The 70,991-nt window shown below is 49.5% G+C and overlaps 2 protein-coding genes and 1 pseudogene across 3 annotated transcripts in view; 2 read left to right on the top strand and 1 right to left on the bottom strand.

The window, feature by feature from the left end:
- Window positions 1–21,128: 21,128 nt before the first annotated feature.
- Window positions 21,129–51,997, bottom strand: RPS14 (ribosomal protein S14). The gene is made up of 6 exons (XM_080673747.1): window positions 51,848–51,997; window positions 25,636–25,885; window positions 24,411–24,561; window positions 23,629–23,790; window positions 22,370–22,446; window positions 21,129–21,247 (listed from the first exon to the last, which is right to left on the bottom strand). Exons 3-6 carry the CDS (start codon window positions 24,557–24,559, stop codon window positions 21,180–21,182), a joined length of 456 nt encoding a protein of 151 aa, XP_080529873.1. The 5' UTR covers window positions 24,560–24,561; window positions 25,636–25,885; window positions 51,848–51,997; the 3' UTR covers window positions 21,129–21,179.
- Window positions 26,624–27,550, top strand: LOC308250042 (GTP-binding nuclear protein Ran-like; annotated as a pseudogene). The gene is made up of 2 exons: window positions 26,624–27,131; window positions 27,511–27,550. The product of its transcript is annotated as a GTP-binding nuclear protein Ran-like (transcript).
- Window positions 51,998–66,978: 14,981 nt separating the features above from the next.
- NDST1 (N-deacetylase and N-sulfotransferase 1) overlaps window positions 66,979–70,991 on the top strand; it is a 35,304-nt gene continuing 31,291 nt past the window's right edge. The window contains exon 1 of the mRNA XM_080673745.1: window positions 66,979–67,075. The gene's annotated coding sequence lies outside the window, so the exon portion shown is untranslated. The remainder of the gene's footprint in view (window positions 67,076–70,991) is intronic.

The raw sequence follows: 70,991 nt of genomic DNA, 5'->3' as shown, positions 1-70,991 counted from the left end.
CTGATACTGCTCCTAGGGCAATGGAAACTAAAGAGAAAATAAACAAATGGGACTACATCAAAATAAAAAGCTTTTGCACAGCAAAGGAGACCATCAATAAAACAACAAGAAAGCCCACTGCATGGGAGAACATATTTGCTAATGATATCAACGATAAGGGTTTAATCGCCAACATTTACAGGGAATTCATGCAGCTTAACAAAAAGAAGATAAACAACCCAATCAAAAAATGGGCAATTGATCTAAATAGACACTTTTCGAAAGAAGACAGAAGGAAGGCCAAGAGATATATGAAAACCTGCTCAAAGTCACTAATCATCAGAGAGATGCAAATCAAAACAACAATGCAGTACCATCTCACACCTGTCAGAATGGCTATTATCAACAAATCAACAAATGACAAGTGCTGGCGAGGATGAGGAGAAAAAGGAACCCTCGTGCACTGCTGGTGGGAATGCAGACTGGTGCAGCCACTGTGGAGAACAGTATGGAGTTTCCTCAAAAAACTAAAAATGGAACTCCCATTTGACCCAGTAATCCCACTTCTAGGAATATATCCCAAGAAACTAGAAACACGAATCAGAAAGGATATATGCACCCCTATGTTCATAGCAGCACAATTCATCATAGCTAAGATTTGAAAACAGCCTAAGTGCCCATCAGCAGATGAGTGGATTAAAAAACTGTGGTACATCTACACAACGGAATACTACACTGCGGTAAAAAAGAAGGAGTTCTTACCATTTGCAACAACATGGATGGAGATGGAGAGCATTATGCTAAGTGAAATATTCCAGGCAGAGAAAGATAAATAACACATGATATCACTCATTTGTGGAATATAATGAACAACATAAACTGATGAACAAAAATAGATCCAGAGACAGAGAAACATCAATCAGAACGTCAAACCTCAGGGAAGGTAGGGGAGGGTGGGTAAGGGGGAGAGATCAACCAAAGGACTTACATGCATGCATATAAGCCTAATCAATGGACACAGACAACAGGGGGTGGGGGCATGAATGGGAGGTGGTGGGTAATAGGGGAATAAGGACACATATGTAATACCTTAATCAATAAAGAAATTTTAAAAAAAGACAGATAAAAACAGGTGTTGACAAGGGTGTGGAGAAACTGGGACCCTCATATATTGCTAATGGGAGTGTTGAATGGTACAGCTACTTTGGAAAACAATTTGCCTATTCCTGATAAAGTTAAACACAGAGATACCATATGACCTAGTAATTCTACTCCTAGATATTTACACAAGAGAGATGAAAACATATATCCACACAAAGACTTGCACACAAATAGTCACAGCACCAAAAATCATAATAGCCCAAAAGTGAAATAACTCAAATATCCATCAACTAATGAGTGGGTAAACAGAATGTGGTATGCCTGTACAATGGAATATTATTTAACCATAAACAGGAATTAATATCTCAATAAAACTTATTTTTAGCCCTAACCGGTTTGGCTCAGTGGATAGAGCATTGGCCTGCGGACTGAAGGGTCCCGGGTTCGATTCCGGTCAAGGGCATGTACCTTGGTTGCAGGCACATCCCCAGTGGGGGGTGTGCAGGAGGCAGCTGATCAATGTTTCTCTCTCATCGATGTTTCTAACTCTCTATCCCTCTCTCTTCCTCTCTGTAAAAAAATCAATAAAATATATTTTTTAAAAAATTTATTAAAAATAATAAAAAAACTTATTTTTAATTGATTGATTTTAGAGAGAGAAACATCAATTTGTTGCTCCACCCATTCATTCATTCATTGGTTGATACCTGTATGTGCCCTGACCAGGGATCCAAACCCACACCCTGGCTATAGGGATGATCCTCTAACTCAGTGGTTGGCAAACTGCGGCTCTGTTGACTAATGAGTGCCGACCACTGCCTTAGGGAAAAACACTTAAAAAACATTTTAATAACGTACTAATATCTTTAACCTGAAATCAAAACTTCTGGGTAAGGGTAATGCCTTACAGCAGTGGTCGGCAAACTCATTAGTCAACAGAGCGGCAAACCGCGGCTCTCGAGCCGCATGTGGTTCTCGAGCCGCAGTTTGCTGACCACTGCTCTAACCAGCTGAGTCACCCAGCCAGGGCAACTGTTTCTTTGTTGTTGTTTTTTAAGGAATGAAAAATTGATTAGTGCCACAAAATGAATTTTGAAAACATTCTGTTAAGTGAAATAAACCAGACACAAAAGGCTACGTACTGTGATTCCATTTTTTGTGAAATGTCTAGAATAGGCAAATACATAGGGACAGAAAATGGATTAGTCGTTACCAGGGGCTGGGGGTAGATAGGGATGGAGAATGATTGCTAATGGGTAGAGGGTTTCCTTTGGAGGTGATGAAAATATTCTGGAATTAGTGGTGATGATTGCACAACTTTGTTAATGTACAGAAAACCACTGACATATAATTTTAAGTTTTAATATATGAATTACAGCTCAATTAAAAAAATTCTGCCCTAGCCGGTTTGGCTCAGTGGATAGAACATCAGCCTGCAGACTAAAGGGTCTCAGGTTCGATTCTGGCCAAGGGCACATGCCCGGGTTGTGGGCTCGATCCCCAATGGGGGGCGTGCAGGAGGCAGCCGATCAATGATTCTCTCTCATCATTGATGTTTCTATCTCTCTATCCCTCTCCCTTCCTCTCTGAAATCAATAAAGAAATATATTAAAAAAAATTCTTGTAATGATGGCTAGAACACACATGCCTTTGCTTCCTCTCTCACTTTGCCTCTATCACTAAATGACAGACTTGTGGGATTTTTGTTTGTTTTTATATGTAAATCTATAAGGACAAAGAGAACAGGAGATAAGAAAAACAGTAGCAGAATTTTGGAAGTTGGAAAACAGGTGGTATAGAGGTAACATCCTTAGCAGACCCCAGAAAGCTGAATCCTAAACCTGCAGCTAGAAATGCTGACAAACCGCCTATTTCTGTGGCAAAAGAGACTCAGGAATTGGGGTACTGGGCACCTGGATGGGAGTAAGGATGGGGCTAGAAAGAGGGGAATTGGTTAGAAGTTTGTTTATGAAATAGTTGGATACCTGTGTCCTTACCCCAAGCACCCTTCCCTTACCCTGAGAGGAGACTGAAAGTTTATCCCCAGGCACAGCACAGGGCATGAGCCTGGTAATGAAGCTGAGAGTCCCAGCCTGCTCCCAACCCAGCTCCCAGAATATCAGAAACCAGGCCTTCTCCCCTAGGCAATAAATGGGAGAATCCTTCTCGGGGGAGCATGATCATCCCAAGAGGAATGACCTAAAGATCTGACATTATCCAGCTACATAATCCTACAGGGAAGCTCTCTGGATACGTGCTCCTCATGGGTCACAGCTTCCTCTTGGCTTTTAGACAATCAAGGATCATGATTATGTTAGAAGAAACCCTCTAGTACTGGCAGCTCAGTTGATTGGAGTGTTGTCCTGTACACCAAAAAGATTGCAGGTTTGATTCCCAGTCAGGGCACATACCTAGGCTTTGGGTTTGATCCCCAGTAGGGGCACGTACGGGGAGGCAACCAATCAATGTTCCTCACATCATTGTTTCTCTCTCTCTCTCTCTCTCTCTCTCTCTCTCTCTCTCTCTCTCTCTCTCTCTCTCTCCTTCCTACCTTCCTTCCTCCCTCTTTCTCTAAAATAAAAACAGGAGAGAAACCAAGATGGTGGCATAGGTAAACACCTAAACTGCTGCCTCGCACAACAATATCAAAACTACAACTAAAAGACAAAAAAGACACCATCCAGAACCACAGGAAAGCTGGCTGAGTGGAAATTCTACAACTAGAAGAAAAGAGGAAAGCACATTGAGACTTAGAGGAACTGCAAAAGGCTGAGGTACGGAGACTCGTATGCGGAGAGGACAGGCAGCTGTGTGCACGGGCGGCTGAGTAGGCAGCTGGCTTTCTAAAGCAGGAGGGAGAAGGAAGCTCCCGACTGCACTGAACTCCAGTCCCAGGTGAGACACTGGGAAACCAGACTCATTCGGGGGGAATCTAGACTGTCAGGAAAAGAGAAAGCACACTGAGACTCGGGAGCTGTGGAAGGCAGAGGTCCGGAGGCATGTGTGAGCAGAGAGGACCAACTGCTGAATGTACTAGAGGCTGAGTGCGCGGCTGGCTTTCTAAAGCGGGAGGGAGACGGAAGCTCCCGACTGCGCTGAACTCCAGTTCCGGGCAAGTTTCTGGGAACCCCAACTCATTCGGGAAGAAACTGGACTGTCTGGCAGCAGGCAAAACTCGAGGGCAGCTTTCTCTCAGAGGTGCTTGCAGCGATTACCATGGGACACTGAGACCCAGGGGCCTCATAGGGCAGGGCTGACAGGAAACCAAGGCTGCCTGCTCTGCTCTGAAACTCCGCCCCATTCAAGCTGAGCACAGAGGTTTTTGCAATTTTGCAAGTCTTGTCTCATAAGAGTGTCTCCAGCACAGAAGTTCTCCCAGCATAGACACAGCTAATCCTCACAGCCAATTGGCCTGGAGGTCAGTTCCTCCCAGTGATACCAACAACAATCAAGACTTAACTACAACAAGGCTGAGCACACAGTCCACAAAGGGGTGCACCAAGAGTGTCCACCTCAGGTAACTGGGGAGGCTGAGCCACTGTGCCCTAGAGGACACCTAGCACACAAAGCTACTCTACCAACTCAGGGAAGCAGCGAAAATGTGGAGACAAAGAAACAGATCATAAATGAAGGAAATGGAGGAAAACAAATGACTGGATATAGAGTTCAAAACCATGGTTATAAGGTTTTTTATAGGTTTTTTTCTAGGAATTTCCTAGAAAAGGCCAATAAATTTAGCGAGACCCTCGAGGATATGAAAAAGGACCAACTAGAAATTAAACACACACTGACTGAAATAAAAAATATTATACAGAGACTAACAGCAGACTAGAGGACCGCAAGAATCAAGTCAAAGAGTTGAAATACAAAGAAGCAAAAAACAGCCAGAAAAGCAAAAAGAAAAAGAATCCAAAAACTTGAAGATAGTGTAAGGAGCCTCTGGGACAACCTCAAGCGTACCAACATCCGAATTATGGGGGTGCCAGAAGAAGAGAGAGAGCAAGATACTGAAAACCTATTTGAAGAAATAATGACCGAAAACTTCCCCTACCTGGTGAAAGCAATAGACTTACAAGTCCAGGAAGCGCACAGAACCCCAAACAAAAGGAATCCAAAGAGGACCACACCAAAACACATCATAATTAAAATGCCAAGAGCAAAAGACAAAGAGAGAATATTAAAAGCAGCAAGAGAAAAACAGTTAGTTACCTACAAGGGAGCACCCATATGATCGTCAGCTGATTTCTCAACAGAAACTATGCAGTCCAGACGCGAGTGGCAAGAAATATTCATAGTGATGAACAGCAAGAGCCTACAACCAAGATTACTCTACCCAGCAAAGCTATCATTCAGAATTGAAGGTCAGATAAAGAGCTTCACAGATAAGAAAAAGCTAAAGGAGTTCATCACCACCAAACCAGTATTATATGAAATGCTGAAAGGTGTTCTTTAAGAAGAGGAAGAAGAAGAAAAAGGTAAAGATAAAAATTATGAACAACAAATACATGTCTATCAACAAGTGAATTTAATAATCAAGTGAATAAAAAATCTGATGAACAGAATCAACTGGTGAATATAATAGAATCAGGGGCATAGAAAGGGAGTGGACTGACAATTCTCAGGGGGGAAGGGGTGTGGGGAGTGCAGGAAGAGACTGGACAAAAATCATACACCTATGGATGAGGACAGTGGGGGAGAGGTAAGGGCAGAGGGTGGGGTGGGAACCGGGTGGAGGGGAGCTATGGGGGGAAAAAAGAGGAACAATTGTAATAATCTGAACAATAAAGATTTTTTAAATTAAAAAAAATAATAATAAAATAAATAAATAAAATCAATAAAAACATATCCTCAGGAGAGGATTTTTTTAAAAAAGAAGAAACCTAACATAAAAGAGAATGAACAAATAACCAAACCCCCAAAAAAGCCCCATAGGGGAAACAAATGGAGACAAAGGACCACATTGCACTCATGAAACACAATTAGGATGCTATGAAGATATAAGTAGTATTAGAAGAGCAAAACCACAGCTATTTAAAATTAAAAATACAAGAGCAGATATTAAACAACCAGTAGATGGAAGATAAAGTTTTTTTTTCAATCTCCCAGATTGTAGACCATAAAGATAAAAAGAAAGAAATCAGAGAGAAAAGATAAGAGAACTAAAGACCAGTCCAGGAGGCCCAACAGACAGATATCAGAGTTTCAGAAATAGAGAACAGAGAAAATCAAGGGGTTGGGGAAGGAAATCATCAGTGAAGTAATTCAGCACAATTTCCAGGACTCAGACATAAATTTCCAAACTGAATGGGCGTGGTGGTGCTAAGGACAAGGTATGAAAATAATTTCTAAATAAGGCACATCAGAAACTCACTAAGTTTCAGAAAAAAATAAAGACAAAAAGAAGATTGCACAAACTTCTAGAAAGGAAAAAAGAAGACAAATACCAGCAATCTTTTTTTTTTTTTTTTTTTTTTAAGTACCAGGAATCAGATGACTTTGGACTTTTTCACAGCAACAATGGAAAACAGAAAATAATGAAGTAATGCCTTCAAAATTCTATGAGAAAATGATTTCCACCCTAGAATCTTTCCTAAGCCAACATATCAAATAGGTGAGGGTGTTGTTAAGATATTTCCTGACATTCAGTATCAAAAAATTTGCTTTTTCAGCTTCAGAAAGATATGTTCAACCAAAATGAAGGAAGGACACGGGAAACAAATTCAACTCACAAGAGGGAATAGGGACCCCCAGGATGACAGAATAGAAAAATCCCAGGAGTAAAGCAACAGATCCACATTGGATAAGGCCTGAAGGCTCTAAAAGACATTTCCTCAACACGATAAACTGATAGATAGCTGATATGCCCGAATGTACTGAGAGGTAAGATAGATAATTTTTGGAGAGTATGAGGTTGAATTATGATAATTTAATAGAAAATTAAGGGAGATATGTGGAGAAGGTTCTATATTTTAAAAGATTAAAAACACATAATCAAAACAACTCTTAGGAAAATAAGTTAGAGGAGATGAACTGTTATCTCAGTATACTATATAGCTCAGCTATGAAGAGCATTTACATTGTCATAATATGGTAAACACTGAATACTGATCTAACCAAACATATAATAGAGGCATACAGGAGATGGGAGGACAGGAAGAGTGACCTAGAGGGATAGAGGAGGAAAGAGGGCTAAATATTCATTTTCCATAGTGAAAAGCCAACCAGATAATGTTTAAAACTGAAAAATCAGGAAGTCACAATACCAAAAGTTATTCAGAATATGGAGGTAAGTACCCAAAAAATTGGCTAAAAAAGTTTTGAAAAGGAAGATAAGGAACTGCTATTTTTTACAGCCAGCCTTAGAGAAATATTTGATTCTTGAAATATGTGAATAACATTGATACAAAGTAAAACTCAATTTAAAATAAAGAAAAAATTGCATCGAAGTCAATTGGTTCTAAGCTGACTACAATAACAAAATGGCGGTCTTTAGGCCAAGGCTGAAGGTGACCTCAAAGGTCATTCTGTCCTTGCCTGCAGAAAGCTAGAGATAATTCCAGCCAGAAGCGTGGGCCCCAAAACCAAGCTTCCCAAGGTGGGCAAGTTTTAACAGGATAAGAGTTCTCAGGTGTCAGACAGGCCTCACTGCCCAGTGGAGGAGCCCCATCCCACCCACCCTCCCTAACTGGGGAAGGAGACAGAGGTGACAAGAAGGAAGGCTTGGTATCTGTCATACCCTTAGCAGGGGTTCAGGGTTAAGGCAGAATTCAGTTCCCCTCATTGTTCATACAGAGAAAGTCTGGCTCTGAGGGGGAAAGGAATTGGCGCAAGTTCACATGACAAGGTCACACAGAGCCTGCAGTAGACATGAGTGTTAAACAGAAGAGCTCTGAGGCAGACTTCCTGGAATCACATCCCAGTTCCAAAGTGGCAAATCGCAGAGCTGAGGAAGAAAGAATACAGATGAGTCGGAGATATCATTTTTTGCAGAAAGCAAAAAAGTGTTCAAAGACTACTGGGATTTGTAAGAGGGACCCCAGTCCCAACTTGAAGGGGGCACTTGCCAGTCAAATACAGGACAATTCCAGCATCAATTAGAATAATTTACCTCGCCTCTTTAGAAAAAATTATAAGTCAACCCCAGTGGATGAGGAAAAACTCTTCTTTATAGAAGAATGCAAGTTAAATTATGTAAAAGAAAAGATATAATTAGAAAATCACCTATTTATAACCCCCACTGTAATAATTAATTCAGGCTAAGACCACCAATCGGTGCCAAAACCATGGGACAAATGTTTGGGGGGCGACAGGATATTCACGTGCCAAAGTATCACCCCAAAGGTCCTTGCTGATGGCCACAAGGGACAGGCACTTTGCAATGGTGCAGTCCTGCTGTCAATCCAGTGATCAAACTCAGCATCACCAGTGGGGGCACAACCTGACATTGTGCTTCCTAATGGGGTAAAATACTCAGCATCCGTTGAGAAGTATCTTCACTACAAAATCATTAACCTGAATCTGCCTTTAGACCTAAATTCTAGTTTACAGTAAACACAGGGACAGAAGAACAAGTTCAATAACACTACGAAGAAACAGACAAGTCCAGGGACAGTCTACAACCACTATACCCATCAAAGAATCAATGTCATAAAAAAAGGGAGATATGTGGAGAAGGTTCTATATTTTAAAAGATTAAAAACACGTAATCAAACTCAATCTGTAAATCTTGACAAGATTCTGGTTTGGAAAAAAAAAAACTACAAAAGGTATTTTTGAGATGCTGGGGAATTTTTAATATGGACTGAATATGAGATGACATTTGGGAATTACTACCGCTTCTCTTAGGTGTGATAATGAAATTTTAGTCTGGTAGGAGAATACTTTTTTTAGGAACTGAAGACTAACTGAAGTAGTTGGAGGTGACGTAACATGATGTTTGAAACTTGTTTTCAAATGGTTAAAATTAACAGTTGAATCTAGGTGGAGGGTATATAAACATCAAGTTTTCTGTATGTTTACAATTTTTCATAATAAATGGTTGGGAAAAAAGTAAAGGCAGTTGTGTACAAATCCCATTTCCCCCTATACAGGAACTGCGCCATCTGCTAAGGCACTATATTCCCATTGTTGCTACACTGACATTTGTGGGGACAGTGGCTCTTACATAGCACAGGCTCATAATGTGTATAGTAATATTCAAAATGTCTAATATTAAAAGTTTTATTAGGAAAAAATTCCAGCTCCACTACTTATCAGATATGTAATTTTGAGTAAATTCACTCCTCTGTGCCTCAGTTTCCTTGCTTATAAAATGGGCCTACTAATAGAACCTGTCATTGGGTTGCTGTGAGAATTGAATAATTGAATACATATGCCTGACATAGAGACTAAGAATGCAATAAATATTAGGTAATTCAGTGATATATTTTTTTCTGCAAACTTGCTAAATACGAATCTGGGACCCTATCACCAATATGCAGAGATTTGGAGCTCCTCAAGAGAGCCAAGGGGCCTCATCCTCCTCCTCTGCATCTTCCTGGGCGTGTCCTCCTGTACTGTCCCCCTCAAACTAGTCTAAGTTGGGACACCTATCCTGCCTTGGTCTGGGCACTCACTCCAGGCCCCAGAGGTTTGAGTTCCTGCCAGTTTACCTGGGTGAACCAGGAGGTAAAGTCTCCTGAGACCTCCAGCCAATCCTGTTCTCCTCCTTGATCCCTGAGAGCCGCCCCAGGTGGCAGGGAGGCAGTGCATGTCTACCCCGTCTGCCACCCTACATGACCCAGCCATCATTTCTGCTTGGGAGACCCTTGGACCCTAGTACATTTCAGCCATGATCCAGGGGCTGCACATCTGCTTTGTGCCAGGTACTGTTCTAGGTGCTTGGACTATATGGATGAACAAACTTCTTTTGTTCCCTGCCCTTATGGAGTTTACATTCTAGCAGGAGACAAACAAGTAAACCAGATTGTTTGCTAGAAAGCGATGAAATAGAAAAAAGGGCAGCAGAATGGGGGCAGGTTGCAGTACTTTGTAGGGTGCCGGGATGAGCCTCACTGACAAGGTGAGATTTGAGCACAGGCCTGAAGGAGATGAGGCAGCTGACCAAGAGCCCATGTCAGCAGGAAGAGCCCATGTCAGATGGAACGCTAAGAGGAAAGTTCCCACGGTGGGCATGTGTCTGGTGTGGTTGAGGAATAGCAAGGAGGCTATTGTGGCTGGAGTAGCATCACTGAGCTGGAGAGCAAGTGGACTGGGGTCAGCGAGGTATGGGGCCAGATGCTACGGCCATCAACACGACTTTGGCTTTTACTCTGAGTGAAACAGGAACCAAGGGAAGGCTTTGAGCAGAGAAGTACTATTATCTGACTTGTGTTTTAAAAGGGGGGGCCCACTGCCCAGCCAGTGTGGCTCAGTAGTTGAGCATCGACCCATGAACCAGGAGGTCACAGTTCAATTCCCAATCAAGGCACATGCCAGGGTTGTGGACTTGATCCCCATTGTGGGGCATGCAGGAGACAGCCAATCAATTCTCTCTCATCATTGATGTGTCTTTCTCTCCTTCTCCCTTCCTCTCTAAAATTTAAAAAAAAAATTTTTTTTTTAAATTTTAAAGGGGGGCCCAGGCTGCTATGTCGAGAATCTACATACTGGGGACAGATAAGCCCAACAGCCCCATGAGACTGATGTAAAGGTCCAAGAAGAGCCTGGATAGAGAAACACCGTAACAAAAATAGCCGTTTCTGGGAGAAAGAGACTAGCTGCTCTGCTCCTTCCCATCTTATTGAAGAGGGGCGATTAAGCCAGGAGAGAATTTGATTTGCCCAAAGTTAGATGTTCTATAACCAATTCAGGATCTGGGACTCCCCGACTCTTCTCCAGGGCAAGGTGCCATCTGGCAGATAAATATATAGCATGGCCTTTAGACATGTGATCTCTAATAGTGCACCTGGGCAGGACTAACTGAGGCCTCCCCTATGACTCATTAGCACTGTATTAAGCACCAGTCCTAGGCCAGGCACTGGATACAGGGGCTTTGGAAGATACCTGACGTGGACTGAGCCCAGTCTCTGGTGGTGCAGAAGTCAGATCTCAGTTGGAGACCAGACAACCATTCTGACTGGGATTGGGTTTAGGGTAGGGGTCAGGGGTCAATCTGTGGCTGGGGTCAGGTCACAGCTGAGCCTGCAGGCAGGAAGACAAGTCAGGAGACTGTGGTGAAGTCAAGCTGGACAGGTAGCCTGATAGAGGTTGTGGCTGGGAGCATGGAAGAAAGGAGATGAAGAGTAAAGCTGCCAGGACAGTCCATACAACTCGGGCCAGACTAGATATGGGGTGGGGGTCAGGGGAGATGCTGCTGAGCTTTCCTACTTGGGTGACGGAGATGATGTCATTCATAGAAACAGGAAGTCCTTGGCACATGTGAGGAACAGAAAGAAGTGCAGTGCATCTCAGCGTAGTGAGCAAAGCAGAGTGGTTTCAGATGTTGTTGAAGGGCCAGACCCGGCCCAGGTTGTGCAGGCCTCGTAGCTGCTGGGGTGTTAGTCCAAGAACAATGGGAAGCCAACAGAGGGTGTCAGGCAGGGAGGGGCTGGGTCTGGTTTATGTTTTAAAACCATGTGTGGCATATAGATTTAAAGGGGGCAGGAGTGGGAGCCAGGAAACCAGTTAGAAGTTGAAGTAATAGAAGAGATGGTGGTGACTTCAGGTAGTGGTGGAGATGGGAGAAGTGGACAGATTCAATAGCTATTTTGAAGGTAGAAATGTCAGGACTTGCTGTGGAAGTGAGGTGCCTGGGTTTTGGGCACCATTGTACAATGGATGGTGGCATTCACTGACATGGGGAAGACTGGGAGAATGCATTCCGGGACAGGTAGATGCTAGAGCTTAGTTCCAGCTGTATTCTGTGTGACACCCACGTGTAGACATCTAGTGGATGGTTAAAGGTATTGAACTGAAACTTACAAAACGAACATACATTTGTGAATTACCAACCTGCAGACGGTATTAAGACCATGGGACTAGGGCTGAGTTCTGGGGACTCTCAATATTTAGAGATTGAATGGAAGAGCAGTCCTGACCAGTGGGAGGAGGGGTCAGGGGGAGAGTGCAATCGCAAATCCCAATAAAGGAGTGAAGGAGGGAGTGTCAACTGTGTCAAATACCGCTAGGATGACAAGGCAGATGAGGACCACGAAATGTTCATGCACTTGGCCACATGGAGTCATGAGAGACCTTGACAAGAACAGGTCTGCAAATTGGGATGGGAGGTGACCGGGAGGGGAAGATGTGAAGCCAGCATGAGAGGGTAGGGGGTCCTGCCCAGCTCCTGCCAGGTGCTTCCACAGAGCGGCCCCTCCACAGCAAGGTCGCTCTGTCAGCCACCCTCCACCCCAGGCAGGAGTGGCCCCTGGAGTGCCTCTCCTCCAAGGCAGCAAAACCAGCTCCCTGCCATCTCTTTTCTACTCCCCAGCACGCAGACCTTCCTCAGCCTGGCAGCTCATTTCCCAAATGCTGCCACCAACAACCCCATTTGAGGAAGAAGTGAAACTTCCCAAATTACACCAAGGCCTTGGCTCCTTTCATTCCCTCTTCGTGGAACTCTGTGTCATCTCCTTGATTGAGTATAAATTATTCTGTGTTTTCTCATTTTAATGATATATACAAATACTAAGTGCTAGTAAGTGGTAAACCCAGGATTTGAACCCAGGTCTGAGCTGTCTGCAGAGCCCATGTTACCACATCACCCTGCCTCCCACAGACCCTGTACTCACTTGAACCAGTCTTAATGAAGGTCATGCCTCCTGTGGCCTCCATTGCCAAGGGGATGAATTAGAAAAGCAGATGGATTTCCTTCCCAATCTTTGTTTCATGTGGGCAATTTTTTTTTAATATATATTTTTTATTGATTTCAGAGAGAAAGGGAGAGGGAGAGAGAGATAGAAACATCAACCATGAGAGAGAATCATTGAGTGGCTGCCTCTTGCATGCCCCCTACTGGGGATTGAGCCCGCAACCTGGGCATATGCCCTGACCGGGAATCGAACCAGTGGCCTCTTGGTTCCTGGGTCCCTGGGCATATGCCCTGACCGGGAATCGAACCGGTGGCCTCTTGGTTCCTGGGTCGACGCTCAACCGCTGAGCTACACCCGGCTAGGTGTCATGTGGGCAATTTCTATCTCCATTACTCTCCAGACAAATTTAATATCAGTTCGCCAGGCTTCTGTCCTACTCAAGAATGACCCTTCTTGAGCATTTCCTGGTGGCTTGTTTGCACACTTCCAAAGACAGAGAATTCACTACCTATGTGAGCAGCCCATATAGGATAGCATGGCAATCCAGAGCATGGACTCGGGCCCAAGTTGCTCTGGTTGACTCTCAACTCTGCTACCTACTAGCATCCAGTGCCTCAGTGTCCTCATCTGTAAATTGGTAATAACAGCAGTACCTATTTCCTAGTATGACTGAGGATTAAATAAGATGCTACCTTACAATTGCTTGGTAAGTGCTTAATGCATTTTAGTTACTGACATTTCCATTATCAGTATTTTTCCTGAGGTAGAGCTACAACTTGCCTCCCTGTAGCCTCCACACTTTGGGCCTAGCCCTGTCCCTTGGTATTCTGTCCTCTTCTGTACTCATCTGCAGGTTATTCTTATTGTTTTGCATTTCTCAATTTTCATTTTCTCCTGATGCCAGAATTTTTTTTTTTTTTGCAATCCAGCTATTCATCATACAAAAATAATTTTCCTAAGATCAAGATTTCTCCTTGACAGAGTCACTGGTTGTATGCCAAGCACATAACTGGGTGTTGGAGAATGGAAGCTTCAAGGCCTCACTTCCTGCCCTTCTCACAGGCCTGCTTATTGGCTCCTAGCCTTTTGCATTCCCTGGATTTGAAATCCCCATCAGTGGGCCCATTGTTTGCACATCCTTACAACTACCATCAGGGCAGGATTATGTCAAGATTAAGAGCCCAGACTGAAGGCAGATGGAGCCAAGTTCAAAGCCAAGACTCTTGCTTACTTACTTATGATCTGGGCCGAGACACAGTCTCCCTGAGCCTCAGTGTCCTCATCTGCAAAATTAGACTATAATCTTGCCTACTTTACAGGATATTGTGAGGATTAAAAATGAATATAAAACACTCAGCACAATACCTATCTCAATAAATGATTGCCATTAATTGTTAATATTCTAGGGCTATGCTATCTAATACAGCAGCCACTAGCCAGATGTGGCAGTTGAAGCCTTAAAACGTGGCTAGTTCAAATTGAGATGTGTTGAAAGTATAAAATACACAATGGACTTCAAAGACTTAGTACAAAAAAAGAATGTAAAATATCTTAATAATTTTATACTGATTAATGTTTAAAAATATTTTGAATATATTAGGTTAAATAAAATATATTAATTTCATTTTTATACTTTATTAATATGGCTACTAGAAAATTTGAAATTACACATGTGGCTAAGTTTTGTGCTATCCCATATACTTATTTTTCTTTTCTTTTTTTTATATTTTTATTGATTTTTTACAGAGAGGAAGGGGGAGGGGTAGAGAGTTAGAAACATCGATGAGAGAGAAGCATCGATCAGCTGCCTCCTGCACACCCCCCACTGGGGATGTGCCCGCAACCAAGGCACATGCCCTTGATCAGAATCAAACCAGGGCCCTTCAGTCCCCAGGCCGACGCTCTATCCAATGATCCAGTTCTGATCCAAACTGGCTAGGGCTATTTTTTTTTCCTTAATATATTCTTATTGATTTCAGAGAGGGAGAGGGAAATAGAAACATCAATGATGAGAGAGAATCATTGATTGCCTGCTTCCTCCACGCCCCCTACTGGGTATCCAGCCTGCAACCCAGGCACATGGCCAGGCCATTATACTTATTCTTTAAATATATTTTATTGATTTTTTTACAGGGAGGAAGAGGGATAGAGAGTTAGAAACATCGATGAGAGAGAAACATTGATCAGGTGCCTCCTGCACACCTCCTACTGGAGATATGCCCGCAACCAAGGTCATGCCCTTGACCGGAATCGAACCTGGGACCTTTCAGTCCACAGGCCAAAGCTCTATCCACTGAGCCAAACCGGTTAGGGCCATTATACTTATCTTAAATAGGGTTATTATAGTGGGGCTTTGTAGTGCAGTTTGTTTGTTTTGTGTGTGTGTTTTTTCATTGTGGTGGTGGGGGCGTTTTTTGTTTTTCCAGGGTAGAGAGAAGAGAAACATTATATTTTATTTGGGGGCATTTAGATTTTAGTGGCCACCTGTCTCCTTTAGATGGTATTTGAGCTGCAAGGGCTCTTTGGAGATAATAGAGATACAATTTCCTCTCTGTATAGATGGGGAAACTGAGGCCCTCAGAGGTAATGATAGCAGAACAGATGCCTCCCCCATCCCAGAAGGAGCTTTGTCAGAACCCTGCCACCACCTGGTGGTCTGACTGCAGCAAGCTCCTGCGGCAGCTGGGCGAGCTTCAGGAGCAGCACTCTGCTGCCACCTACTGCCCAACCCTCTGAGAGACACAATAACAGGGACTATCTTCCTCTTCCTCCGCTCCCTTGCCAGCCTCACTGCACTGAACTCCATCCAACCTGTCAGGGGTATGACAGAGCAGTGATTACAGGCATAATCTGTGGTTACAGACAAACGCAGGTGTGAATCTCAGCTCTGCCTTTTTCTAGCTATGTATCCCAGGACAAGTCACTTAACTTTGCTGTCACTGTTTCCCCATATGTAAAATGTGGATAACAGTACTTACCTCAAAGCAATTAAAATAAATGCCTGAGATTTGAGTCAACAAATATTTACAGAGCGCTGTAACTTATACACTGTTACCAGTGCCAAGATGCAGCAGTGACCTAAACAGACAAGTCTAGTGGTTCTCAAAGTGTGGCCTCCAGACCAGACATCAGCACTACCTAGGAACTTGTTAGAAAGGCAAATCCTCAGGCCTCCATGCCATATCTACCAAATCTGAGGCTGATGCATCCTCAAGGTTGAGAACTACTGGACTCAGAGACAGACATATACACTGAGTGGCCAGATTATGATCTCTGAACGCATAATAATCTGGTGAGAGAGAGAGAGAAAGAGTGAGTGTGTGTGTATTAGAGGCCCGGTGCATGAATTCATGCATGGGTGGGGTCCGGCCAGCCTGGCCAGGGGGAGGGGACATGGGCGGTTGGCCGGCTGGCCTGCCTGCTGGTTGAACTCCTGGTCGAGGGGACAATTTGCATATTATCCTTTTATTACATAGGATATACACTGAGTGGCCAGATTATTTATTATGCGTTCAGAGATCATAATAATCTGGCCACTCAGTGTATATCAGGTGGGCTCAGTGCTGTGAATATCACACATCTGGGCAAAGGTCTTCTGACCCTCCTGGACGACAGAAAGTCACATCATCACAAAGTTCAATGAAGGCGAACAAGCAGAAACAGCTGGCAAGACCTCAAATGTAGATGGTTTTCTCCAGAGATTTGCTTTTGTTTCTGCCAAGAGCCTGGGAACACTCCTACCTGGGACATTAGCCCATAAATCTGAGGATTTTGTTTACTGTGAAGGCCAAGTTCAGCTCCCTCACCTTGGGGCTGGGAATAGAGCTTAAGTTTAACCTCCCGGCCTTGATTCTGATATCTGCCCTAATGGCTACCCCAGCTTTCTTTGCCTACAGCTCTCTGTTCCCTAACCCATTTCATCTTGGTGTTGTTTTCTTTCTCATTTCTTTAATCCTTTGGGGGATTTCCTTTACTTCTTTGGAGCCCAAGAACACGTCTGTTTTAATTTATCCAGTATCTAGGAAGGACCTTCAAACAATCTAGTTAACTACAGAAGATGCAAGCCCATTCATCCATTCTTTCAATGATTCATCAAACCCAAACTTTGCAGACTGGGCTGGTGCTGGGGCAGCAGACAATAAACAAGACATACTCCCTGTCCTCTCAGAGTTCACAGGTTAAGAAAATAGGCTATTAGGACAGAGGGTGACCAGTAGTGTCATGCAGGCAGTATGGATGCTGTGGGAATTCAGTGGAGAAGCACCTTGAGCGGCAGCCAGAAAAAGAAAACTTTGGAAGTGATAAAAACTGATTCTAGCCAATAAGCAGAAGGCAGTGAGGCCAAGGGGGTGGGGGGAGGAGCAGATACTAAGAACTGGGAGGAAGAAAGCATGAAGAAATGGAGAACTGGAAAAGTGAAAGAACTAGGCTTGGCTTGGGCAAAGAGGATAAAGAGTAGGATAGGGACCTAACTGGTTTGGCTCAGTGGATAGAGCATCGGCCTGCGGACTGAAAGATCCCAGGTTCGATTCCGGTCAAGGGCATGTACCTTGGTTGTGGGCACATCCCCAATAGGAGGTGTGCAGGAGGCAGCTGATCGATGTTTCTCTCTCATCGATGTTTCTAATTCTCTATCCTTCTCCCTTCCTCTCTGTAAAAAATCAATTAAAAAAAAAAAAAAAGAGTAGGATAGGCCCAGATAAAACACTGGCAATTTGTGCAAGAGACTGGATTCTAGACTGAAGACAACAGGGTGGGGCAATGATAAAAATAGCTGGGGAGTGATACAATCCAATTAGTTTTAGATCACCCAGCTTCAGGCGGGGTCTAGGACAGGCAGGAGTCAGAGGAGACCAAGAGACTTGTTAGGAGAGTGTTATAGCTCAGGTAAGAGAGAAGAGCCAGAAGTTGGGGCTATCTCTCAGGACCTGGTTGGGTTCCAGTTACAGCCAGTGGCATCAGGTTCACCTACCAAAGTTGGGATTCCATGGTCTGCAATCTCAGGTGGCCAACAGCTCAGTTCTGCCTTGCCCGCCTCAGTGGCCAATGGGCTGCTACATTCCAACTTGAGCTGCAGAAATTAGCTCACCTTGAAAACAAAACCCTGAAAGGAACTGCTTTCAAAGACTTGGCTGACTGCATCCCTGGTTACGAAGGAACAGCAGGCCAAGTTGCAAAGTCCCATCACAAGAAATAAAAAAAATGATCCAGCAACCACCAGCATTTTCCCACCAGGATCCAGCCAGCTGTCATTCATGCTGCTTGGCATAAGAACTGAACAAGCATAAGAATAGCAGCTTCTTCAGTGCCAGGCACTGCGCTAAATACTTTAATCTTATTTAATTCTTGAGGCAGCCATTATCACGAGATTTTTCACTAAATGGCTGAGAAGTCAAGTTAACTTGCCTCAAAGTTAAGAGTCTGAGGCTGAGGAACTAGGATTTTCATCCAGGCATGTCTACCTCTTGAGGGTCTGTGCACCACATCCTGCCTTAGAAACCAGCTGACAGTAAGAAAGCACCCTCATTTTTTTTTGTTTATTTTAGGACTACTTTAAATTTATGCAAAAGTGAGGTTTCTATATACCACTCATCCAGTTTCCTCTAATGTTAACATCTTGTTACCATGTACACTTGTCAAAATCAAGAAACTACTTACTGGACTCGTCCTTATTTATATTTTTAAAAAATGTTTCTATTTTTATTTATTACTAGTGGCCCGGTGCACGAAATTCGTGCACATTAAAAGGGGATTAATTAGAGGAAATATTTTAATATTGCTATTTGCCCTTTCTCTATAATAGAAGTGTCAGAGATGAAAGAAAATTAGTAAAATGTTTGTGAAAATCTTCCTCCTGTCAGAGTCTGGGGCACACCATGGGATCCAGAGTCAAGTGCCCTGCCCACCCATGTGCACCTCAAAATCGCATGAGACCCAGACCCGGCTGCCCCCTGCCCTCATTAGGCTAGATCCAGACCCGGCCGGTCCCACCCTTGTCAAGCCCCACCAGGCAGGGGGCACAGCCTCGGGTCCCCTGGCCCAGCGCCAGGGCGGGGTGGGAGGGGTGCGACCTGAGGTCCCCCGTCAAGCCCCATCGGGTGGGGACACGGCCTGAGATCCCATCAAGTCCCGCCGGGTGGGGGGCGTGGCCTAAGTCCCCCATCAAGCCCCGCTGGGCGGAGGTGGGGCGTGGCCTGAGGTCCCCCAGCCCAGCACTGGGGTAGGGGGGTGCACCTTGAGGTCCCCTGTCAAGCCCTGCCGGGCTGGGGGCGTGGCCTGAGGTCCCCAGGCCCAGCGCCAGGGCAGAGAGCATACCTTGAGGTCCCCCGTCAAGCACCGTGCAGCCTCAGGTCCCCCAGCCTGGCACCGGGGTGGGGGGCGCAGCCTCAGGTGCCCTGGCCCGGTGCCGGGGCGGGGGAGTGCAGCCTGGGGTTCCCCGTCAAGCCCTGCCGGGTCGGGGGCACAACCTGAGGACCCCTATCAAGCCCCACGGGAGCAGGAGCCGGGGCGCAGCCTCAGGTCCCTGCTGATTGCTCCTTAAGGGAACTCAGCCTCCACTGTGGGTGCAGCCATCTTGTGTTACTGAAACCCTGCCTCCGCTGTGGGCACAGCCATCTTTGTGGCGGAGTGATGGTCGATTTGCATATTCCCTTTATTATATAGGACTTTTTTTAGAGAGGGAGAGGTACATCAAATGAGAAACATCAGCTGCCTCCTGCACACCCCCTACTTGGGATCAAACCCCCAACCTGGGTATGTGCCCTGACCTCTCTTTGCATGGGATGTGCTCAACAACTGAGCCACACGGGCCAGGGCTACAATTTTTTTACGTGAATGCCCTCTTTCTGGTCCAGGATCCACTGTATTGTTAGTCTCCTTAAGCTCCTCTGCTCTTCTCTGTACTTATTTTTCATGACTTTTGACAATTGAAGTTTTGTAGAATGTCCTCGAATTGGGTTATGGGTTTTCAGAAATATTGCAGAGGTGAAGTGTTCTCATTTCATCGTGGTATCAATGTGACATATCACAAATACTGTCAACTTTAATAATAGTTTAAGGTCTCTCCAGAGCAGAGTTCGCATTTTCCCTCTCCCAGGTTCTATTCTCTGGAAAAGGAGTCACTAAGTGCAGCCACACTCAAAGAGGAAAAATTAAGTTCCACTTACTGGAAGGAGTATCTATATTATTTGGAATTTTTAGATTTGTAACTTCATTTACTAAAATCACATTAGCATGGGTTCATTTTATACTTTGGGTAGTAATCTCATTTAAGATTAAGAAAATCCAAAAAAAAGATTGACTTGTTCATTAAGTTAAGTTGATAGGAGCCATGGCTAGACCATGGCTCTTCCAAGTGGGTACAGTTGTGAAGAATGTGACCTGTGTGTCCAGACAATGTAATATTATTCAGCAATAAAAAGGAGTGCAGTCCCGATGAACCTTGAAAACATTATGTCACTGGCCTACCTCTTCCAATAACCTGTTGATTTAACAATCACCATCACAGGGCCCTATGACAATCCCTTGCAGAACACTCAGTACCACCTGGCACTACTGGGTCCTTGGAGCTGGATACAAGCTTCTTCCGGAAAGCAACTTTTATCTTTTTCATTGCCGATGAAAATAGGGCTTTGGTGTGTTATTTGTGGAGTGACTGGATCTTTATGTACTGATGTGGAACAATTTCCAAAATCTGCCAAGTGAGAAAACACAAGATGCAATAGAACAAGCTACCAATTTTGCACATAAGGAAGGGGGGGGGCGGGCGAGTCTACACCCACACGTGTTTATATATGGCTGTCTGGAAGGCTCCTCTTCTGCTCAGGCTACACTTGGCTCAACAGTTTCCACTCCACTCTGGTTCTTTAAGAATTCGCTGTTTTGGAACCAAGATCGCCACCTTCTAAACAAAGTCTCCAAGGACTTCATCTGCTTTAGGTGACTGAGGTAATAATGCCCCAAGCAGAGTACAAAAGACTCAACTGCAGCACCAACATCTCCCCAGCTCTTAGGCGGCTCCTTCCAGGAAACCAGTCTGCAGAACACAGGCTCACCCACTGTCCCATTAAGGGGCTGCATCAAACCCTCCTGTGTTCCTGTCTGATAGGTTATGTCCTCTGAAGCAGTATTTACCTGCTGATTTAGCACTGCACCTGTGATCTCAAGTCAGCCCCACACCCTGGTTAAACGCAGATAAAGGAATTAAAACTTCCCTGAGGTGTGGACCCAACATGAAGGAGACGACTGGAGTCAAAATAGTGAACACAAAGGCAATTTATTAACAGAAAATAATTTGAGGAGTCCTGTTCACAGACGGCGACCACGGCGACCCCCTTTTCTGCGGGTGCTGTCGGAGGGGATGGGAGTGACATCCTCTGTAGGGAGGAACAGAAAACATAGTTGCCTAGAGCTGGATGGGAAGAAGTCCAGGCCTCTCTAGGCCAGTGCTGTAATGGATCAGTAGTGGATCCTGCTGCTCCCCAATGAGTCCTCAGTATATAATAGATGGCCATGGAGCTGCCCCATTCTCAAAATTCTGAAGTGGTTTGAATTCACTTTCCAGAAAGGGAAGCTGAGGCTCAGAAAGGGTACACAACTTGCAGAGGCTGTCAGAAGCAGGCGACAAAATCCAGATTCTTGACACCTAGCCCAGTGTAACTGAAGACTCTCCTTTTCAATAGGTAAAAGGTTGATAATATTCAGGGGAAAAAATTTTAAAGAGAAGGATGGACTGAAGGAGTCAGTAGACATTGCCTGCCACCAAGTGCACAGAAACAAGACAGAAAGGCTAACACGTATGGCTACACAAATGTAGGGGACTTGCTGGGATTCTCAACCATGGGAATTGCTGTCCTCTGCATTCATTTTTGTCACAATCACTGGTATGTCCTACTGATAGTTACAGGCATACCCTGGAGATATTGCAGGTTCAATTCCAGACCACTCCATAAAGTGAGTCACACGAATTTTTTTGTTTTCCCAGTCCCCATGTTTACACTATATCATAAGTGCACAGCAGCACTGTCTAAAAAAAACAATGTACATACCTCAATTAAAAATTGTATTATTGCTAAAAAATGCTAACCATCAGATGAGACTTGGAAAAATGGTACTGATATACTTGATTAATGCAGGGTTGCCAAAAACCTTCAATTTGTACAAAACACACCTGTGAAGCATAATAAAGCGAAGTACAATAAAAGAAGTTTTGCCTGTAGTAGGCAAGGACCACACAGCAGGTAGCCCACACAAAATGCCAGTAGTCACCCCCTTGAGAACACTGTAAAGACAAGGATAATTCATCTCCTCTTAGTTCCACCAGCCACTGTCAGTCAGAAGTTCAGAGATTTGTCACAAGCACCTCTCACGCTTTGCATTAACATACCTAACTGCCAACAGCCATCATACCAAGCCCTATAACCACCGGGCACACCATATGCTTTCTAGAGTCAATGCTTCAAAGCAAATACAAGCATTAGCTATAGGAGGGCACTTACCAATCCGTCCGATCTTCATTCCCGAGCGAGCAAGGGCTCTTAGAGCAGACTGAGCCCCTGGTCCAGGGGTCTTGGTCCTAGGAAATGAAGATCTAGTCATTCAGGATTCTAAGATCTCATAACCCTCTAATTCAGAGACCTGCACATTTTCCTTAAAGGACCAGACAGTAAATATTTTAGACTTAGTGGGCCACTTACAGGTTTGTGACATACTAAAAAAAGTATCAAAAACATAAAAAATATTCTTTCCATAGACCATACAAAAAACAGTGGCAGGCCAGATTTGGCCGCTGGGTCAGTTTACACCCTGTTCTGCCTGCAGCCTGTTTAAAGCACTGCCCCTTTCAGCCACATGCTCGAAGTCTGTGTTCTTCAGTGATCTGTTCATTTCCAACTACTTCACCCACCCAAGACACTACCATCTCTCCAGTGGACCAGTTTAATAACTTCCTGTCTGGCTGTTCCCTACACAGAAATCATCTTTAAAAAAAAAACACCAAACCTGCCGTAGCTGGGTTGGCTCAGTGGATAGAGCATCAGCCTGCAGACTGAAAGGTCCGGGGTTGATTCCGATCAAGGGCACATGCCCAGGTTGCAGGCTCGATCCCCAGTGGGGGGGGCCTACAGGAGGCAGCCGATCAATGATTCTCTCATCATTGATGTTTCTATCTCCCTCTCCCTTCCTCTCTGATTAAAAAACAAAACAAAACCCAATCCCATTGGTCATTACCAATATTTATCCCCCCAACCCCCAGTCACTAGCAGAACCTCTCTGATCAAATCTCACACCACTCTCCCTCAGATGTGCCAAGTTCATTCCCATCTTAGGACCTTTTCCTAGCAGCTGGAATACTATCCCATCTTTTCTTCACTGGACTGACTCCTGGCACATTCAGGTCTTAGTCTAAATTACACTTTACCACCACCCATCCACACCTTTTTGCTTCCCAGCACTTGCCACAAACAGAAAACACCCCCTCCATGTTTTTTAAAGTCTGACTGCAACAGCCAATGTGCCACACAAGAGGGTAGAGACCATCTTTACTTTTTCCCATCATCCTCCTCTAATACCTAGAACACAGAATTTGGTATGCAGTGAGTGCTTCATAAATACAGCAAGTTGGGCGGGGGGAGTGCACAGTGCACAGGAATCAATTATTAATTACGTATGTACACAAGATGTCTTGTGCAGGGTCACAAAAGAAAACGAAGCCTCAAACCCCAAGCCCAGTGATCTTACCTCTCAGCCTCAGCCTTACCTATTTCCTCCTGTGGCCCGGAGTTTGATGTGAAGAGCAGTGATGCCCAGCTCCTTGCACCTCTGGGCCACATCCTGGGCAGCCAACATGGCAGCATATGGAGAGGACTCATCTCGGTCAGCCTTTACCTTCATTCCACCAGTCACACGGCAGATGGTTTCCCTGGGGACAAAAAGCACAGGGTCATTTCTTTCTTATCCAACAAGGACTCTTGAGTGTGTCATGTCCTAATGAGTCAAGAGCGCCACAGCTGGGGATAGCAGCGGATGGAGGTCATGCATGCTAGGCTTTGGGAAGGCTATGATGGGCTCTTTCATGGGCAGTCTAAAGTCCCACAATAGCTAAACTCTATTAATACTATATATTTACTCACTTTTGCACTTCATTCTCCCAATTACTCTATGAGGTGGGCACTATTAACCTCATTTTACATACGCAGAAACCAAACTTAGAATTTGAGTGACTTCACAAATCACAATAATGTGCTAATGGCAGCCAGAACCTGTACCCAGGGCTCCCTTTCAGTCCACCACTGTCTACAAAGTACCCAGACACTGAGGATTCAATGGTCACCACACTGTAAGGCCATAAACAAAACATCACCTCTCTTCTAACTCCAGTGCCTGGGAAATTACTAACCAACCCCGTTTCCTTATCTGAACATTCTTTTTAAAATTCTTTTAAGAAACCCCCTTTAAACTGCCACCCAGTTCCAGGGTCATGTCTTCCCCCGGCCCCTTGCTTATTAGTTGGGTCCTGCACCTCTCCATCCAGGTACTCACTTGCCAGAAAGATCAGTGACATGGACAAAAGTGTCATTGAAGGATGCAAAGATGTGGCAGACACCAAACACATTTTCTCCTTCGGCCACCTGAGGTCCGAGGCTAATGACCTGTTCTTCCTTCTTTTCCTTCCCCTTGCGAGGTGCCATTTCTGAAAGAAAAATCAGAGTCCTCAAGTTAACAGAACGCTTTTCCCCTGGCTATTATGTCCCTGGGTTCAAAAGGCTCCTAGCATTTATTTATTCGTTTGGTTTACAAAATTAATACATGAAAAAGTGCCATCATATTTTACGGGTCCAGCAACGGCACTGTGGATGCAGTGCCAATACTAATCCTTATCGAGGTAGCCTAGGAGGTGGTTATGAATGAATGGCACATGATCAAGCGCCTTTCGGTGCGGACCAGATGTCTCCGTGGACGCTCTGAACAGGACCAAATGTCCTGCAAGGGATCCCGGGGAAGTGCGCAGCGCACGCGTGGGCCTCCGCAGCTGTGAACACTCTGGCAACCAGGATTCCCAGGTGTGTCTTTTTAGTGGAAAACACCCATGCAGCCGCTCCCTACCGGCCCTGACAAAACTTGAGTGCCACCCCCACCTCTGTTTTTAGGGTTAACAGGCGCACGGCAGGTGCTCAGCTAACACTGGCGTGCAACCCCTAACCCCAATTTCTGGTTTTCAGAGGCCCTGCCCTGGGCGCCCAGAACTTGCAACGTGCCTGACTTAGCAATCACCCAGACTTTAAAACACCTATCACAGGGTCATTTTTCCTGCATTCCTTCCTTGAATCCTCACTACAACCCCGTGGGATCAGCGCAATTACTCCTATTTTCCAGACAGTTAACAAGTTAAGAGTTGAGGCGCCTGGCCTGCGACCGCCCAGAAAGAAGCTGGCGGGGTAAAGGTGGGAGCCCACATCAGACTAGAATCCCCGCTCCCTCCCAACCACGCCGCGCGGTCGCTTAAACGTAGCAGTGATCATAATGCGGGGCCAAGGCCTTGAACGCAGGACCCGAACGCACCCCCACTTCATCGGCTCCTTCTCTGAAGCAAGACCTCCGCTTCCCAAGACGAGGCGAGAACCTGTGTCTGGGGTCGGCCGGCCGCACTCTTCTCTCCCAAAACCTGGCCCGGCTTCCGCGGAAAGTCCCCAGCCCCGCGCCCCCGGCCCCGCTGGACCCCCTTGCCACAGGATGCCACTGGATTGTCCCTGCCCAGGCCTCTCACCTGCGTGTCTTGTCCAGACTCCGCCACCGGAAAGAGAGATGAGGGCGAGGCTACAGGTCACGTTAGCGTCCCCGGAAGTGTACGTCTGAGGTCACTGGCGAGGCCTCCCGGAAGACACCGCCTTTAGCGTTCACAAGGAGATTAAGACTCGCCCTCGAAAAGACGGTTTAGTTAAGGGAGTTCCAAAGGAGGTAAGAGGTTGGGTGTAGCCGGCAGCGGGCCGGTCTCAGACTGCACCATGCAGCCACATCTGCGGAGAGAGGCAGGCCTGTGTTTTAAGATGGCAGCCGCCCCGGCTAGAAGACTTCCGTCGTTCTGACCCCAGGCCTGGTCAGCCTGGAGGCGCAGCGCACCCAGTGGCGCGGAGGGGAACAACAAAAATAGAACGGGCAATGAAGAAATTTAGCAAAAACAAGCAAACAAACAAAAAAACCTCATAGACAAAAGTTTGGTGATTGCCAGAGGAAAAGGGCGGGGGGAGCGCGGGGGGAGATGGAAGAGGGCAAAGGGGGAATAAATGGTGGCAGAAAGAGACTTGACTTTGGATGGTGAGTGCAGGATGCAGTCAGTAGGCAGATGATGTTATATGTTACTCCAATAAATTCAATTAAAAATTAAAAAACAGCCCTAGCTGGTTTGGCTCAGTGGATAGAACGTGGGCCTGCGGACTGAAGGGTCCCAGGTTCGATTCTGGTTAATGGCACATGCGGGGGTTGCAGGCTCATCCCCAGGAGGGTGCGTGCAGGAGGCAGCCTTCAATGATTCTCTCTCATCATTGATGTTTCTCTCTCTCTCTCTCTCTCTCTCTCTCTCTCTCTCTCGCTCCCTCTCCCTCTCCCTCTCCCTCTCCCTCTCCCTTTCTCTCTGAAATCAATAAAAATATATTTAAAAACAATTTAAAAAAACAGGCAATCAGAGTTTGGTGGACTCTGTACTGGGCAAAATAAGAATAAGTTATCCAGAGTCAGGGGGTCTGGGGGCACATCAAATGGCTGTCCAAGGTGAGTTTCAAGTTCAGTTCAAACTTATATTGGTTGATGATGGTGGGACAGGAAAAACTACATTCGTGAAACCGCACCTGACTGATGAATTTGAGCAATATGTAGGTACCTTGGTAGCTAATATTAAATGGCTATTATATCCAAGCCCAGTGTGCCATTATAATCTTTGCTGTAACTTCCAGAGTTACTTACAAGAATGTGCCTAACTGGCATAGAAATCTGATAGGAATCTCTGGAAACATCCCCATCATGTTGTGAGACAACAAAGAAGATGTTAAGGCAAAATCAGTTGTCTTCCACTGAAAGAACAATCTTCATTAATATGACATTTCTGCCAAAAAAAAAAATACAACTTTGAAAAGCCCTTCCTCTGGCTTGCTAGAAAACTAATTGGAGACTAACTTTGGCATTTGTTGCCATGCCTGCTCCTGTCCCACCAGAGGTTGTCATGGACCCAGCTTTGGCAGCACAGTTTGAGCATGACCTAGAGCAAGGGTGGGGAACTTCCGGCCCATGGGCCCCATAAGGCCCACAAAATCATTTGGTCTGGGCCTGTCAAGGCATTAGGGGTGACTTAATTAAAAGTTTGACTAAATATAGCAGGCTGACTTTTAAGTTGATAATTTTGTATGGCCCAAGAATCCTATATAATAAAAGGCTAATATGCAAATTGTCCCCTTGATGCGGAGTTCGACCAGGGGCCGGGGCTGGCCAGCCAACCTCCTGCATCCCCTCCCCCTTACCCGTCCGATTGGCACAGGTCTATTGGACCCCACCCGTGCATGAATTTGTGCACTGGGCCTCTAGTAATGTTATAAATATCCAAATGGTCTTTGGCAGAAAAAAGGTTCCCCACCCCTGATCTAGAGGTTACTCAGACCACTGCTCTGTCAAAGGAGGATGACGACCTGTGAGAAAGTGAAGTTGGGGCTCAGCATCAGAAATCTAGTTTTGGATAGATTTCAAAACTGTCCTATGATGTCGGGGAACTGTCCTATGATGTTGGGGTGCAGCGTGTTTGCCACTTCATTATATAGCTAAGCAGAAAGTGTGCTTGATCTTTGGGATGCTGAAGGAGATGAATGGGCTCTCAGAGCGAATGTGGCAGTTAAAAAAATAACTTCATTTTGGGGGCCTGCATATTTAGCTGTTTTAGAACACAGTTGTTTCCTTGCTTTTTTAAAAATTGATTTTAGAGAGAAAGAAAGAGAAACATCAATTTGTTGTTCTGCTTATTTATCCACTCATTGGATGATTCTTGTATGTGCCCTGACCAAGGATCAAACCCACAACCTTGGCGTATCTGGAGGATGCTTTAACCAACTAAGCTACCTGGCTAGGCTTTCCTTATTGAGTTTCAAATATAAGACTGCTACAGTCACATCCCAATATTCAGTGGTGAAACTTTGTTTGATACTGAATATTCCTATTCCTTTTTATTTAAAGTCAGAAAAAAAGTTGTATTTCAGATATCTAAAAGAAAAAATAAATTATTCGGTGCTTGTTATTGTATTCCAACCTGGGATAAGTGATTTATATGCATTGCTTCATTTAATCCTCACAGCATGATCAAATAGATACTGATTTGATTTCTCACTTACAGATAAGGAATTTTAACTGAGGTTGCACATTTGTGACCAATTTGGTATTCTGACTTCAAAGCCTATATGTTTAATAGCTACTTCCATATATCCCTCTAATAACACTACTGAAGGACCTTAAAAGATTAGAAAAATGTACAGATGAAGATATGTGGAAGGGCCAAGAAGTAGGTTGCATATATTTATGTGTGTATGTATATGTGTGCATATATATATGTATATATGTATAGGTGTGTATGTATGTATAGGATATATGCCTATACATATATATAAGGCCCATGTAATGGACTTAATGAACAAAATGAGTAATTATGCAGAATTATCCAGCCCTTTGTGCACTGGAATTGATGCTACTGAACAACTTCAGCTCAATTTAAGGAAGAACTTCTTTTTTAAAATGTAGCATCCCCTTTGCCCTTTACAAAAGCAATTAAGTAGAGAAAACCCATAAAATACAACATGCAGAATGGCAAACAAAAAAGAACAAAGAAATGACAGTCTTGCCCACCACTATTAACATCTTGGTATATGCCCTTCTCAAACAGCATCTATGCACAGAAGAGACAATTTATTTTTTAAGAAAAGAAAATAATCTTAGCAATATTTTTCTTTGATGGTTTAAAAAATCCATGCTCATTACAAACAATCCACACAATACAGAAAAGTATGTAAAAAAAGATAAAAGTCATCTCTATAATTTTTCTTCTAGAGATACCACCATTATCAAATTGGAACATCAATCCAGAAATAACTTTCTGTACTTATATCTATTCCTATATTTTAATATGTAATATATAAATTCTTTGTAATATACAACTTTACATAAATGAAATTGTATTCTATATGCTACTTGGTAACTTTTTTTTCATCCAACATTATGGACATCTTCCCATAACAACTATTAGAGATCTGCAACATTTTAAACAAGTATTTTAAATTTTATTATTTTGAATATTAAACGCATTCACAAAAATAACAAACTGCAAAGTTACCAAAAAATATACAAACAAACAAAAACCCTCCATTGCAGCTCTGTCCCCAGCAACCCAATCCTATTCCTTGTCAGCAACCAGAATTACCTGTATTGCATGATATTCTTTTGTATAGGTGTACCACTGATTTTTTTAACCAGTTCTCTTATTGTTAGACATTTTGGTTATTTCCAGAATTTGCAAATATAGACAAAACTGTCAAGAACACACCTGTGCTATTTTTTCCTCAGGGAAAATTGCCAGAACTCTAAGGCATAGGTATTTTACATATAGATATATGTTGCTAAACTGCCCTCCAGAAAGTTCTTAGCAATTTTTATTTCTGCTAAACTGAAAATGTCTCCTTGTTGTATTTCTTCCATGGTTAGTAAGCTCAGCCGTCTCTTTATGGGTTGTTTTGAGCATTTGCATCTCTTCTGTGAATTATCTACTTTTATTCTTTGAAGAAGAAGGCTTTTTGTGCTCAAGTAGTGAGTTCCCCAATAGAGGAGGTATGTTAGCAGAGACTGGAGTCTTGTGGGGGGATTCCAGACCTCTCAGCCTCAGCAAGGAAAGGCCTGGTGAAATGACCACAGCTTGATCTTATGGCTGAAGGCAATCCACACAATTCCCTTAGAACAAATTTCTCCACAGGAAAGTCTTATCTTCATCCCAGAAACCATTCAAGTCACTGCTTCTGCTTTCAAACTCTACTTTGGTTATTTAATCAACATGTTTATTATTTCTACAAATAGTTATTAGCTGTGGGTCCTTGGGGAAAAAATTGCCTTAGTTTTCTCATCTGTAAATGGGATAATAACAGAATCTTTTAAAATGTATATTGAAACATATATCTTTACTGGTTACTTACTCAGTGTTAAGCTCTGAGATGCATTTAAACTAAGACTTGAAAACAGAATAGGAATTAGCTAAATGAAGGGGGAAATAATGGTCCATGCAGGAAAAATAGTAAATGCAAAGGTCCTGAAGTGGGAAGGCACTTGGAGAGTTCAAGGAAATGAAAACATGGCCAGTACTGTGGGCGTACTGTGTGTGAGGGAAGAAGGATGGAAGGTCAGGCTGGAGGAACGGTGGGAGACACTTTCTGCAGGGTCTTACTTCCCTGTTGTCCTGTCTGTTTTCCCCATTCCACCCCATCCCACGCACTGTCAACACTGTGAGTACAGGAAAATACTCACTGTGAGTATTTACAATCACCTCTCATAGTTGTTGTTTTTTAAATTATATTTTTATTGATTTCAGAGAGGAAGGGAGAGGGAGAGCGATAGAAACATCAATGATGAGAATCATTGATGGGCTGCCTCCTGCACACTCCCTACTGGGGATCGAGCCTGCAACCTGGGCATGTGCCCTGACTGGGAATTGAGTCATGTCCTCCTGGTTCAGAGGTAGACGCTCAACCACTGAGCCACGCTGGTCAGGCACCTCTCATAGTTTATTCATTCATGTAACATATTCTTATTGACCATAGGAGTGACTGGCCGAGATGAGCTTGGGGACAAGATCATTAGAGAAGAGCAGGTCAAGTGACCAGGGACCAGGTACTGGCAGCGTCATCCATGTGAATATTGAAATGACCAAGAACTAAAACAGGGACAAACCGATTGAGAGTGACTTTGAGTCCAGGGTAGAGCCCTCAAAGATGGGAGGGTGTGACCCAGGGGTTGGTAGATATCTGTGCTGAGGTGGAGTGATGGGTGCTATGGTATAGCAATAAGATTCAAAAGGAGTGTCTCCTAGGGAGATGGGAGGGAGAATGGCCTGAAAGTGACAATGAGGAGTAGAGAGGACAGCATGCTCATATCCTGAGGCTTCTCCCTCCCCTATTCCCACCTCTTCTCACTTCCACAGGCTGTAGAAGAAAAAGGAGAAGCCCTGGGAGGCCTGAGGGAGAATGTAGCATCCTCAGGGGATGGACAGCCAGGTTTCCTAGGACAAGACTGAAATCGTCAGAGAAAATGCTGGGATGGAGGAGATTCCTCTCCAGATGTTCTGGGATTCCTGAGGGTGGCAGAAGGCTCTGAGACCTTGGGGAGGAATCCGAGGGAGGGACTGAGGGGCTGCCAGGCCCCCTAGGAACCAGAGAGCTGGAGACAAGGGAGGCCCTGGGTGCAGGGCAGGCAGATCAAGGCAGCATGGGATGAGTGACTGACACTGTAGTTGCTCGGTGAATAATAGTAGCCACGATAGTGCTCACATTAATTGAACATTTACAGCATGCTGGACCCTGTACTGAGTCACATGCATCATCTCATTGAATGCCCTCACTAACCCTATGAGTTAGACATTTTTATTGCCCTCATTTTATAACTGAGGAAATAAGTTAGTGATCAACAGCCATACGTGGTGGTGCTGGGACCTGAGCCCAGGCAATCTGACTCCAGAACCACACTATTTTTCATCATGGATCCAGGCATTTTTCAAATATCTGTTGAGTGCATGAATGCAGACAAGGAAATTGGCCTTGAGAAGGCCAAACCCAAGCCCTTTCCTGGACCCTCAAGCCCAGCCTGGAAGGCCCCTTACTTCCCATTCTTAGCAACAGTATATATATACACATACTAGAGGCCTGTTACGAAGATTCGTGCAATAGGCCTTCCTTCACCTGACTGCTGGCACTGGTTTTCCTCCAGCATCGGGGACCCAGGCCTTTGCTCTGGCTGCCGCCTTCCACCTTCACTCCAGCCGGAGTCTTTGCTGACTCCAGCTGGAGTCTGTAGGCTTCGCTTCGATCTGGGTGGAGCGCCGCTCCTGTAGCTCCCTCCGCCCTCCCCCCCCCTCATAGCAGGCATCCTGCCCCTGGAGTGGCTGGGGGGCAGGGCCACCACCATCTTTGTCCTGCTAATTTGCATATTCCCTCCTCATTGGCTTGTGGGTGTCGCAGAGGTACGGACAATTTACATATTTCTCTTTTATTAGTGTAGGTGTGTGTGTGTGTATACACACTTTTTTTAAGCATGTGATTTTTCTTTTCTTTTTAATTGATTTCAGAGAGGAATGGAGAGGGAGAGAGAGATAGAAACATTAATGATGAGAGAAAATCATTGATCAGCTACCTCCTGCACGCCCCACACAGGGAATCAAGCTCACAACCCAGGCATGTGCCCTTACTGGGAATCGAGCCATGACCTCCTGGTTCATAGGTTGATGCTCAACCACTGAGCCACGCCAGCCGGGCACAACAGTTTATATTTTAATTTACATGTGGGATCCATCCTCTCCTCCCTTTGGAGGGAAGTTCTGCAAAAGGGAGCAAGGAGAGAGTAGGGAGGAGAAGCTGCTCACCCTAGACACACAGCCAGGAGTCAGAACCAATTGCAATGAGTAGGCCCTGGGGCTTGGAGGGGGGCCAAATGAAGCAGCACCCTGCATTCTTCCTGGAAACCCCAAGGTCTGTCCTCTACAGGCTGTGACCGGCCTGCGGTCTAAGTGTACGGGCCCCAGACTCTCTCAACACTTAGTATGTGGAGGGGAGCATTTCAGGGCCTCTGCCAAGGTCTTTGTCTAACAGGGAATACGAGCAAGAAATGTGGAGCTTGTGGCACAGGCTTAGCAATGGCAGGATAAGGACTGGGGGACTATGGAGCCAAGGGCAGCTCTAGCCTGGCCAGGGGTCATTTAAGTAGAAGCCCAGTGAGGGAGTATGGCTTAGCCAGGACAGGGAGAAGAGGTGGGGGAGAATTCTCAGGCTGAGAAAACTGCCTGTGGGGAGGTCTTGAGTTAAAGGAACACTTGGGTCATTCAGAATCATTTGTGAAGTTCTCTGTGGCAGAGGGGAGGGAATGGTGGGAGGTGAGCTCGAAGGTTGGGGGATGGGCCCACGGGGGTACAGGATCAGCATTTTATGATGTGGGCAAGAGGCTAAGCACCCCCCCCCCCCCCCAAACAGGCAGCGTTTCTGCTCCTAGGCCCAGCTCTCCCCAATGAAGACCATCAGGGCAGGTCCCACCCTAAGTGGAACAGACAACAGAGGGGCAAAGAATGCCTGCTCTCCCCGACGTGCCCACTAGATGGCACCTGATCTCCACACTGCTGGGGAATGATGGGGTACTGGCTTTGGTTTGGAGTGAAAGCATGTAAACCTGCACTTCAGTCAGGACATGCACCTGGGACACGGTTGTGTTGTCACATGGCCTTGGTGTACTTACTCCTTTTGTGCCTTATTACACCCCAAGGAGCTCAGATTTTTCCCCACATTTTCCAGAGTAGGAAGCTGAGGCAGGAGAAGGTTAGGGATCTGCCTAAGTTCACTTGGCTGGTTCACAGTAGAGTAAATGGACACAGATTGCTAAGAGGTCTCCTAAATGCTGATACAGGCCTCCCTGCACTTTGCCACACCACAGGACCAGGTTGTGAATGACCTGCTCTGGGTCACCCCAAAGGGAAGAACAGGGCCCGGGATACAGATCCTGGGTCACTTATTCACTTAGCACATTGATTGAGCACCAACTATGTGCCAGGCACTGTGCTAGGCTTTGGAGAGTGATAAAGCAATGGGTGGCATAGGCATTGGAGCAGTCTAGCAGGGGAGACAGCCAGCTGTTATACAAGTAAACCGGCCAACAATTTTATCATTGCAGGGTGTGGTAAGTGCTTTGAAGGAAACAGGCAGACCCGAGAAGGTTACAGGGGTGGGCTCACTCTCTTTGAGGAGGGAAAGACAGGACTTTATGGAAGAGACCAGAAGGGTGAGAAGGTGCAGCCATAAGAAGGGCTGGAGAAACAGCCAGCATTGGGGCAGAGGGAACGGCTGGCTGAGAAGAGCCTGAGGGACTGCATGGAGGTGGGAGCACAAGAGGGGAAAAGAGGTGAGATCATCCGGGAGGCCAGGGTTCTGTGTGCCCTGGTGAGGAGCGTGTGTTATATTCTACAGGCCACGGGAAGGCAGTGAAAAGCTTTAAGCAGGGTGTGGCATGTTCTGATTTATGTTTTTCAAAGTCCACACTGGCTTGGTTTGGAGAGTCAGGTGACGATGGTGATACAGGTGAGACATGATGGTGGCTCAGAGCATGATGGCAGCTGTGAGGATGGAGGACAACATTGAGATTTGAGAGACACTTTAGAAGCACAATCTACAGGATTTACAGATGAATTGGATGCAGGGGTCAGGATCATTACAGGTCCTAAGACTAGGCAATAGATAGACCATGGGGCCTAGAACCCAAGTGGGGAGGTCATGACCTGGGCGGAGGGTGGGAATTAAGCTTAAGCCCTCTTATTTCTGGATCCTCCACATGACATCGTAGTAGAAAGATGGGGCAGGCATTTGGGGCTCATGGGAAAGGTGGGGGCTACTGATGTAACTTCAGGAGCTTCTAGATTGTACTTAAGGGATTGGATGAGATCACACAGCCCACTGTCCAGGCAGCTCAACAAAGAACGGGAGGTAGCGAGGGCCCCATCACTGTAGGTGTGCGGGGGAGCCTGGCTGATGTCTGTCACTATTGCTGGAGAGGGGAGGCCCCTTTGAGAGAGATGGAACAAAACAGCCTCTGAGGATGCCACAAACCAGGACCCCAGGTGGTCTTGGGGCTGCGTGGAGGAGTTGGACATGCTGACTCTGTCTCTTTGTCTGTTAGATCCTCCTTCCCAGTGGTATGTCCCTCACTGCCATCTGGCAGGGCCCAGAGACACAGGCCCCCAGGGTGAGGTGGGGGGTAGCCGTGGGGATGGGGCTGTAATTTCAGCCGAGGGCAGGGCTCCTTAGTTTCAGTGCCACCTGGTATGAGGTTCCTCTTTCTGTCACCTCCCCCAGGACTGTCTCTGCTGACAGCCCCGCCCCTCCAAGGGCAACTACTCAGCGTCTCTCAGAGGAGGGCCAAGCCCAAGAGCAGCTACTGCTGCATGCCCACCTGGAAAGGCGTGGAGTCAGGTGGCACAGCATCCTGGACATGGGGGGTGGGGGTAAGAGGAGGGGGCTGCCAAGTCTAATTATTGTTTGTGAAGCTCTGTCACCTGCACCTGAGAGGCCCCCCAGACTTTCATCTTCAAAACTTCCCCACCAGCCTGGATGAAAGGGCCAGGGAGGGGCTGGGTATTAATAGTAATTATTAGTTTCGCTAATAAAGAGAAGGCACAGGATTAGCACCAAGCCCAACTCGTTCTCCTTGCCTGCCTCTTCCCTCCTCCCTCCAGCTCTGTCTCCTTTTCTTTTCCTTTTGGCCTCCTTCGCCCTCTCTCCTCCCTCTTTCTCCTTCTCGTTCTCGCCTGGCTCTGCCACTTTCGTTTGTCCTGGCTTTGAGGCCCCACTGGTCTCATCAGCTCTCTGTGTTGGGATGCCTGGGGCACCGGGATGTTTGGGGAGCACCCCTGTGCTTGTCTGGTTGCAGAGGGAGGGGGGGGTGATACAGGAGTCGGGGAGGGGTGTGTCAGGGTGTCTGTGTCCATGCATGCCTTTATGCATTCACTGTTTTACAAATAGTTATTGAATACCTACTATGTGCTGAGCACTGGGTTGGGCCCTGGGGATTCAGTCCTGAGCAGGACAGCCCTGCCCCTGGGAAGATGGACAATACGTAGTAAACTGACAAGTACACGTGAGGTCACAAATTGTGATGCACACTAGGAAGGGACAAACAGCAGACATGATGGAGAGCTATGCAGGTGGCCACTTTAGACTGGGGCCAAGAGGGCCTCTTTGAGGAAGTGGCTTTGGGTGACACCTGAATGATGAGAAAGACCCAATTATGAGAAGAGATTGGGAAAAGAGTCTGCAGACAGGAGAACAGCCTTTGCAAAAGCCTTGAGATGGGAAAGAACTTGATGTGTGAGGATATAAATGGAGGATAAGGTGGCAGGAGGGCTGGGTAGAGGGACAGGAACCAGATGAGTGGAACAGGGTGGCACATGGGCATATGGGCACGCCACGTCTGTACTTGCTCTGGGTTCCATGCTTGGTTGAGTGCTCTGCTGTTACTGTCTTGAAATTCTCAATTTTTGAACAAGAGGTTCTGCATTTTCATTTTGCACTGAGCCTCATAAATGATATAGCTGCCCCTGGTTGGGGAGGCCAGCAAAAGAAGTGAATGTCTGTGTGTGGAAACATGAGGGCCACTTAGCTGGTGTTTGGTGAAGGACGGAGGAAGGAAAAGGGAAGGAATTTTGTGCACACATGTGTGAGCTCATCTGTGAAGTGTCACAGGGCCACAATGACCTAGACCAGGGGCTGCTGCTACATGTAGCTGCTGCTACTCAGACGTGCCCCCCACGTGCCCAAAGTCCTGCACGACCTGCTCCATTTCCCAGGGCCTGCTGTCTGAGGGGCTCCCAGGAGCTGTGTGCACCAGGCCTGAAGCAGGTCCATGAACAGGGGGTAAGGCCAGGCTCATCCCAGGCCCTACTTTGGGAAACAAAATGACTGCTCCACCCCCGGTGGAGACAGCCCTGTCTTGCCTATAAGACCTGAGACTTTGGAGACTGAGTTCAAATTTGGCTTTGATACCCTGTGGATGCAAATACTGGACTTGGGTAGGTGATTTGCTTCTCTGTACCTCAGTTTCCGTCTGTAAAATGGGGTTCTCTTTTGAGTTGCCGAGCGGATTAAATAAGGTAATGAGAAGAAAGCTCTTGGCAGAGTCAGAGCTTGGTAAATCCTTTCAATAATATTAATAGTTATCCTATATAATAAAAGAATAATATGCAAATTGGCCATACTTCTGCTACACCTACAAGCCACACCCACTAGCCAATCAGGAGTGAGTATGCAAATTAACCCAACCAAGATGGCTGCGGCTACGGATAGAGCAGGAGGCTTGAGTTTCCCTGGCAATGGAGGAAGCCAAGCTTTCTGCCTGCCCTGGCCTGCCTTGGTCTCTGCTTAAGGCTACAAAGTTTCAATTATAGAAGATAAATAAATCCCAGATACCAGGGGCTCTGCTTGAGTTGCCAGGGGGCATGGCCAGCCTGCAAACCACCACAGGCCCCTCACCCAGGCTGCCCCACGCTCCAAGGGAACCCCCACCCTGATCCGGGACACCCTTCAGGGCAAATCAGCTGGCCCCCACCCATGCACCAGGCCTCTATCCTATCTAATCCTATCTAATAAAAGAATAATATGCAAATTGACCATCACTCCAACACAAGATGACTGCCCCCATGTGGACACAAGATGGCCACCATAAGATGGCCAGCAGGGGTGGGCAGTTGGGAGGGACCAGGCCTCCAAGGGAGGGCAGTTGGGGGCCATCAAGCCTGCAGGGGAGGGCAGTTAGGGGTGATCAGGCTTGCAGGGGAGGGCAGTTAGGGGTGACCAGGCCTGCAGGGGAGGGCAGTTGGGGGGACCAGGCCTGCAGGGGAGGGAAGTTAGGGGCAAACAGGCTGGCAGGGGAGCAGTTAGGCATCAATCAGGCTGGAAGGGGAGTGGTTAGGGGGTGATCAGGCTGGCAGGCAGAAGTGGTTAGGGGCAATCAGGAAGGCAGGCAGGCGAGCAGTTGGGATCCAGCAGTCCTGGATTGTGAGAGGGATGTCTGATCCTACCTGGATCGGGCCTAAACGAGCAGTCGGACATCCCTCGAGGGGTTCCAGATTGGAGAGGGTGCAGCCTGGGCTGAGGGACACACACCCCCGTGCACGAATTTCATGCACCAGGCCTCTAGTTATGATAATAATAATAAATCTCTGGAGATTGGGATAAACATTTGCTTCTGCCTGCAAATGTCTGCAGAATCATGAACGAGTCACTTATTCCTCCTGGGCCTCAGTTTCCTTTTCTGTTAAACTGGGTGATAGCAATCAAACCAGCAGGCTGGCTGGGATGATCTGTACCATCACTGTGGAGCTTCTTTGTGAACTGATGTCAGTTGTTGGCACATTCCCGACCCCCACCTCCTCCATCTGGGGGCCAGATTTCTCCAAATCTGCCCACCGGGAAAGGAAAGCACCCTTTGGTTCTTGGCAGAGCATAGAACCATGTCCCGGAGTTATTGTTGCTATCGCACTGTGAAGTCCGCCTGGGAATGAACTCCAAGTTCAGGGTCAGTGGTTGGACAAGGAAGAGGAAGGTCCAGAAGTCGGGGCAGGGGAGGGGGAGGATGAGTTGAGGGAGGACAAAGGATCTGGAGCCCCTGCTTCCTTCCTCTTTCTGGGCAGGAAACACCCAGAAAATGGTGAGAATTAGTCTCTGACAAAGAGCCCAGGCAACAATCTTGAGCCCAGGCAGAGCGCCCACTTCATCTGATTTGCAGGAGCCTCCAAAACTCAGGGGAAACCCTGAGCAGCACCAGCAGTCACCTGGGGAGGGGAGCCTTTCCCCCAGAGGTCCTGGCCACCCCTAAGAAAGACCAGGAGCTCTGGGGACAGGATGGCTGGTCCACATCTAGACATGGCTGCCAACCAGCAATGTGACTACGGGGCCACTTAGCAATAGTCACACCTTCTCAGAGTGCTGCTGGGAGAACTTGGTGCTTTAAGCTTCTTAGCAAAGCCTGGCACATAGTGAGTGCTTTAGAAAGGTTAGTTATTATTATATTCCTTAAAACCTGAGGCCACCTACTGAGTTGTGACAGTCTGTCAGATCTGATAGACTAGTTCAAAGCCTTCCCCTATATTTTGCTGTATTTTGGGCTGGCAACAATCATTCATTCATTTGTTTATGCAATAAATATTTATGGGCCATATTTATGGCAGCCAAGGGGAGCAGCTGGAGGGGGCAGGGCCTGATCAGTTCCTGGAGGGGCATGTGGGCGAGAACTAACATTTATTCAGCACTAGCTATGGGCTTAGCTTGTGAGCACTGACTCCCACTATCCTGGAGGTGGGTGACAGCCCAGTTAACAGAAGAGGGAGCCCAGGTGAAGTCATGGCTATAAGATCACACAGCTGCTGAGTAGCAACCCTGGGACTCGAACCCAGGCCCGCTTCACTCCTAAGTTTGTGCTTTTCCAAATCTGGATTCCAGGTCTCCCTTCATGCTGCCAGCCCCACCTGCTCCCCCCTCCACTTCAGCAGAGCCAGATCCCAGAAGCCAAAGGTCTGCTGTTTTCGGTTGCCCTCTGTAGCAGGATCTTTACCATTTCCTCCCTGATCCTCCTGACCATTCAGATGGCTTTGGGGCTTTCCCTGGAGGGGAAACCCAGCCGGGAAACAGTCCAGCTTGGAAACTGTGAGTGCAGGTGACTCCTGACATTCGGCTCTTCAGCTGCAGAGTGTCTGGGTGCCTGGGAGTGGAGCAAGGTGGGGGCTCCCTGGATGGGTGCTGAGTCAGTGATACCTCAGGGGCCTCCCTCTAGCTCTGTAGCCTGAGACAGGTCATAGCCCCACTTTGGGCCTCAGTTTCCCTACCTGCAAAACATGGAACAGGAACAAAGCCCCAGCACTGGCCCTCTGCATGGCAGCGTGAGGGCTGGGAGTTTGTGTGCTGATGGCAAGCCCTCCTGCCCGCCCTTCCCCTCAGGCTCTTGTGAGGATAAAAGGGGACTGTAGCTACAAAAGGACTTTGAAATGGAATCCAGAGCTGGATAACAGAGCAGATCCGGAGGCTGGTCCTTGTGTTGACTAAGACCCTCCACATCTGGCTGCAGCTCCTGCCTCACCCAGACTCCTGCCTGTGGGCCTGGAGCAAAGGAAGCCTGGGGCAGGGTTGGAACCTGGAGGCCTCTGGACCTGGAACAAGTATCCCAAATCCAAGAAATCACCCACATACATATAATACTGGGGGCCTTCCCACAGCCTCCCTGCCATTCGGTGGAGCTGGATCTGCATCTTGACTTTCACTGAAAGTGGAGCCAGGAGAGGGAGTTTAGGAAAAGGAAGAGGAGAACCTATAGCTGACACTCTCCTTGTGCTTGGCTCAGGAAACCCCCTCTGCTCTCCGGCCTGTTCCCCCATCTGCACCAGTGGGGCATGGATCACATGACCTCAGAGAGCCCCTCTGTCTCTCCCAGCCCCACACAGTGGGTCTCTGACTTCTGCCCTCCAGGCTATAGCTTCCAGCAAATGGAGACCATTTCCACCCGCAGGGGACTCCACGTGGGGTTTTAACCGCACTCCCAGCTCCATCTGCTGCAGCCGCCCCCAGAGGCTCTCCAGAGTGGACAGAAACCAAGGGAGGGAGGGAGGGGCATGCCCCTCCCCTGGAGGACTCAAAGGCAGGAGTCTCACTTCCAGGCTCGTGCGCCTGGATGGAGAGATGATGAGCTGGAGGGATGCCTGGCGAGGCAGCTGTACATGGAGAGGCCGGCACCCTGGACACAGGGCATGTCCGCGTGGCTTCCACAGGCTGGGCCAGATGGTGGGGGTAGCTGGGGGGGGGGCTCCTTGCTCCCTCACCTCCCAGGGGCTCTGCAGGGGCCTGGATTTCTTTCTACACAAAAAACACGTGGGGAGAAGACTTACCCACAAGCAGACTCGGGGAAACATTTTAATCTGGTGGAATCACAGTTATAGCATTACAGACGCTTAATATGCCACAGACTTCTAGAATCTCAGAGGCATGGCTTCCTAGAGTTTGAAGAAAGTGAGTCATAGATTTTAGGTTTCTAAACTGTGCAGTCCAACACTGTAGCCACTAGCCATGTGTGGCCATTGAACACTTGAAATGTGGCTAGCCTGAACTGAAATGTGCTGTGAGTCAGGTACACAGAGGATTTGGAGGACTTAGTACAAAAGAAAGAACTTAAAACTTCTCACTATTTCTTTATATTAATTACATATTGAAATTATAATATTTGGGGTATATTGGGTTAAATATATTATTAAAATTAATTTCACCTGTTTATTTTAACTTTTTAAAACATATCTACTAAAAATAAATTTCATGTGTGGCATTTCAGAACTTCATTTTTTTAAAAATTGATTTCAGAGAGAGAGGAAGGAAGAGAGAGAGAAACATTGGTTTGTTCCACTTATTTATTCATTAATTCATTGAGCCTTGTATGTGTCCTGACCAGGGATTGAACCCGCAACCTTGGCATATCAGGACGATGCTCCAGCCAACTAAGCTATCCATCCAGGGCCGCATTTCGGAATTTTAAAGGGACAGAATTTTAGACCCAGATTTCCAGATCTTTACGTCATTGAATCTTAGACAGTTACTCTCAGAGCCGGGAAAAATCTGAGAAGACTTCTGGTCCTATTCCCACCCAACGCAGGGATCCTCCACCGCTGACCCGCGTCTGCCTACCCCTTCCCTTCACCCGGTTGTCACCCTGTGGAGAAATTGCTGTCCACGAAGCTGCTGGGCTTTTGGACTGTTTGAGTTTCCCCAAATCGGGTGTGTGGGATCTGCTTCCCGAAGCTTCTTCCAACCTCGTGGTTGGCTCCCAGAGCACCTTCCAGGGTCTCCAAGAGCAAATCTGCTTCCCTCTCCCCATGAAAGGTGGAGAGTCCTGCAGGGCAAACCTCAACACCTTTGATACAGGAGGGTTTCGGGGACACCTTCCCTCAGCAGGGACCCTCAGCTCCAGAGGACTCTCTCCATTCCCCAACCCTCAGCAGAACTATTCCTGGGACCCCGACAATGGATTGAGGGTCCTTCCAGCTTCTCCCAGTTTATCATTGATCCTGTCTGTCCACTGGGTAACTGGCCTGCCCCCCAGGCCCTCTACACCCTGCCCTGTTTCCAGCTCCAGGAAGATGTATGATGACGGGTGACTACAGTTACTAGGACTCGGGGTGACACAGGAATCAGGAGGTCGGTTTAAGGTGTCCCAAATCTGCCTGGGAAGTGTTTTTTTCAGTTTTAAGAGACTCTGGGGAGGAAGAAGGAAGAGGCTTTCTCGCTGCCAGAGTGAAAGAGTCTCATTACCAAGTGGCGATGACTCACTCACAGGGCTCAGCAATTAGCAGAGGAAATCAGAGGTCAATCCGGGAGGCTTCCTGGAGGAGAAGGACCTGAAGCTGGGACTTGAAGGGAAGGGGGCAGCTAGCCTTGTGAAGAAGTGGCGATGAGGGCATTCTGGGAAGAGGGGATGCTGGGCACACTTGGCACATACCCAGGCCTTGAGGGCCCCAGGCTGCCTGGAGTGGAGGGGTCAGAGGGTGATGGGTTTCTGAGGGGGGTCATCTGGCTGAGGATGGGTGGGCGTTAGCCTCTGGTGTGTGTGTGTGTGTGTGTGTGTGTGTGTGTGTGTGTGTGTGTGTGTGTACAATAGAGGAGTGTTGGATAAAATGACAGTAATGACTATAGTTATGCCAGGCATGGTGATAAGTGGCTTCTCATTTAATCTTCTCAACCACCCTTTGAGGTAAGTACTATTATCCCCACTCTACAAGTAAACAATTGAAGCCAAGTTAAGTGACCATGAGTGAGGGCTGACTCTAGATTCCAACACAGGACAGTCTGGCTCCAAAGCTCTTAATCACTCAGAGGAGGGAGGTGGGGGTGGTGAGTGTGTGCACAGCATATGAGTGAATGAGTGTAATTGTGCTGTGTTGGGGGGTGGGCGTGGGGGTAGTATATGAGTGTAATTGTGCTGTGTGGGGGCGGTGGGCATGGGGGTGGTATATGAGTGTAATTGTGCTGTATGTGGGGGGTGGGCATGGGGTGGTATATGAGTGTAATTGTGCTGAGTGGGGGGTGGGCGTGGGGTGGTATATGAGTATAATTGTGCTGTGTGGGGGATGAGCATGGGGTGGTATATGAGTATAATTGTGCTGTGGCAGGGGGAGGGGCGGGGGGTGTGGTATATCCCTTCTGTCTCCCTCACTCTTCTCTCCCCCAACTCCAGCTCCATCTCAGGACAGACCCAGTCCAGACAGGTGGGTATGAATGGAGGACCTTGGAATGATAAGAATGTCCATGCCTGTTGGAGCAGATAGCCCCAGACAAGAGTCTGGCCACCAGGCCAATCCCAGAGCCAAATCCCCCTTGGAGTCAACACTTCCCCCCTCTCAGCCCCTCATGCTGGCACATCTCCAAGGGCCCGGGAATGGTGTCTAGACTTGGCCCTGGTAGTCCTTGCCTCGCCGGTGCCACCTCCTCAGCTTCTGATGCACAGACACAGTGGGGCAGTGGGGCAGGGTGACCGGCAGGGGCCTCCTCGGGTTGTCCTTGCTCACTCTGTCATTGTGATGGGGGCACTGCTTCTCTCCCCTGCTCCTTCTTGGGCCTTGGTTTGCCCACTGAATTCTTTCTGGAATCCTAATGTAAGACTAAAGGGGGCGCAGGAGAATAATGCAAACGAACAAATCAGGCTGGATGTGTGTGTATGGACTGGTGGCGACAGAAGACTGGGTGGGCAGCAACCCCTAGACCAGGTGACCCCCCCCCATTCCTCCCTGCTTCACTGGGTGGGGTCTCTCTGGACCTCTGTGGAGGTACCGGGACCCTGAGCCTCAGTTTCTTTAACTAGAAAGTAGGAATTGTAATGCCTACCTCCTACCCCATGGGAGTGGTGATAATGAACTAAAAGAATCAATGGGAATCTTGTGGAGAAATCTCACCCCTTTTTAAAAATTAATAGTTAATATAATCTTTTTTTATTAGTCCTCATCTGAGGATATTTTTTTCCATTGCTTTTTAGAGTGAAAGGGAGGGAGGGGTAGAGAGAAAGAAAGTGGGGGCGGGGGGGAGAGAGAGAAAGATATCAAACATCATGTGAGAGAGGCACATCGATTGGTTGCCTCCTGCATGTGTCTGGGAATTGAACCTGCAACCCAGGTTCGTGCCCTTGACTGAAAATCAAATCCATGACCCTTTGGTTTGCAGGCCAGGGCTAAATTAATAATATAATCTTTTAAAAATATATATATTTTTATTGATTTCAGAGAGGAAGGGATTGGGAGAGATAGAAACATCAATGATGAGAGAGAATCATTGATTGGCTGCCTTCTGTACGCCCCCCACTGGGGATCGAGCCCGCAACCCCGTCTTGTGCCATGGTCCGGAATCAAACCCAAGACCCTTCAGTGCGCAGACTGACACTCTATCCACTGAGCCAAACCAGCTAGGGCTAATATAATCTTTTGATTTGAGTGCTGTTGAAAGTATTTCACTCCAGGTGATCAAGTGAAAGAGAATGAAGAATGAGGAAGTCAGATGGTAGAGGAGTGGAGGAGACATGGCCTGGGGTGAGGGCAAGGTCAGGGCAGATCCCTTCTGAGTAGCAGCTGAGAGGTTAGGGAAAGTTCGTCCCCCTCTGGCCCTAGGCACCTGCTGCACTGATGCTGGGGCTGAACTTGGCCTGGCCCTGCCCTGCCCTCAGAGGACTTTGAGCTGATTGCTGTCACATCATTTAGAGACCACATGGTGCTTCGAAGTGTTTTTCTTTGCCAAGTTGTAATTGGTGCATCACAATGAACACCGTAAAAAGGGGAATTAAGTGATTTACATTTGTTTGCAAAAGCCATTATCTCCTCCGTGTGAGGATTCTAAAGATGCCGCGTCCCTGTTCTCTTGGTCAAGTTGCACCCTCCAGAGACTTGGAAGAATGTGGGCAGATGGTCCGAAATGTGTATAGGCACGGCTTGGCTCTTCTGCAAGTTGAGGGGATTTCCCACAGGTTGGCTGAACCTCCACTTTCTCATCTGTAAAATGGGGTGAAATCCTCTATTGTACCCACCTCTCAGGACTGCTGCAGAGTCCCCAGGAATTGGTGTATAGAATTGGAAAGTGCTTTATAAAAAATGACAGGAAAAGTGCTGCACACGGGAGGGATTGTGTCAGCGGAGTCTGGCCCAGGGGCAGCTCCTGGGAGTAAGGGATGGCCTGGGGAAGGTGTGACACACATCCTTAGATTCTGCTGAAACAGGAAACCTGGCCCCAGAGAGGGGACTGCTTTGGAAACCAGCTGCAGTGCTCTTGGAACGCAGTGGCATTGTTGGTAGTGGGTGTGCAAGGGGGAAGGGTGAGAAGGGAGCCCCGTGGAAACAGGGGAGCAGGCACAGACCCAGGAGGTCGTGCACAGTTTGGGACCTCGTGACACCTGGGCCCTGAGAGGTAGGGTCAAATAGTGACGAGAACTTAGTCTTGTAGTTGGATGGGTCTGGATTTGAGACCATCTCTACCACTCTTGTCTGGGTGACTTGGGGGAATTTGCTTCACCTCTCTGAGCTTCATGCTGTCAAGTAACAAAGGGAAAGCGTATGGCATGCTCCAGAGTAAGTAATTTTTTTTTTGGTTCTTTTTATTGATTTTTAGAGAGAAAGAGAGGGAGGGGGAAGAGAGAGAGAGAGCGCTCACACCATGTGGTCAATGTTGTAATTACGGTGACCATGTTCTCCAAACCACAATCAGATCACATGGTCTGACAGAGGCTATTTTCTACCTCCACTGAAGTCCAACACGAAATAACATGTAGTTACACGTTCATTCAATCACCTTTTACTTTTTTTAAAGAAGCAAACAACATGAAATTTGGATTGTCGTTGACAAATCTCACTATAGTCCCAAAAAATCATTAGAGCCAGGATTGGGGCCCATACAGAGCCCTGGCAGGAGCAGGACGACTTCCCGGAGAAAATGCTGCTTAAGTGGGCCCTGAAGGCTGAATAGGAGGTCTCTCAGCATGGAAAGAGTGGGTGGCCTGAATGCCCTGGGGATGAGACCTACCCTTCTTGCTCTAAAGACCTCCCTGCTGGGAACTGGGGGTGCCGGCCAAAAGACAGCCCTGCTTGTTTTCAGTTACTTTTCCCTTCCATGCTTCCAAAGAACTCCTGGGAAACGAAATTGTTGCAGGCCACTATAACAACAGTTACACTGCAGTATCTTCTGATTCATTTACATGGCTGTCTCTGCAGTAGACTATCCATTCCTCAGGACAGGGCCACAATGAATGAATGAATGAATGAATGAATGAATGAATGAATGAATAAAATACCACTGACGGCTTTTGTAGAAAAGCAGTGTCCTCTGTTTTGTGACGAACCTGTTGACGTTCATCGCATCAGTATAGTCAGGCGATGTGAGCAGGTTCCTACCCTGCGCCTGGCACTATGATAAACATGGTCCTCTCCACACAGAGTTTGTGCTCTAGAGAGACAGGCAGCCGACAAGTAGCTACAAGGGTGATGAAGAGGCAGATGTGATGTGTGGACCGGGAAGCATGGCCTGGATTAGGGGTGTAAGGAAAACACGAGGAGGAAAACCCAGGCTGCATTCAAACGCAGGCAGTGCTTATCATGTGATAGCACGTTGAAGGTTCTACGATTTAAACAAAATTTTAAAAATTTATTGTTGATTTTAGAGAGGAAGGGAGGAACAGATTTGTTGTTCTACTTATTTATGCATTTAGTGGTTGATTCTTGTATGTGCCCTGACCGGGGATTGAACTTGCAACCTTGGCATATCAGGACGATGCTCTAACCAGCTGAACTACCTGGCCAGGGCCACACTGAGGGTTTTACATATTTAGCTCATTTCATTCTCACAACAGCCCTATGAAGTACATACTATTATTCCTGCTTTAGAGGCCAGGAAACTGAGCACATAAAGGTTGAGAAACTAGCCCAAGGTCACACAGCTTGTAAGTGGTAAAGCCAGCATTCAAACCCAAGCAGTCTGGCTTGAGTCCACACTCTTCACAACGAATTAGGTAAAGGTGAAGGGTGGGTAGACCATTTAGGACAAAAGATGAGACTGGACAACAAGGCAGCTAATTTATCTTAGAGTAATGGGGAGCTGTTGGTGGTTTTAAGTAAGAAATGGGCACAAGGAAATTGCATTAGAATGGGCAATGTGGGCCCTGGCCAGTGTGGCTCAATTGGTTGAGCACCATCCTGTGCACTGAAAGGTAGCTTCCTGGTCAGGGCACATACCCCTGTTGTGAGCTCAATCCCCTGTCAGGGTTCATATGGGAGGCAACCAATTGATGTTTCTCTCTGGCATCAATGCTTTTTCCCCCCTATCTCTCTCCCTCTACCTTCCTCTCTAAAACAAAACAAAACAAAACAAAAACATATTTTTAAAAAAGAATGGGCAAAGGGGGAGGTAGGAGAGTATTTAAGAGGTCATTAAGACAAGACATTAATGCAAGGCAGAGACAAGATGGGGCTCAGACGAGGGTGGCAGTGATGAAAAGTTGAGGTGGGTTAGAAAAAAAACTGGAGGCTGAACCAATGTGACTGGCTGGTGGATAGGATGTGGGGACCAGGGACTGGGGTCAGATTTCTGGACTGGACGTGTGAAAGGGCACCCAGGAGGAGGGGAGAAGCAGGTTGGGGTGGAAGATAATGAGTCCAGCCTTAGCTTTATGGAGTTGGATAAAGGTGCCCTTGGGACAGTCAAGGGGAGTGTCAAGTGGGCAGTGGGGGGCGGGCCTTAGGGCTGAGAAGGGGGTTTGGGTAGGGGGAGCTGTCAGCATAAAGAAGGCCCCCAAAGCTCTGGGAGGTGTGGCTGGGTCCTGAGGGGAAGGAGGGGCAGGACAGTCTTCTGCTGAACCTCCCAGGGTGTGGTTAGAAATGCAAGTCCTTAGCTTCAACTAGACCCATGGAGGCCATTTCCTGGGGTGGGGCCTTGGCCTCGCCTTCTCACAGACTTTCTGGGTGACAGTGAGCTGGAGGGCCTTGTGTTCATCTTGGGAACAGCAACTCTGAAGACTTGAAAAGAATAGGAAGAGCCATTAGTGACAAGGGAGTCACCCCAGCTCACAGGTGCTCCCCCAAAACAGTGGACCTGCAGCTCCATTGGCAAGATACAGCATCTCACTCAGCTCAGGTGATCTCCTTCCTCTCCACCTTTCCACATTATGGCTCTTATCACTCCCTTCACTGGCTACCAATCTTCTCACTCCACCAGGCAGGCCCTCAGATAATTCCAATCAGCGGAGCACCTCACACAAGGCCGCTCATAATCTGCTGCTAACCCTCCTCTCCAGTTTTCTTTCTCATTCTTTCCTTTCTGCTTCCTCTGCTCTTCTCACCCTGCCCCCCCCACCCCCCACCCCCCCCCCCCCGCCTCCTGTCCCTTCGACACTCAACTTTTCCAAAACTCCCTCATTCTGCTTCCCTCTTACTGTGGGCCTTAGCACTTGCCCTGGGTGTCCCCAGCGTGCCTTCTGCTCCAATAGTCTCTGAATACAGGGAGGGACATACAGAGCATCTCCAAACACATGTCTCTTTACACGCTGTGTCTCCTTGCCAGGAGCACAGTGCTTGCAACAAAGAAGGTGCTCACAGGGCCTCATGCAGATGGAAATGGTCTTCCAAAGCAGAGAAATGCATGAGTAAGATTCTAGGGCCTTGCTTAGCCTACCTAAGATCCAGACCATCTTCAAGGACCAGTTACGGACTACAGGAATATGGATTTTAAAATATATATATATATATATATTTTAATTGATTTCAGAGAGGAAGGAAGAGGGAGAGATAGAAACAATGGTGAGAGAGAATCATTGATTGGCTACCTCTTGCACGCCCCACACACGGGATTGAGCTGGAAACCTAGGCATGTGCCCTGATGGGGAATTGAACCATGACCTCCTGGTTCATAGGTCAATGCTCAACAAGCTATGATGGCTGGGCAGGAACATGGATTTATAAAGGAGAATTTGCTGGTGGATGCTGATTTCTCTGGTTATCCTGGTGGGGTGGTGGGAGTATGTACCAGAAGTCACAAACCTATCTTTGAAGATGGCCTGCAATTTAGGCTTGTGGCTGCTGCCATTAGGCTGTATCCTGTCTGATTACACTAAGTCCAAAGCTGTCACGTGGACCTATCTGGGAGTCAGAAGCCTGGTCCCATCCTCCAGCCCCTCCCCTGAGACATATGTGGGCTGGCTGAATACCCTTTCCCCTCACTACAGGACATTACCCTTTGGGGGCACCAGAATGAGTCTATCCTGCTCTCATGGTCAAACTTGGCTTCTCTACCTCCCTTTGCTCTGTTCTGGTTGCTGATGTTTTTGAGCTTTGCTTCTACAGTTAGAGAATCTTGAGCTTCTGAAGGTCCTTAGGAAATCACCAATGCATTATTTTCCAAATAAGCCCAGCCTCATCCCAGACCCACCTGGAATCAGCATGTTGGGGGGGAGGGGAGGGGAGGGGAGGGGAGGGGCCTGATGGTCTACATATTAGCAAAGCAAGCCCCTTAAGGCTCACTAATCAAGCCCTTAAGCCCCCCCCCCCCCTCCCCGCCACCCCAACCCACACACACACACACTTTACAGGCTGGGTCCCGGGAGGGAGAAAGCTGAGGTCTGGAGCAGTCAGATCTGAGTGCAGGCTACATAGGAGACTCCCAGAAATCATCTCATCTCTGGGCCTGGTCGTCCCATCTGTTTGCTGAGGGCGGGCGCTGTAACCTTGCCCGTGCAGGGTTGTTGAGATGGCTGAAATAACACCGGGAGTGGGAAACTGAGACTCAGTGGGAGAAGAGATTTGCACAAGGTCATCCACCTCTCCATCTGCCCGCTATGGGCCAGGCTCTGGGGATTCATCTGGGAACAACTTGTTGGGAGAGATGACATTTTAGTAAACAGTGAAACCAGTAAATGAACCAGATAATCACGCTAAAGGAAATAAAGGGTTTTTCTAGAGTCAGGGCAAAGGTGGGAAGCGGGGTGGGGGTGGGGGATGGAAGGCCTGCCCAGGAGGGGTCACTCCAGCAGAGACTTGGATGTCGGGGCGCCCTGAGACGAGGCTCAGGGCGGTTGTCCTAAGCCCGGTGGCTGCAGAGCCGAGGCCCCTCGGGCTCTCCCAGGGCCCTCGGAGGCGCAGCGGACGCGGGTCTTTGTCTCCCAGGTTCTCGCTGAAGCATCTCCGACCCCCGAGCGCTGTTCTCCCTTTGACCCCGAATAACTTGTTGGTTTCCGCCGGGTTTGTCTCCTTGGGGTCACCACCCCCGGGACGCCGGGCAGCGTCCCCCAGTCCTCGTGGGTGCCGCATCTGACACCCCCCGGCCCCCGCCCCCTACCCGCTCCGAGACCGGGGTCAAAGGCAGCCGCGTCACGTGGTCGCCGAGCAGCACCGAATCGGCCGGGAGAGCCGAGGGAGAATCCGGGTGGAAACCGAGAAATCCAGCCCCGAGAGCAGAGCGGGGTCCCGCCCGCCCCCGCCCCGGGCGCTCGCCGCACCCCCGCCGCCGGGCCCCCGGAGCCGGTCTTTGCCGGCACCCCGCTCCGTCACGGATCGAGCCCGCTCCCACGCCGCGGCTCGGGAAGGTGGGCGCCGGGCCGGAGGGGGAAGGGGACGCGGGGCTGGGGGCGCGGGCGCGCGGGCTCTCCCGTCTGTGCTCCGCGGGTCCATGGGGGCGAGGGAGATCGCCCCAACTTTCAGTCTTCAGGGGGACCCCCAACCTCGCGGCCGCGGGAGGAGGGGCGGCTGTGAGCGGCCCCAGTGCCGTTCGGGGGGCCGGGATGGGGGCTGGGAGCCGGAGGGAGGGGAGAGGGAGGAGAGCGAGCGGAGGCGGGGCGGCGGCAGCGGCAGCGGCGCGGGGCGGGGGCGGGAGCGGCGGGGACGGCCGCGAAGGGGTTAACCCGGCCCGGGCCGATCCCAGCAGCGCTCGCAATGCTGGGGGACCCAGGCGTCCGACGGCTCGCCCGGAGCGCCCCCTTCCCCGGGTAGCGCCCCGCTGTGGCAGGTAAGAGGCCCAGAGGCCGGAACCGGCCGGTCCCCAGTCGCCCAGCCGGCGGGGCCCGAGCCGGGCGTGCAGGCCGCGCGGCGCCCCAGCGGCCCCGCTGCAAGTTTGGGGCGGGCGGGCGCCGGGCGGGCCGGCGGAGCTGCGGGCCCCGCGCTCGGGGTGGGAGGACAAAGGGTGGGGGGGCCGCGCGGGGGCCGGGGCAGGCCGGGGTGCGCGGAGGGCAGCGCGGCAGCTGTAGGTCACGCATAATGTCACTCACGAGGAATGCCCCCTCCCCCTCCCCTACTCCCAAACAGGGGAAACTTTTGTCTGGCGAGGGAGGGGGTTAGGGGCCGGGTCCCTGCTTCAGGAAGGGTAAGGCAGCCGGACCGGTTTTCGCCGGGCTGTGAGCGGCCCGATCTATAGCTCCCCTCTTCCCTCAGGTTCTCAGGATCAAGGAGCACCGATCTGAACGCTGCCCTTTAACACCCTGGGACCAGGTGAGGAGGGGGCGCCCGTGGACGCGTGGGACGCGTGGGTTCTGGGACAGGGGGGGAATCTGGGGACTGGCCTCCTGGCTTTTTCCCAGATTTGAGCACCTGGGTCAGCCAGGAGCCATGCCAGCGTGAGGAGATACACTCCAGTCACGCCCCTGTGCTGTTCTTCCCCCCACTAACCCCCCTCGAAAAAAAAACCATTTGGAATAGCCTGGGGTAGTATTGGCCCCTGGTCTGGGGTTCAGACTGACCTGGGTGTCTGTCACTTTCCAGCTATGTGATCTTTGGCTGGTTCCTTACCTTCTCCTAGCCTCAGTTTCCTCACCTGTGAAATGGGCAAAATATAGTATCTGCCAGAATAAGGATGAAATAAGAACAGTGGCTTGTTTATATTCATCAAGTACTTATTGCACGCTTACTATGGGCCAGACACTGGGCTAATTGATTTACATATGTGATCTCATTTAATTCTTTGACATTACTATTAACCACATTTTACAGAGGGGGAAACTGAGGCACAGAATGGCAAAGGTCAAGTAGGTGGGAAGTAGTGGAACTTGGATTTGACTCCCCTCCCCCAGCCTGAGTCTCAACTAACAGGGCTCTATAAGGTCCTGCTATGACTGACCTCACAGTTTCATTTTCAGTTGAAATTATGAGGACACCTGCTCCCTCTCCCCACGCCCCTTACCCCCAAGTGATGCTCCTTCTGGCCGTACTGGTGCGGGTGAGTCTTTTGCCCTGGCTCGTGTTGTGGGCAGCTGGAGCAGGAGGGGAACTCAGTTGGAGCCTGGGCCTGGAGCTCCGTGATGGTCCAGTTTCTGTTGCTGCCTGGATCCCTGGCAGGAACGCTCTCCCAGTTCGGGTGGTGCAGGGAGGAGTCCGTCTCCCTGGCTTTGGCTGGGGACAGCTGGTGGCTTTGTCAACAGACCTCTCCCCAGCACCCAGGGGAGCACAGTGGCTTTCATCTCCATTAGACCAGATCACTTTCAGATCAGCAGGGGCAGAGGTGGGGCCCAGAATTGAAGCCCTTGGGGTGATGAGAGCTGTAAGGCCAAGGCACTGACATCTCAGTGTCCTCATGTGTGACTCATCAGCAGTCCTCAGTGCTAAGCTTATGGGCTACTCTAGGTACCCCAGCCCCAAAGGTCCTTGAGGATAGTAATGAGGAGTGGACTTTGAGCCAGCATCAGGACTGCAGAATCCTCGTGGAAATTGCGTGTGTGTATGGGTTTTTGAGCCTAGGACACACGGCGGGTCCTCATTAAATACCCTTAAGTGAATTAGTGGGGTGGCCCAGACTTCCACTGGCTTTAGTGCCCTGTGCAGGGGGTACCATCTCATATGATTGCTGATTGGACTTTCATTGGGGGCTTTGAGTAATTTCTTTAAAAATGGAAAGCAAATTGTTAGTTGATAAATGACCACCTAAAACAATCGAGTGGGGTAGGTAATGAGAGAAGTTCTTGGAAGATGAAAGTTTGCGCATGGCTGTTCTAACTGCTCCGGGGGCAGGTCCGGCACTGTGTCTTGGACTTGAAGGGCCCGTAGGCGTTTCCTGGGTCCTGAGAATAGGGGCCCTCCGGGGTGGACAGTTCACTTTCAGCTGGTAGGGATGCCACTGGACAGTCCACTACTAGCTGGACTTTGAGGGGATTCAGAAACTCGGGGAAATGGGTAGAGGGGCCGGAAGGCTGAAAGAAATCCTGAGCAATGGGGATGACTCCTTGGCATGTGGTCAGACCTTCCCGTCATCATGATCAGAGCAGGGGGAGAGGCCTCTTGGATAATCAATAGGTGAAGGGAGGGAGCCAGCAAGCAAGAAAAGATGGAAAGCTAGCCTCCTGTCAACCAGGGGGTATGCAAGGAACAGTTTTGCAATCACAAGTTGAAGATGTGATCAGAAGTAAGAAATTATAGGCTGGGGTTGGCCTAGGGGCCAAATGAGAAACTCTGCATCTGAGAAATTCACCAGAGAAAACTTAGAAATGGCCTCTGGTCTCTCTGCCCTGGGCTCTTGACCCACCTTCCATACTTTGGGACCAAAACCAGGCCTGAAAGTCCCTAAGGCTGGACAGAGGTTGGAATTTGCTTTGAGGTATGGCTTGAAATACCTGAACTGTTTGGAAGATTTGGACATTCTTTACTTGAAATGGAACGTTAGAGTAGTTCGTTAAATAGCTCTGGGAAAAGTCTGTGGACAAGGGTGATGGAGACACGAAATGGGCAAAAAGGTGCTGCTGGCTCCTGACTGGAGAGGCTGCCGATCTGATGGGGGAGGGAAGACAAAGATCAAGTGATGGCGAAGGTGATGGATGGGCTTTGTAAGGTCAGTGGGGGGAAAGCTCCTTGGCTGCTAATGTCTGCAGAGCTTCCTGGAGGAGGAAGTGTTGGTGAGGCGCAGGCTGGGAACGGGGCAGTGGGAGATAAGATCGGGGTGGATAGCTTGCAGTATCTGCCCCGAGTTTGGATTTTATCCTGAAGCGGGTGGGGAGGACAGAGGGTTGTAAGCAGCTCGTTGAGTCGATGCCTGTTGCTGTGCCTCCTGCCAGGCTTCTTACAGACACCCCATTGAAATCTCACAATACCCCTTCAAAGTAGCTGCTGCTGGCAGTCACCCCCACCCCTGCCCCGTTTTCAGATGGGGAAATGGAGGCTCAGAGGGATCGGGTCACTTACGGAGCTATATTTGAACACAGGCCTGAACTGTTTCTGTTCTATTGTGCTGCTCCTCTCGGGTCATTTGGCCAAAGATGGTGGCAAGACTGGCTGGGTGGAAACCAGCTCAGCGATGATGGTCCAGCAGAGAGATGGCCAGAGCGTGACTCGAGCTACGGGACCGAGAGGGAAGGAGGGGAGGCGGCAGGACCTTGTAGCTGCCTTGGGGACTGGGGTCATCACAGGTGGTCTGAGATTTGGGGAAGGACCATTAAGGGGCAGTGCCACTGCTTTCGAGTCCCTGCGGGGCTCTCTGTGGGCAGAGGGCATAGTCTTGTCCTGTGTGGCTCCTGGGGGCACAGACAGCATCAAGAGTGACAGGGAAGCTAATGGGAATAAGCTCCTTGGCGAGGAGATAGATCCCCACCCCCCCGAAGGTCTGCAGAGAAGCTGGAACGTTGGAGAGGCTGCAGGCAGCATGTACCAGGAGGGTCAGGCCTGGGTGACCTCTTTCAGTTCCCAGTTTACCCTAGAATATTAGCATTGGGGGTGGTGCTTGGCCCACTTCCACCCTGCTTTTCTCACAGCTTTTCAGAACTGCCCCTTCTTGTATATCTCAGGATGTTCCTCATAAATGCCAGGCCTGCAGGGCTCTGCCTGGGAGAGTCCTTGCCCCGTGGAATATACTCAGCCCAGCCTATGGTCCAGAGGCCTCTCTGGTTTCACAGAGGAGAGACCTTTTTCTTCTATTTCCCAATCTGTGAAATGGGTTCAATTTCTCTTTCCTCAAATATGAGGAAATAAGGCTGAATCATGAATCAGGCTGAATCAGCAGGGGTTGGAGGAAAGGGCTGGCGGGTTTGTAAGTGAGGAGTGGGAGGGGTGAGGGGCAGGGTAATCCCCTTCCTTCTCTGAAGTAGAGGCTAAAGCAGGATCTGCTGACCTTGGGAGGTTTGGAGCTTGGTGGAAGGGGCGGACATGATTGTCTTGGACCATGTGGCCTCAAGGCTAGTCTGTCTGTCACCAAAGGAGTCAAATTGGGGATGAAGTGCTCTTCTAGATGGAGGATAGTTTGTGTTAAGTTACTTCCTGGCCCTTTTTATTACTACCTGTTCTATTTTTAGATACATATTGCAATTATTGAATTTTAAAATGTGTATCACAAATGAACGCATATTTACTGGAAGGCAAGGTATGGGAGGTGGCTGGTTAGGTAAGTGCCCTGTCTCCATTGGCTGCCTCCTCTCCTTCCCTCTGTGCTCCCTTTCCCTTGCTACCTCCACATCCCTGCTAATAGTGGGGATGCTGCACTCTAGTCACTTCCCCTCAACCCCCCAAATCCTTCCCACCAGTGCCCAGCTCCAATGTCACCTCTGCATGCAGTCATTCCTAATTCTGCAGAGCTGGCATTGCCCACTCCCTGCTTTATGTGTGCAGAACCTGTTATCTGGCCCTCTCATGGGCCCTTCACACACCTGGCTTTGAATTTGGTTCCTTAAGAACATGTCTCATCTTCCCTAGGCTCCGTGCCCCAGAAGCAGGGGCTGGGTGTGGCCCATTTCTGCCCCAGCAGAGGTGGGCAGCATTGCAGAGTGGAATAGAAAGTCCTGGGTTCAAATCCTAGCACTGCCACCATTGGCTGTGGGATCCAGAGCAAGTTACCCAAATCTCTCTGGGCATCAGTTTCCTCAATTGCAGGAGGAGGAGAGTAAGAATCCTGCTTTGCTAGGGAGGTTGAGCAGATCACAGTAAGGGCCTAGTACATAGGAACTGTTAAAGATAACAGTGGTTGTTATTATTATTGTTTGTTTACATCTAGGAAGCGATCTGTTCTTTCCAAATGAAGGGAAGGCTCCCGGGAGTTTGCATTCCTGAACTTTCTGTCTCAGGGCTTGTTCGGGTGATGAAACAGAGGCCGGAGAGATGGGGCAATCTGCCTGGGGTATGGGAGCTGCTGGCCTTATTCGGGAAGCCTGGCAGGATTTCCGCTCTTTGTCACACCTGTTTTTCCTCTTCTCTCCTTTCATTCAGGATAAGGTGCTCAAGTTCTGTAAGCCCAGACTGGAGGCCATGTTGAATGGTATCTCAAACAGTGTGCCAAAGAAGATGACCTGGCTGGCAGGCCCTGGGGCTGCCCTCAAGCCAGGGACCCAAGGCCCGGACTGTGTGCACTAAGGGCCGGAGCCTCCAGAGGCCTCCTGCCCAGTCTCCCGGTGCCCTAGGAAGGGGGAGAGGGTGGTGGTAGGGAGAGGTGACCTAGGCCAGGTGTAGGACACAGACAGCAGAGGCTGGGAACTAGGGTCTGGGGCCAGACAGTCTGGGTTCAAATCCCTGCTGGGCCACTTCCTACTTGAGGAATGTGGGGCAGGCTGTTTAGTTTCTTCATGAGTACAAAGGGGACCATAATTGTCCCCCTTTCACAGCATCTAGAGCAGTGGTTTTCAACCTTTCTAATGCTGCAACCCTTTAATACAATTCCTCATGTTGTGGTGACCCCCAACCATAAAATTATTTTCATTGCTACTTCATAACTGTAATTTTGCTACTGTTATGAATCGTAATGTAAATATCTGTGTTTTCCGACGGTCTTAGGCTCTACAGCAGCGGTTCTCAACCTTATGGTGATTGTTATACTGATGATGTTGTTATTGACTAGGAGCTCACTTTACCCTCCCTCCAACAGCAGTAGGAGACAGGCACAGTGTCACCCCCTTTTAGCAGATGTGATAGCTAAGTCTTAGCGAGGGGCACAGCTCGGCCTGGAGAGGTTCAGACTTGGGGGATTACTGTCAGGGTCTGCTGGTTTCGGAGGGGCTGCTCTGGCCGGAGGAGGCACCACAGATGAGGAAACGAACCAGCAGAGCTAGCCAGGATGGCAGGTTGTCTGGAGGTGTGGGCCAGAATCCTGGCGCTCACGTGGTTAGGATGTGGTGGAGACTGGCCTGGTTCAGACCTGAGGTCTGGCTCCACGAAGCGGGGCATGGATTCCCATCACCCCTAGGATCGGCCTGTCGGGGCAGGTCCAGGGTGGCAGTCGGTGAAGGTTTGCTGTAGTCATTGCGCAGCTGCAGCCACCTCTGGTTTACCCTGCCTGCCCAGACAGAGGCCAGGTGAGAAGAAATGAATGTCGTCATTGCCGGGCCTCCCTCATGCTGCACCCTCTGCCCAGCTTCTCCTCCTCCCCTCCTTACATCTTGGCAGCTCCTGCTTTTACGGGAGTGTCAGCATCACCTCTTCACAGAAGCTCTCCCTGATTCACCTGCAGGTTAAGTTAGTGGTTCTCATAGTTGGTCTCTGGACTAGTTGCATCAGCATTACCTGGAAACTTGTTAGAAATGCAAATTATGTAGCCCCACCCAGACCGACTGAATCAGAAACAGATGAGGGGGGGCGAGAAGGGAGAGGACCAGGATCAGCAGCCTGTTTTAAGACCTCCAGGCAATTCTGATGCGGTCTAAAGTTGGAGAAACACTGGTTAGTTAATAAAAAAAAATTTGATGCTTCCCTCCTTGGGCTGTCAACATATTCAGACACCTAGCAAATGTGGGGGAGCCAGAGGAAAGCCCAGTTTCTTGCTACTCTGTCTTCAAGGAGCCACCATCTTGTAAAAGCTTTCTGACCCCAGCAAACAATCTTGTGATGCAGTGATGGGATTCAGTAGAATCCCAACAGAATTACCGGAGACAGTGCTAGGGCCACGTGAGGAAGGCAGGGTTGGGGATTTGAAAGTGGGGGGCGTTTTGTGAGTAGCAAGGATGGATGCCAGGGACAAGCGGGCGTGTTCTGGGGCCGGGGCCAGAGCTGGTTGGGCAGAGTGTGGGTCCTGCTTCAGACACAGCTGTGTGCTGGGGGCGGGGGTGTGAGGTGTGAGCATGCGTGTGTGATTACAGTGGCCAGATGAGAGGGCCAAGGGGCCTTAGCCGTCACCAGCCCAGTGGTTTTAAGCATCTCAATAATTTTAATGATGATGATCGTATAATTGCCACTGACATTTACTGGGAGCTTATCAGTGCCTGTTAGGCACTTCCATGTAATCGTATCTGGAGTAATCCTCAGAATAATCCAATAAAGCAGGCACCAGTATTGTCCCCAATTGTGGATGAAAACACTGAGGCCATATAGCCATCGGGTGGTAGATCGAGGAATCCTATAGGATTCTGTAGGGGTGCTTAGAAGCATGATCTCATTGGGAAAGGGCCGTGGGGATTGTCCTGAAGTGCTTGTGTAGATTGCTTTTCTAAAGAGGTAGGCATATACCTTCTCTCAAATGAGTGTTTCGGGCTTGGCGGATTGGGTTGGGGTGGTTAGGGCTCAAGCCTCCAGGTTGGGGCCTCTGCAGACACTGTCACTCTCCCTGTCTTATGGATGGGCCATCTGAGCACAGAGAGGCTCAGTGCTGGGTTCCAGGCCGCACGATGAGGGCAGGAGGTAAAATAAGAGAAAAAAGTGGATCTCCTCTGGTTCTAGCAGGAAGGGTGTGGGGTCAAGATCAGAGCCCGCTGTCTACCCTGCTGTTCTTTTCTGCCTCATTCTCCCCAAGGTATTGCACAGGAGCTCAAGGGCTTTCCTGACTCAATGTTCTCCTTTATTTCCTAGCGGGAAACTGAGGCCCAGGGAGGAGCAACGACTCGCCCACACAGGCCCACACACGGTGTCACACTGGGACCAGAACCCAGGGCTCAGACCAGAGAAGGGTTTGTTTCCCCAAAACTGCCCCTGCTCCCCACCCCCCATCTTTGGCTGGGTAGCTGGAGCCCTCAGGGTGGCCCAGAGCAATGCTTGGGGGGCAGAGAAGGGTGTGTGCTAGGGAGAAAGCTGCCAAGGAGGGGTGGAGCAGCATCCAAGAGGAAGAGAGCCAAGAAGCCCAAACCCCAGACGGAAACCAAATGTATTTTCTCGGTCCTCAGAGGATATTTGGAACAATGGAAGTAGGAAGGGGGAAGTTGGACTATAAAAAGGGCTTCTTGATATCCAAAAAAAAAAAAAAAAGTAGAGTCTTTAAGTTTGACTTTTGTTTTTCTGGAGGATGTTTATGTAACTTCCCGAAGCACGATTCCAGGGCCCCATGAAGTTTGTCAGGGCTGTTTCTAGACTCAGGTTCTGGAACTGGGAAGGACTTGACAGGGCCATCTCCCCATTTTACAGTTGGTGGAACTGAGGCTCTCAGAGGAGGAAGGGGCCTGCTTGAGGTCAAACAGTAAGGCCGTAGAAGCCTTGGGACTAGAGCCTGGGTCTTCCGGTGTCTTGCAAGAGTCTGTTGTCTTGGCTTACTTCTCTGAGGACTCCGGCATGGAAGCCCGGCTGGGGCTGTGCAGGGGTCCCCCTTGGAGACATGCAGAGCTGCTGGGTTCGGGAAAAGGCCAGGTCTGGTCCGCAGTGCGGTGGGCCCACTAGATGGTGACTTGCATGGAGGGGAGGAGGCTGGATGGTCCACAGGGTGATGCCACCCCCTCCAGATGCTGGGGCCCAGCTGTGCACCGCCTGCCCAGCAACTGTGAGCTCTGAGTCACACCCAGTGGGTGCAGAGGCAAGGGCTATTGTGTGCCATGATTCATTCAGTTCTCCCAGTCCTGAAGGGATGAGTCGGCCCTGAGCACTGGTTTGTGCTCACGTCTGTGGACTTAAGCAGCTGTGAGTTTGGGCTCCAAGTTTACATATGAGGGGGGGTCCAGAGGATTTGGGGGCGTCCTTCCCCTCAGCCGCCTCCTATCTCTTGATCCTATGTGTCTTAGGATCTTGACCCATCCATTCTCAGCAATGCAGAGATCTGTGAGCCCCCGAAACCACGTGAACGTTGGGAGGCATTTCTGTGCATTCTTTTTCTGTGGGACCTGTAGGTTTCATCAGGTTGTTAGAGGACTTGACCTCCCCCAAAGTGCTGACAGGAGGGCAGGGGTCGCGTGCCTGCGCCGCAGGCTTGAGAGAAGGCTGTTGAAGAGGCTGTGTGGTTCTAGTAGCAAGCAGCCTGGTGGCAATGCAGTACCATGATGCAGAGTGTGGTCGCCGAGGCCACTGTTGGGTTCCAAGCCAGCACCTTCACTGCGAGCTGCATGCTTCAGTTTCCCTATCTGTAAAATGGGAATAATAAGAATAGTTATGATGTGATAGACTTCAATAAGATAATGGACAGAAATGACTTATCCCCGGGCCTGGTGAAAGTTTGCTATTAGTTTCGGTCCCACCCTTGCTTATTTGCTGTGCAGTCCTGTTAAGTGCCTTATCCTGGGGTCTTAGTCTCCATCTCCCGGCTCTGCATTCTAAGGTGGGCTCTCCAGGAACTGCAGGGCAAGGTCGGAGAGTGGGGTGGACAGGGGAGGAGGGGGACTCCCTCTGCATTCTGGGACTCCCTAGTCCAGCTCCCCACCCCGAGCCTCGAACCCATGGCTTTGTCCTGAAGGAGGGTTATGTAACCAGCCGCCTGGCCAGGCAGCACTTCGTTCTCAACCTCGCTTTGTCCCCATTGTCTCCTCCTCTCCCTTCCCCCAATGGAGCTGTTGCATTAGCCGACCTGTTCTTCAAGCTCCAGGGATGAAATCGAACCTGTGCTATTTTGCCACCAATTGATTGAGTCTGGAGGTTTGCTGGGCAGGTGGCCCCTCCTCCTACCACCTGGGGACAGACAGAGCTGATGCCTTTGTGCCTGCTTTGGGAATGGAGACAGGGACTCCTTTATAGGGGGAAAGGCAGGCAGTAGGCGGCGGGCCCTTGACCCATGGTCCCTGTGGTTCCAGCAGGTATACCCACCCCCTCCCCATGACTTCCTCCCCAGCAGTGCCTTCCCCACCCTCCAGGCCAGCACGGGAAGTCATCCTCCACGCGTTGTTCTCTGTCTCTTTTAAGAAAACAGAGGTCACAAATGGGCAGGCCACATCCGCCCTCCAGGCAGATTTTGCTTGGCCCATGCCAAAAATTGAACTAGTTGACAACAGGAGATTTTACATCGAAATCCCAATTTCTGGCTTTACTTCAGAAATGGGAAGATCATATAACTCTGAGCCTCCATTCTCCAGTGGCCTCTACTGGAGAGGAGGCGCACACACTCCACTTGGCCCCAGCCCCACCAGCCACTTCACACACTTCCACCATCTTTCTGGCCCTCTAGGCATCTGAGTTTGCACCTCTATTCTGAGGGCATGGGCTGCTTCTCTCTGTGTTATAGTGGGACCTCTTCTGTCTGCTCTGTGGGCTCCCTGAGGGTGGTGGAGGGTCCTGTGTCCCTCAAAACACTGTGCTCAGGGTGATGTACACAGCAGGAGCATAATAAGTGCTGCCTTTATGAATGAAGGTGTGGCAGTGGTGCTTCCCACCAGCTGTGAAGGTCCATTTAATAGAGGCTCTGGATCCGCCTGCCCTGTGGCCCTCGAATCCTCTCCCATGTAAGCTGTGGCTGCTTAGCTACTGACCCAGACAGCTTCTTAAGCTGCGGATAATTAGTCATGGAAAGCGTCCCCTGCAGCACAATCTGCACCTGTCCCCACCCTGCGCTCTCCCTGGGCTCGGAGGGGTTGTGGGGAGAAGGGAGGCTGGGATCGCAGCCTTCAAAGGCATGATGCCAGCCCTCTGCATCCTGAGGGGACAGGGGACGGGAAGGCGGGGTCATTTCAGGTGTTTACTGGACTGGCTCCCCCCCGCCCTTGCTCCTTTGGGCCTTTCTCTATTTCATTTTCCTTCTAGAGTTCCTGCTTTAACCGTCAGCCCTTTATCCAGCTGTCTGTCCATCTGAGCTTTATTTCACTCTTAATTGAAATCCTAAGCATCCCTTGAGGCCAGCTAAGATGTCTCCTCCTGGAAGAGGTCTTAGCGGAGAGGTCACAATTGCTCTTGGTACAAGAAAACCTGGGAAGCTTGAAAAAAAATGTGTGCAGATTTCTGTCCCTTCTTTGATTCCTGCAGTCTGGGGTACAGCCTCCCCTGCTCTGGAAGATTCAGACACAAAGGGCACCCCGTGATGTGGGTCCTGTGGCAGGTAGACTGAGGCTTCAAGTGCAGACTGGACAAGCCATTTACAGATGGGTAAGCTGAGGTACACAGAGGGAGGGACCCTCCAATGTCATATGAGTGCGTGGAAAGTCGGGCCTGGACGCCAGGTCTTCTGACGCCCAGGCAAGGCCATACTCCTCTGTCCCCACCTCCCCCTGCAGGATCGGTGCCTTATCACTCAGTGGGGACAATCATCTGATTATGATGACCTCAAGGCTGGGACCTGGGAAGGTGAAACCACCAGGTCATAGCCACCCTAGAGCAGAAACCGGTTGGGTGTGCAAATTACCCCTCAGACATCCTCCATCCCTTTTTTTATTTTTCCTTAAACTGTTGCTATGGGCCTGTGCCCATTTCCGCCTGGCACTGTCTTCACACTCTTTATTCTGAGAACAAAGCTTCCTTCTGATGGTCCTGCTGACAACAGGAAAGGGGCAGGCGTGACACTGGGCTTCCCTCCTCCTCCTCCTCTTGCTGGGAGCATGGGGCAGCCTTTGTAGATGCTGGACCCAGCAGCTCTGGGGGCTGGGAGGGAGGGCAGCAGCAGCCTGGCCCATGCCCCTGCTGGTGGCTGGAGCCGCTCTGTGGGCCCAGCTGTCAGATTCGAAAGTTCTCCTTTAGGGGCCAGAAGTGTGGGCAAAGGCATCAGACAGGGACCAATGTCATTGTCTTGTTCTGGTCCAAGCAGTGAGTTGTTAGATTTGACCCGCACTGTTCATGTGACAACCCTCTGGGTTTCAGCTGGCACAGGTGGAGTACTGTATTGGCCTCAGGTGACCCTGGTCTTCCAGGGGCCTGCAGAAACCGAAAGGTGTGTTTAAGTGAGGAAAACAATAGTCCCTCATTCAACATCTGCTTTGTTCCAGGCACTTTTCTAGGCACTGGGATGCAGCATTGAACAAAACAGACCAAGGTTTAGGGCTGATATTGTAGCGGTGTGATAGAATCAACAAGCCAACAAATACTAGCCCAGCACTAGCTACTAATCAGGCAGTGAGAGGTGCCTGCAAGAAAGATAAGGCTGGAAGGGAGGTAAAAAGTGTGACTTCAGGCAGTGGCTCTGCTGTGTCAGGTCATGGAAACCCCTGGTAAAGGGACAGTAGACTCTAGGAGGGAGACGGGGAGCCTAGGGTGTCTGGGGAAGAGCATTCCAGGCAGAGGGAAGAACATCGCAGACTTTGAGGCAGAAGGGTGCGGGGTGTGCGTGAGGAACAGCAAGGAGGCTGGTGTGGCCGGGGCAGGAAGAATAAGAGCCATCCTGGTGGGCAATGGGCCAAGGGAGTGTGCAGGGCCTCCTGGCTCATCCAGAGGACTTAGCTGTTGTGTCGGAGTAGAGGGGAAGCGGCTGAGGGGCTGGCTGAGGTCTGACTTGTTTTGACGTACGTGTAAGAGGGATCGTGCGAGCTACCGCGTGGAGAGGAGACCAGGTGGAAGCGGGACTGTTAGTGTGGAGACTCAGGCTGAGCCCCTTCCACCTGCCAGAGTGAGAACTGAGGGCCAGCACTGATGGACTCTCCTGACCTTCCCCACCCAAGAGTCTTCGTTGACTTGGCATGGGCAGCCTCTGCCTAGCCCAGGTCCCTTGGGATGGGGTGGTCATTTTCCCTACGTTCTCCTACAGGACCCCTTGTCTCTATATCCCAGGGGCTGACCTTACGAACGTGAGTGAGAGGCATTGAAGGACGGGTGACAGTGAGGGGACTTGAGTTGCATGTAGGGCTCTGGACAGGGCCAGTGGGGGCAGGGCAGGCCTGGAGTGCCATTCCACTGGGCACTTGTGTGAGTCAGCCGGGTGGCGCTTGCTGCTGTGGAGCTGTGGAAAGGTTGACAGAGGCGGAATGTGGCCCCCTCAGGACCCACACTTCAGTGGTGCCCAGGCATGCTGGCCGGCCCTGTGTTTTGCAAGCCTGTTTCCCAGCAGTTGAGCCGTGCCAGGATAGCCAAGGACATTTCAGAGTCCCCCAGGGCTCAGAGCCAAGCTGTCACCAAGCATTGCTTGTTTTCCCAGGGTCCAAGGGTTTTTAGGGATGGAGGAGGCTCTGGAGATATTCCAGGGACTTTTCTCAACAGCTGGGTAAATTGAGAGAGAGCAAGGCACTTGACCAAGGTCTCACAAGGCCGCCTCCCTCCTATCTGCCACCTCCCTCTGTTCCCATGTCCCTTGCTCAGACTCCTGGCCTCCTGCCCAGATGTTTGTAACAACCTCCATCTTGTGGGCTCTCCAAGAGCTTTGTTTGTCCTTCTATTATCATAATCTTGCCATAACCTGCCAGGCACGCACACTATTTGAGTGTGTCTGGTCTCCTGGTGCCTCTAGTCCCAGACAGAGCAGTGCAGCACCGAGGTGCCGAGCTCAGGCCCACAGCCAGACCACCCTCAGTTCGAATCCCAGCTCTGCCCCTTCCTAGCTTGGTGACCTGGGGCCAGATGCTCCACATTTCTGAGTCTCAGCATATCTCCATCTGTGAAATGAAAACTGTAGCAGTACTTAATTTACTGATAGTTAAATGAGATAATATATAATACCTGCACGGAGTGAGCTCAACAATGGTCACTTTGTTATCGGGCCATCAATGCTCGTTACACTGAAAAGTCAAGGGCATGGAGGGGAGACAAAGCCCTGAACGGGGAGGCGGGAGATGCAGACTCCAAATCCACTCTCAAGCACTGCCTCGGTGTGTGCTTTTTGGGAAGTCACTCCTCTGCTGGGAACACCAGCTTCCTCCTTTGAAAAAGAGAAGAAATCCCTGCTCTGTTCCTATAAGGTTGTCATGTGATGCCAAAGCAATGTCTATGAAAAAGCTTGGCGTCTGTGTAATGATTTAAAAATGGCACAGCAGTGGCTGTGGTGTGCTGGTGGTGATGAGGACATTGTAGCCACAGCGGTGGGCAACTGGTGTGGCTGGAGGCTGGTCAGCCTGCAAATGCCCAGCGCCCACGTGGGCTTCCCGTCCCTGCCTGCGCCCGGCCTCCACCATTCTGCCTTTCATGTTAGCCTCAGCGTTGCGCCCTCGATGTGGGAGGTACAAAGACCCGATGGCATCTTCCAGGCCCAGTGGGTTTTGGGTGCTCTGTGGTTGATGTTATGGAATGCCGGGATGAAAGCCTGACACCAGTTTGAATCTCAGCTAAGCGCTTCGCAGCTGGGAGCTTGAGCTTGCTTATCTGCCATGAGCCTCAGTTTCCACATTTGTAAAATGAGGCTCTGCAGAAGCGGAGCCAAGCAGTTAGCAAAGGGCCCCGCATCCAGCTACCCAGCTGACGTTGTATGAAGTGCTGTCCACCTGCAGCGTGGCGACTTCCGGATTTATGGACAGTGGGGAGTGGGGGGTCGTTGTGCCTGTTTCTGGGGTGGGCTGTGGAGGTCAGTTATGATCCCTACAGAACCGCCCCGCTTAGAGTTAGGAGGGCCCTTGGAGCCACCTGGCATTATTCCATCTTACAGGCGAGCAAAGAAGGCCCAGAAAGGAGCCGAGATTTGCCTGAGGTGCCTGAGGTCCCTGAGGTCCCTGAGGTCACAGGCAAGGCTGGGCTGAGTGAGGCCCCTAGAGCCAACCTGAAGGGGTGCTGACTCAGGCGCGCTGGGAGGTGGCGCTCCCTCCCAGTGTTGCCAGGGGCACACCAGCACCTGAGGGGGTGCCTCCTGAATGAGTGCCTGCTGCCTCACTGGGCTCACCTAGAGGTCTAGAACTAGAACTCTGGTCTCCTGAGCCTTGGGAGTGTGGGGACACCTGTGAGGCACCTTCTAGAGTCTCACCGAGACCCCCTGGGTCCCCGTAAAAGGAGCCTGTGATATGTAGGTCACGGCGCGGTTTGCTGTGTCTCTGCTTTCTAGCTGCCTATGCTCCAGAGAAAGCGAGGCCTGCCTGTCCCCCTCCTGCTTCCTTCCCTGCCGGCTGCGCCTCTGTGTGAGCATATTGAGCCCCTCACCACCGAGGTGTGTTGGCGGGGGCTCTTGTCGCGGTGACAAGCCCCAGCAAGTCTGGAGGGACGAGGCCACTTTCATGTGGGCCTTGGGTCTCAGCAGGCCCCATGTTATGCCGGTCAGGCCTCCAGAAGATTAGGGGCTTCTGCAGCTCAATTGCCTCAAAGCTTTCTCTCCCTCCTTGGAGCCCCCGAGAACCTGGCTGCCCTCCCCTCTGGCCACAGGGCTTGGAGCCTTTCAGTTCTTTCTGGCAGGCAGCCTGGTCCCAGTGTATCCCCTGGGCCAGTCTGCCCATCACCACCACCACCAGGCCTCAGGCGACTTGTTAAGAGGTGGCCAAGACTGCTCATCCCTGCAGGGGTGCCTAGGATTTACCTGGGGCTGGCAGCATCATAGGCCCCCCCCTCCTGGGGTGACAGGAGGGGCCTTGGACAGTCTGCCCACTCTCCATCCCCAAGCCCCATGCATGCAAGCACACCATCTTTTTTCTCTATTTCTGCTCTTGAGGCCTCAAATTATGTCATTAGCAGGTTGCCTTGTGCTTTCCTTGGTGTCGCTAAAAAGGCAAAAACCCTGGCGGGTGGACGCTCTTACATGTTTACTGCCGGGAAGTGAGCCCAGGCCAGCCTGGCCCCTTTCCAGCTGCCTGTGTGGCCAGGTCGCTTCTTTCTGGGCTTCCTGAGGCCCTTCTCACTCTAGCACCTGACACTCTGGCAGTCACCGTCTTCCTCCTCTGCAGGGCGGGGCAATGGGAAGGGCCAGCTGGGGTGCAGGAAGGGCCAAAAGCCAATGCCACAGCCGCTTTGACCACCAGCTGACCCCACCTGAGAATATCAGTCTTTCTTCTTCCTCTTCTCAGGACAGGTGGGGAAACTGAGGCCTGGAGCAGGGGAGGGCCTTGCTTAAGGTCCCATAGGAGGTCAGGCAGAACTGCAAGCAGTTACGCTTGCTGTCAGCGAGGGCTCCTCCGCTCTTGGCTGTCACCGTTCCTGAGTGGGACCAGAAGCATAAGGGTCAGGGACATGCTTTCTCTTCTTCCATGGAAGGCACCTACAGGCAGGGGTCCCTGCCTGTTGGGGGGATCCCTGGCTGGGGACTGAATTGGGCTGAGGTCCAGTAGGTAGGGGCTGGTGGCCTCTGACAGGAGACATGGTGGGGGTGGAGTGCTGAAGGCTTCCGGGAACATGGTTGGTGGCTCAGGGTGCCCTGGGGCCACCCCCTCCCTCCGGGGAGGGGACTGGCCAACTGTAATGCCATTTGTCCTGGCTCTGGGATTAGGTGCGGCCGTGTTAAGTGAGGAGTGTGGAGCCATTGAGAAGACGCGGTGCAGTAAAGCGGCTGCTGCCTGGAGCTCTGGTGGGTCTTGTCATTCTCTCCCTGGGCTCCCTGGACCCTCTGAGCATGGCCCCTAGTGCCCTCCCTGCTTTCCAGCCCTCCCAGGTCTGTCTGGATGTATGTGTGCACACGGCGTGTGCGTGTTCATACGCATGCAAGAGGGGCCCAGGGTGCAGAGGTGGGGGGTGGCTGGCCCTGGAGCCTGGCGCTGGGTCCTGTATGCCTTCAGGACCAGAAGCAGGTTCCTTCAGTGTCCCAGCCCCTGGGGTCGCTGTAGGACTGGCCGGCAGCTTCCTGATGGAGGGGAAGGAGGTGTGGGAAGGAAGGAAGAGATCAGTTTCTCTTGCGACTTCTGACAGCTTGGCAAGCCCACAAATCCACCTGAAGCCGACAGGTCTGAGAGTTAAAGATTTACCGTAGGGCCATGGGGAGCTGAAATGGTGAGGTTCCAGGGTGCTCATGTGTCACGTTTGTGGCTTCAGTCCTGTCTAGACCTTGAGAGCCACGGCTCATCAAAGCCCGCAGGGCCCCTAGAGGGTTTCCATGTTCTTAACGTGGGGGCCAGTCAGAGACACCCTGAATTTGTGTAGAATGTGGGTGAGAGTCCAGTAGCAGCCCTCAGTATATTCTCGAAGGCTTCTGTCCCAGGAGGTCATCAGCTTCCGATCTGGTTCGCTCCCCTCATTGTCCAGTTGAAGAAACAGAAGCACAGGGGAAGGGAAGGGCCAAGCCCGGAGGCACAGAGGCGCTGGGATGCTGATGTGGACTTCAGGCCCACAGGGGTTTTGGCTTCCGCATCCACGAGATGGAGGTCCCCAGATAGGCCTGCTCCTTGGAATTTCTCATGGGGCATCTGGCGATGTGGGATGGCAGGGGCTGGCCTTGACTGGCCTTTCCCTGCTCCTCTGCGGGGGTGGCAGCCAGGGGAGAAGCTCAGGGCATGATAAACTTGTTTCCACTTCACTGGGAATCCATGACGAATAAATGAGGGCACGGCCAGGCTGTGTTTCTGCAGTACCTCGCATGCAGCAGACCCATGAGGTTGTCCGTCACCATTGTACTTCCTTTTGGTGGTTAGCTGAGATCGCCTGCTTCTGAGCTTCACTCCTGCCTCTCTTTCCTCTTCCTTAGCAGGAGGCCTCTTTCTGGGGGCATGGAGGCAGTCCCCCTTTCTCATGTGGGGTTCCTGCTTGGGATGACAGAGGCCCCTGATGTAGGAGAAGGTAGGGACCCCCTAGCTGAGGTCCTGCCTCTCTGGGGACTGTGCTGGCTCTTCTGCCAGTAACGGCTTTCCCATTGCAGATTCTCCTGGGTTAGCCTACATTTAGGCAGCTGGGGTCCAGCCACCTGCAGAAAACCTCTCTCTGGGTATGCTTTGGGCTGAAGACCTGGCTCAAGAATGGTGTGGAATGGTGGCTAGCAGGACTATATAGAGGTTACAAGCAGGAGCTCTACATGGGCTGGCTTGGGCTCTTAGCTCCACCTCTGCCTAGCTGTGTGACCTTCAGTCAGTTGCTTACTCTCTCTGAGCCTAGGTTTTCTCATCTGTGAAGTGTACACGTCAGTGATACCACCTCTCAGGGTGTGAGGATTGGGTGTGATAATTCAGGGAAAGCTCTCAGCACAGTCGGGGTGTGGGGCTGGTGAGTTACCAGGAGCTCAGTCACTGCTGGCTGCTGTCAGCCAGGGAGGTTATGGTACTTGCAAAGAAATATCACTCTAGTCCAGTGGTCGGCAAACTCACTAGTCAACAGAGGCAAATATCAACAGCACAACGATTGAAATTTCTTTTGAGAGCCAAATTTTTTTAAACTTAAACTTCTTCTAACGCCACTTCTTCAAAATAGACTCGCCCAGGCCTGATATTTTGTGGAAGAGCCACACTCAAGGGGCCAAAGAGCCACATGTGGCTCGCGAGCCGCAGTTTGCCGACCACGGCTCTAGTCTTTTTGAGTGCCTGTGATCTGAGGCTAAGAAAAATAGGGATGGATTTGACTGTTGCAAGTGGGTTTGGGGGTTGGGAGGAGGGAGCCCTATTCTGGGAAGCTGAATGGGCTCATGAGGATCATGCCCTGGGGTGGGCCTGCCCATCTGGGTCTGTGCTGGGAGCTTCAGGGGGACTGGAGCCTGACCTTGGAACAGGAGGGCAGCTGGTCCTGATTTGCTTGTTCCCCACTCGGCGCCTCCCCACCTCCCTCCCCTCTCGCCCCCCCTCCACCCCGGCAATCTGACTTGTTTGTTTGCTCTGTAAGACCTTTCCTCAGAGCTGGTGCAAAGGTAAACTCTCAACTCAGGCCCTGTTGGAAGAAAGACAAATTCTCCACGAACAGGTCTAAGTTCCTGAGGTTTCTGCTGGGCAGCTGGGCATTCCCTGCCAGGGAACCCACAACAACTGGGTTGAGAACCTGCGAGTGAACCAGGGTTTTATGCTTTGTTTGCTTGTACATTGATGGATGATTTGTGGGTCTACTTCCAAGAAGGCTCATTAGAGTTTGCTTTTAAGTTAAAATACACATAAAATGGATGAAAACAAAAACAGAAAAAGCACCATTCAAAGGGCCCAGAGAGTGGGATGTCCTGGGTGAACACAGAGGACCCGGGGTTTGAAGGATGATGGTTTCGGTGGCTCTGTGCTGAGATTCCCCATCACCCACTCATTAGCTCTGTGTAACTCAGGGGCTCCCTCTGGGCCTCAGTTTCCTCGTCTGTGAGATGAGTGGAAAGTAGGTGATGGTGCTGTTGTAAGGGTTAAATAATAGCACTCAGACAGGCATATCTTGTCTAATAAATGGAAATTTGTATTATTAATGCATTCATCTCAGAGATGCCTCATAGCAGATTCAAAAGGGGAAGGTAGCAGGCAAGGTCCATAGCTCATGGGTGCCGACCATGGGTAGGAGGCCACTTCTGCCTTGGACCACTGCTGCTTGTGAAGTTGCGGACCAGTGTTCTAGTTGTAAGAGCAGCTGACATCTGGCAGTAAGTCTGGCATTGCACGGTGGGATGCAGAGCAGGGGAGCTCATGGAGGACTTGAAAGCCACAGCTGGCAGAGTCCCACCTCCCGCTAAGGTTGGCCTGAGAGGGGATGGGCAGGGTTTTCTTGGATGAGAAAATGAACCAAGGTAGGTGGGGATGGGTCAGGCCTAGCAGGTGCATCCCCAGGGGTTCTTTTCTCTCTCTGGGCCTCATTGTCCCCATGTGCTCACTGCAGGGTGGACTGCACACTCTTTGGCCTTGAGACTGAACTAGACTGCAACAGTCCCTTGGTAGTGGACTCCAGGGTGGCTGATGGGCAGCAGCTTGGCCTGGAGCCAGGCAGCACTGCAGGGCTGTGGGGGATGGGGTATGCATCGAATTCCAGCAGAGGAGGGATTTGCTTCTGGTCTGGGCCTCCCAGGGGTGCGATTGAGCTGAGAAACTCCTGCACAGCTGGGAAGCAAATGTGGAGTATTTTCTCGGCTGTGCTGTACATGGTGGATGGGGTAGGTTGGGGCAGGGTGGCTGGTGGAGTTTGGTGGCTGTCGGGTATGTCTGGGTACTGGGTGGTGAGGTGACTGTGCTGGGAGGGGCTGGGTCAGCTGTGGGGAGTGTTCCTGGGATTGCTTGTAGGACTATCAACCATCCCTCCGCCCCCAAGCCCAGTGGCCATTCACATACTTTTTAAGAAAATATACTTTTATTTATTTCAGAGAGGAAGGGAGAGGGAGAGAGAGATAGAAACATCACTGATGAGAGAGAATCATTGATCAGCTGCCTTCTATATGCCCCATACTGGGGATGGAGTCCACAACACAGGCATGTGCCATGACTGGAATCGAACCATGACCTCCTGGTTCATAGGTCAAAGCTCAACCCCTGAGCCACGTTGCCGGCCATTCACATACCTTTGAGCCTCTTTATAGGTGTGCTCCTGCACCTCCTCTCAACTCCCCACCC

The sequence above is a fragment of the Plecotus auritus genome (assembly GCF_963455305.1).
Source record: "Plecotus auritus genome assembly, chromosome: 6".
NCBI lineage: Eukaryota > Metazoa > Chordata > Mammalia > Chiroptera > Vespertilionidae > Plecotus > Plecotus auritus.
This window is presented reverse-complemented; position numbering and strand designations above follow the sequence as displayed.

Coding starts and splice junctions, on each gene's coding strand:
- RPS14 (XM_080673747.1), bottom strand. CDS start 24,559: ATGGCACCTCGCAAGGGGAAGGAAAAGAAGGAAGAACAGGTCATTAGC. Junction 23,791..24,410: donor GTCACTGATCTTTCTGGCAA/GTGAGTACCTGG, acceptor TTTTGTCCCCAG/GGAAACCATCTGCCGTGTGA. Junction 22,447..23,628: donor CGGGCCACAGGAGGAAATAG/GTAAGGCTGAGG, acceptor TTCATTTCCTAG/GACCAAGACCCCTGGACCAG.